We start from the raw sequence: 72089 nt of genomic DNA, 5'->3' as shown, positions 1-72089 counted from the left end.
TAAGAACCTAATTTACATTTTAAGAGCAGCTGTGGTGCAACTGACTTCAATGTACAATAATAATTAATAACAATAATGACATGTTAGGAAGAGGAAATTAAAATCTGACTGATGCGTTCATTTCTGAACATCACCAAGGTCTTACAAGACAGTCAAGAGCCAACTCTGGGTCAAGAGAGAAGAGGCTGGCAGTCTCACCACCATTCTGTGTCAAGTTCTTTAAAAGACACTGATGCTGGGAAACTTTAGTAATGTGCATGCTTACATCTTGGAATTTAGGTTTAAGACACACACTTTCAAGAATGACAGAGAAGCAGCTTTATGAATCCTCTGCCCACTTCATACCACCCATTCTGTCAGGGTCTTTCCTGAGGCCTGTGCAATGTCTACCCGTCCAATCTCATGTGAGTTTTTAAAGAATTACTTCTATCTTGCAGATATACCATAAATCATAAAGATGGGGAGATGATGGCATCAGTTTCCTTGCTTCTTCCAGGAAAAAGAATATTCCTACAAAATAATGGTAACCATGACTCAGTAGTCAAAGGCCACTAATACATTCAGAATCCCATTGTAACACATGAAACTAATATAAAATAATATTGAATGTCAACTGTAATTGAAAAATAAAATTTAAACAAAAGAATCTCGTTGTAGCATAAAAAAATAAATAAATAAATAAAAAAGTAGCTCTGACCCTAGCTGGTTTGGCTCAGGATAGAGTGTCAGCCTGTGGACTGAAGGGTCCCAGGTTTGATTCTGGTCAAGGGCACATGCCAGGGTTGTGTTGTGGGCTGGATCCTTAGTAGGGGGAATACAGGAAGCAGCCAATTCATCATTGATGTTTCCATCTCTCTCCCTCTGCCTTCCCCTTTGAAACCAATAAAAATATTTTTTTTAAATTAGCTCTGGAATCTGGTTCCCATTCTTGTATAGTGACATACTGACTCTGTGCTCTTCTGAATAAGTTACTAAACAGCTATGAGCCTCTATTTTCTCATATATGAATTAAAGATGACCAAACCTACAAGAAAGGCCTACAGTGAGAATTACTTATGTGGTCATATATTTAAAATGCCTTGGCAGTACATATCTCATGGTAAGCCCTCATTATTAGAAGATTAAATCTTAAGCCCATGGTATAATTTTAAGGCATTATTGTGTTAATATTTACTACATCTTGGGTTCTGCAGGAAGCTGCCTCCAAAAAGGAGAAGAGGAGATTTATCATCTGAATGGATCAGAGTTTCATAAAGCACAAAGAAGCATGCCAGAGGCTCTATCAATAACCATAAATAAGTGACCATGCATGTTTTATGAACTCAAATCTCAAATTATTATCATTTTTAATTTTTATTGAATATATTGGGGTGACACTGCTTAATAAAATTATGTAGGTTTCAGGTACACAATTCTATAATTCATCATCTATATATTTTACTATTTCACCATCCTGAGTCAATTCTCCTTTATCACCAATTATCTCCCTTTTACCCACTCCTATCTCCTCCCACCCCCATTTCCTCTGGTAATCACCATACTATTGTCTGTGTCTATGAGTTGTTTTTTCCATAATCCTTTCACCTTTTTCACTCAGCTCCTCAACTCCCTCCCTTCTGACAGCTGTCAGTCAGTTTTCTACATCTATGAGTCTGTTTCTGTTTTGTCTGTTAGTTTATTGTGTTCATTAAATTCCATATAAGAAATGAATGCAGATGGGATCAGTCCAAAAGAGTGAGTAATCTTAACAAAAAAAAAAAAGTATTTTAGACTTCTTTTCACAGTTGCATTGAGTTCAGTTGAATGGGATATCCAGGAAAAGGGACTTATAATGTATTTTTTATACAAAACTCTGACTCAGGACAATCCGTGTAACCATGGCACTTTCTTATATCTCTTCCCATACAAGGACTAAGAAGATCCTCAGTGAGGTCTATTCAAGAAGATCAGTGTAAGCCAAGCTTCACTGTCTCAAACTTACCCACCAATACAGATAGCTTCACTACCTTAGATAAAATCTGCATGCATGATAAGTTTGAATAGAGTGAATAAAGAGATATCAGCAGTGCAAGTGATTGAGTGACCTCAGATATATCAAAATATATAGAATCAAAACATGCATAATAAAGAGTTGTGGTGTTGTCCTTTGGCAATAATTCATGGTATTAGTTTTGCAATGACAGAAGGCCTAGCAAAAAAGATGTTGTTTATGGGGCCTCAGAACCAAAGACAGCATCCATGAAAATGGCCCCATAAAGCAAAGCACTTGCACTGGGCATTGCATTTGTAATTGGAGACAAAGAAAGCACTTCATTCAGTCCCATACAGATTGCTAAACTCTATACCTATATTTTGAAATTTCTAAAAAAAAAAAAAAAAAAAAAAAAAAAAAAAAAGTCTAATGTTTCCTCAGGCCTGCAGAAACTAAGCCTCCATTGGCCTAAAAAACTATCCCAAGCAAAACACAAGTCTTCTCCAGGCTGTAGAATATTGCTCATAAAACATGGTCTCAATATATCCCTCCCTGCATCCACACTTCTTGCAATGTGACTTTGGAGAGCCTCCCATCAAGAGGAATTTATTTCTCCAATCAGGACCAGCCTTGTGCCTTGCTTGAACCAACAGAAAAGAGAGTCTGCAGGTTCCAGGGCCTAGGCCTTAAAAAGCCTTGCCACTTCTACACTCTGAGAATCTTAGTGGCCATCAGAGGAAGCTTAGGCTAGCCTGCTCTAGGATAATAGTCCACAAGGAGCAGAGATAAGCTATCCTCACTGAGGCCACACTGATTAGGCAGGCACAAGACAGTCTGGCAGTTGATTAAGATAAATGAGTGAGCCTAGTTAGAGAACAGAAAAGCCACCTAGCTGGTCTCAGCCCAAACTTCCAACCAACAGAATTATCAATTAAATAAATGGTTGCTGTTTTAAGCCACTATGTTTGGGAGGTGATACAGCAAAAGCTAACTGATACACCATGCCCGGAAAAGATGTATGAAAAAAAGCTTCAATGTGCACCATGAATGACCCTGGGTCTGAGGGGAGGATTTCTGGGTAAAGGACTGGGGTTAGAGTAAGGGGGTATTGAAGATAGGGTGAATAATATCAAGACTTGTCATCACTTCATGAGCCTACACATAGCATTTCACCTCAGAACATGAATGGGCTAGATTCTTACCATTTTCCTACATTTGTTCAAGGGCTACAATGAACAACTCTTGTGTTTTTACTAAGAGATAAAGTCCTAATTCTGTAATCTCCAGCAGAATGGCTTCATTAAGTTTCACAGGCTTGTATAACTTGTTCAAAGAAAGACCTGACTGAATGAAGGCTTCTGGATCTCTCTTACATGGAGCTGAATTTCTTCACTCTTCAGATTTGATGAACAACTGCTGGGAAATACCTGAGGGCCCAGAATTGCCTTTGGGAATTGGTCTAAAAATAACCAAATTGCTTTCATCTTTACTTAAATCTTTGTTTCTAGATTCCCTCTAGAGGATGAAATTTGTTTAACAGTAGTGGCACATCACAAACATTTGTTAGGGCAATTTATTTCAGGTTTACAAGTTACAATTAAAGGAATTATTAGAGGCCAAGAGAAGCCTTCTATAGGCAGCAGACAACACAAAACTACAGCACTTTGCTTCTGTTCCTTAGAAAGGCAAATTACTCTGGACCCATAGAGAATGCTGGGCATAATGTTCAGAAACAGAGGACCTAAGCAAAAACTAGGTGACCACGTGAAATCTGAAAAGTGGGTATCCATATCCAGAGGAAAGAGAGAGGTTCACTTTAGTTTAAAAGTCTCCTTCGGTGGGGGGCACATACGTTTGGGGAAAGTTTTTAATATAGCAAATGCCCTAGAGCAGAGAGGAACGTTTTTTCTGCCAAGGACCCTTTGGAAATTTATAACATCATTTGAGAGCCATATAAAATTATCAACTTAAAAATGAGCCTGCTATATTTAGTCAAACATTTAATTAAATCAACCCTAATGCCTTGGCAGGGCCAAACTAAATGATTTCTTGGGCCAGATGGTCCCCACCCCTGTCCTAGAGGATCAGGTTAGCGAACACAAAAAGAACACGGGAACATGTAGGATGAGGCACAGTCCTTGAAACAAAATTCAGTTCAGAGAGAAGCTAGGTGGATCATTTGTGCTTTATAGACAGAGGAAAAAAGGAAGGAAGGAAGGAAGGAAGGAAGGAAGGAAGGAAGGAAGGAAGGAAGGAAGGAAGAAAGGGAGGGAGGGAGGGAGGGAGGGAGGGAGGGAGGGAGGAAGGAAGGAAGGAAGGAAGGAAGGAAGGAAGGAAGGAAGGAAGGAAGGAAGGAAGGAAGGGAAGGAAGGGAAGGAAGGGAAGGAAGGGAAGGAAGGTGGGAAGGAAGGAAGGAGGGAAGGAAGGAGGGAAGGAAGGTGGGATGGAAGGTGGGATGGAAGGTGGGATGGAAGGAAGGAAGGAAGGAAGGAAGGAAGGAAGGAAGGAAGGAAGGAAGGAAGGTAGGTGGGATGGAAGGAAGGAGGGAAGGAAGGAAGGAGGGAAGGAAGAAAGGAGGGAAGGAAGGAGGGAAGGAAGGAAGGAGGGAAGGAAGGAAGGAGGGAAGAAAGGAAGGAAGGAGGGAAGGAAGGAGGGAAGGAGGGAAGGAAGGTGGGAAGAAAGGAAGGAAGGAGGGAAGGAAGGAAGGAAGGAAGGAAGGAAGGAGGGAAGGAAGGAAGGAAGGGAGGAAGGAAGGAAGGAAGGAAGGAAGGAAGGAAGGAAGGAAGGAAGGAAGAAAGGAGGGAAGGAGGGAAGGAAGGAGGGAAGGAGGGAAGGAAGGAGGAAAGGAAGGAAGGAAGGAGGGAAGGAAGGTGGGAAGGAAGGAAGGAAGGAAGGAAGGAAAGAAGGAAGGAGGGAAGGAAGGCAGGCTTGAGAAATAGGTACCAGTAAAACTCTTACTTCTTGAGTCCTAAAAACAAGGATGCCACATCCCTTTCTCCTCATGCATGGCAGGACTTTACTCCCCTTTCTCTATCCTCACTCCACAGAGGCAATAGACTGACAAAAGCCACCACTGTTAGGGGTATCTGCCTCCTGCCAGGAGAAAAAGAGCCTAGGGCTAATGGCTCCTGGATAGAAGCAGTTTGATAGAAAGGATGAAACATCAAGAGATCTGTGTAGTTAATATCAGGCTCTCCAAGACACAAAGACAAAGAGCATTTGGCCCTTTGGGTGGCTGCCTCACAGTTCATCTCTCCTGAGTGCAAGGTCTTACCAGCTCTCTCCAAGTTAATGCATTGTAGCAGCTCTTTGCTCAGGCAGACAGAATAAAAATTGTCATACAGTCATCTCCTCTTGACGGTGTTCTCACTTGTGTGCTTCTGATGGTGTTCTCTCTCCTGCAGCTCCCTCTAATGCTAAGGGTTTAATTTTTAGGGCCTGAGCGTAGAAATTGCCATTTGATGGAAACACCCACACAGAATCCCAGGGCAATACAATATATATCATGGCCAGTGAATTCTGCTGGTGAGCTTTCTCCGTGGTTAGATCCCAGGAAAAATGAGGCCAAGAGATGGAGCGGTGGTTCCCCAGATAGGCTGCCATAAGCCATCATCCCAGTCCCCACTTTGAGAGTGTTAGTGTGGGAAGCTCAGTGCTAATCCAACTCAACAGTGAGGAAATGGATCAACTGGCATGTCTAAGAAACAACAGGCCAGGAGTGTCATCTACTTCAATGAAGGAGGGCTCATTGTGAAAAAGCATTATATTCCTATTCCACATTCAGAAATCATACCCTTCTCTACCCATAAGGAAGTTGTAAGACTTTACCCAATTGGAGTCCTGGTTCTGCTCAGGACTTTCTGGAAATTTTCCCTCGAAGCCTTGAGAATGTGTGGTGACACTACAAAGAACAAACCTTCAAAAACAGTCAAAGTGGTACTGATCTCACTTGCAAGTTTTTCCAAAGCCCACATGAAAAGCCCACAGAAACAGGTCTCCCTGGGGACATTCTCTCAACAATAAAGTTAAAGAAATGGCTTCGGGTCTCTTCCTTCCAACGGAAGCCCAATGGGTATGGCAAGCGCACTAAGTGCCAGGGTGTGTGGATGTGGATGTCTCATTGGAGATAAAATGTTGCCAATATTTTGGCAAACAGGTCTTGTTTTAAAATCCACATTTGCCCATTGGCTACTTCTCTTAAACTTTGCTCTCTGCGACTTCCTATTGCAAAATAGCAGCAGCGTTATTCTTAGGTATTACTCCCTGTTGTTGCTTACTCCCTTGCTGCTCGCTCTTCATCCATCTAACAGCTCCCATTATGCAGCACTTGGGAGCTGCATTTATAGTACCTAACAATCTACAAATCTACATAACATGCATAATTTTCCACTCTTCCAGGTCGTAAAAGAGCTCAGAGAGGAGGAGAAACTTGCCTAAGGTTGTAAGAGTAAGAAATAACAGCGTTCTGAAACCCCGTCCCATCTGTAACTGCGAAATGCGACAACAAAATAGATCACAAACGAAAGAAATGGAGGACAAAAAGCGTCTGGATATAGAGTTCAAATCTACGCTTATAAGGTTTTTCAAGAATTTCCTAGAAAAGATGGATAAGACCTATGAGGATATGAAAAGAGACCATCAAGAAATGATAAGGGAACAACAAGAAATAAAGAATACATTGTCTGAAATAAAACATATTTTACAGAGTCCTAAAAACAAAAGGGAAGATCGCAAGAATCAAGTCAAAGATTTGGAACATAAAGAGCCAGAAGACACTCCTCCACAGAAGCTAGAAGGCAAGAGAATCCAGAAAATTGAAGATAATGTAAGAAACCTCTGGGACAACTTCAAGCGAACCAACATCAGAATTATGGGGGTTCCAGAAGATGAGAGAGAGCAAGATATCGAAAACATACTGAAAGAAATAGTGACAGAAAACTTCCCCCACCTGGTGAAAGAATTTGACTTACAAGTCCAGGAAGCGCACAGAACTCCAAACAAAAGGAATCCAAAGAGGACCACACCGAGACACATCATTATTAAAATTCCAAGAGCAAAAGATAAAGAGAGAATATTAAAAGAAGCAAGAGCAAAGAAGGTAGTAACTTATAAAGGAGCACCTATACGATTGTCAGCTGACTTCTCAACAGAAACCATGCAGGCCAGAAGGGAATGGCAAGAAATATTCAAGGTGATGAATAGCAAGAACCTACAGCCAAAAATAAGCTACCCAGCAAAGCTATCACTCAGAATCGAAGGCCAGATAAAGAGCTTCACTAATAAAAAAAAGCTAAAGGAGTTCATCACCACCAAACCAGAATTATATGAATTGCTGAAGGGGGTTCTTTCAGAAGAGAAAGTAAACAAAGATAAAAATTATGAACAACAAATACGTAATTATCAACAAGTGAATCTAAAAACCAAGGAAATTAAAAAAATCTGATGAACAATATTAACTGTTGAATATAATAGAATCAGAGGTATGGAAGGGGAGTGAACTGACGATTCTTGGGGAAAAGGGGAGAGGGGGGCGTGGGAAGAGACTGAACATAAACTGTGCACCTATGGATGAGGACAATGGGGAGAGGGGAAAGGGCAGAGGGTGGGGTGGGAACCTGGTGGAGGAGAGCAATGGTGGGGGGGCGGGGGGAAGGAACATTTGTAATAATATGAAAAATAAAAACTTATTAAAAAAAAATCCAAGCAAAAAAAAAAAAAAAAAGAAAAAAGAAATAACAGCGTGTCAGGACTCTATGTGGCTACAGAGCCAAGCTCCTAAGGACTAAGGACTGTGCTCTATCATCCTTTTACTCATTCACCTGATCATTGGAGGCTTCCTAAACCCACTGCCTGCCTCTGTCAAGACTGGCAATTGTCATCCCAGAAAATCATGATAGGAACACTTGCTGAAAAGCACTAACTCTTGCTCAAGATCCCATAAACTATTCTGACCATAGATTCAAACGTGTCCTGTCTTCCCAATGTCCACTGTGCTCTTCGACTGGGTGCTCCAATAGAGGTCAGGATCATTCAATGGTCACACGTGCCAGCCTGGAGTCAGCTGTCCCTGCTTTAGAATAACAATGTCATCATTTCCTACTGTGCTTTTAGGCAGACTCCTTTCTCTCACTAATTCAGTTTCCTCACAGTAAAAGGAAAAGTCACACCACCCTACCTCCCACTGTATAATTTAGACAATTAAAGGAAACAATATAGATAAACAATATTCTTTAGTTGAGATATCATGTAAGGGTTAGTAGAGGGAACTCAGGCATCTTGGTATTGGTGCTATGGGTCATTTTTACACAGAGCAAATTAGATGTGCAGAAAAAAAACCATTTGCTTGCTTGCTCTACTGGATATTAAGTAGCCTCATCTCAGGTGACCACATGCCATTGAGGAGATAGTGGAGCAGAGGAGTTTCTGTCCCCTCTGCTTTTTCTTTCCCCTTCCAGTTGGGGTAGAAATTACCTGTCCATCATATTTACCCTCATCTTTACTTGGTAGACATTGCTGCTCCAGTCAGATCCCTACCCCCTTCTTTCATGTGACATCAACTTTTATGGCTTAGCCTAAATACTAGCAGGCAGTATGTAGGGAGAGAAGTGAACTTATCAATAAGGCCATCAAGATCAAAGGAACAACCTTAACTTAAAAAATTCCATAGGAAATGGAAAAGAGACCCATTTCACAGAATTGAAAAATTACAAAGTCTGGGTAATGTCAGCATTATGGAAGATGTAGAAAAATGATATTCTCTTTATATAGCTATAAAAAAAAGTACAAATTGGTATAATCACTTTGAAGAGCAACCCTTCCCACGTGATTTCAATTTACCTCTTTTCCACCTCTAATTGAGAATCACTGTTCCTGGAGCTAATCTATAATTGTATGTACGCACATATATATGTACCTATATATTTATACATATACATGTACACGACTTGAGAGTTTTGAAGTAAAAAGTACATGTTTAAGAATTATCTGTTCTGTATTATTAGATTGGTCCAAGATGGTAATCATCAGAGGTCCACTAGTCCAGATAATGGAACATTTTCTTCTTGAGGTCATTTAGATGGTTCATTGAATGTATGGCCAGGCATTAATGTACAACACACTAATGTACATCCAGGTACTGATGCAGGACTGAAAAGTTCAAAAGTTTAAGATCCTGAGTTCAGATAAAACAAGAATGATGGTTTCCTTATGCATCAGCCCACTTGAAGTTAATAATTTAGTAGCTTGACCACAATGACTCCATTTTCTTACTTCCCTCTATTCCTCGAGTTCATTACAAGTTTGATGCTTAATTTTTAAATCTAAGAATTATCAGCCTTTTAGAAATAACTTCTAATACATATTAATGAAGATTAAAAATAGATGAAATAATTTCTTAATGCCTTTATTTTCTTATAGAATCATACACCATTGCCTATATGAGACTAGATATTTGAGCAAGTTTAAAATAACTCCCTTTTATGGGTCTTTATTAAATGTTAGTGGTATTGGCAGAATGATAACTTTGTTATAGTCATGACTTGCTATTTTTTAAAAGATTTTTTTAATGTTTTTATTGATTTTAGAGAGAGAGGAAGAGAGAGAGAGAAACATCAATGTTAGAGGGAAACATTGACCAGTCGCCTCCTGCATGCCCCCTACTGAAGATCAAGCCACAGCAAGGACATGTGCCCTGACTGAGAATGGAACCATGACCTCCTGGTTCATAGTTCAATGTTCAACCACTGAGCCATGCTGGCTGAGTATGGCTTGCTATATTTTGTAAAACTGAGTCAGTGGAATACATTCTGGTAGGAGAGAGAATCTCTCACCAGCCTCTCCTGGACTTCAGGGAGCTGTCATTTAATATAAAATGACAAATGAGCAGTACTAAACACATTTTCACCTAGGTCAGTGGTCAGCAAACTCATTAGTCAACAAAGCCAAATATCAACAGTACAATGATTGAAATTTCTTTTGAGAGCCAAATTTTTTAAACTTAAACTACTTCTAACCCCACTTCTTCAAAATAGACTTGCCCAGGCCGTGGTATTTTGTGGAAGAGCCACACGCAAGGGGCCAAAGAGCCACATGTGGCTCATAAGATGCAGTTTGCTGACCATGGACCTAGGCAGTATAACTCAGAATAACATTTAAGACAGCGAGCTCTAGAGTCAGCCTGAGTTCAAATGCTGACTACACCAATTATTAACTGTGTGAACCTGAGTCAATTACTTAACTTCCCTGTGCTTCATTATCTCAAAATGGAGATATTATTCGTATCTGCCCTACAGGACCCTTAAGGATTAATCAGGATAATGAGGGAAAGCATGCAGATCAGTGCTGATTCTCAGTAAATGGTAGCTAGATTTACTGTCATATCTTTCTCCTGCTCTTTTTCTGAGGACAGGGGGCTGTTTACGAAACAGACTGGCTTCAAATCACATCTCGCAGAAATGAAAGAACTGAACTCTTACTTAAGAAAAGCCTTCAGAACTACATAACTGCACTTAAGTAGGCACACTGAGTCATCTGAATGATAAATGTCACCAATATCATGTACTTTAATACACTGACAATTGAAGTTTAGTAAAGGCAAAATTCTAGAATATTGCTGCAGTTTGCAAAATGCTTGGCAAATGGTCCCAGGACTTGAATGTGGCCAAAATAGAAAACACACTGAACTGAGAGATCAGAAAACAGCTCTTATTCTAGCACTGTTACTTCTGTATGCCCTTGTGTCAACTGCTTCACCTCCTGGAATCCCATGTGTCTCAATCAGGACATGAGAATAATAACAATCCATGTACTATGTACTACACATGTATTTACATGTATCTATAACTGGTGCTTGTGCAGATAAAAGGCGTATTGCTGCAAAAGCTTAGTACCTTGTAAAATGCTATGCAAATTTGTTATTCGTTATCATTACTCTCAGAATGTTTCTTTGCCTAGTTGACCTGTAAACAAAACAAACAAACAAAAAAAAAACTAAAACAAAGGTTTATTGTGTGTGCATAGTTTGTTTAGAAACATTATCCCCGGGAGCAGGAAGAAGAGAGGTGCAGGGGAAGTGAAATAGAATAAAAGGAAAGACCAACACAAGGATGCGTTACTGAGTTAGTCACCACTGTGATGTGAGCTACTAGTTACTGGATCCCCCAGAACTTTCCTGAGTACCTTCCAGTGTACATCTCAGAACCTCCACTAGGAGAATGAAGAGGGAGCATTGTACTTACCAGTTTCTGACAATGCTGATTCCTTTGCATTTGAGGACTATATCTATTCCACAGGTGGCCTCCACCATAATGCCAGCAAGGTCCATGGCGGGAAGTGAGAAAGGGGAGCATTCGGGTTGCCTCTATGTGGAGCTGGTCTAAACCTGCACAGAACTGGTTACCACACAGTGGCTAGAACATAAGGCCTGAGATGATTTGAAGTGGCTCATACACAAGGGATGCCCTACAGAGGCCTACTAAAAGATCTTAACTTTTATTATCCCTCTCTTGGGATAATGAAGAAAGGCAAGCTCAGGGTCATTACAATTTGGAGGCCAGAATTCTAAATTACTTATGTTTCCTGCCTTGCAGTCAAAGGGGTGGTCGCCTGATCCTATTTTACCAAACCTCTGTGAATTTTACTCACTCCTGTATTTCACTGCCCCATCCTAATACTACAAGATGTAGCTTTAATGGAAAATCCACAGTTCAAAGATTGTTTGAGACAGCTCCAGGCTGGCTAGCTTTTTGCTTTCCTGTGGAATGAAGTGAAAAATTATAATTGAAAGGCTTGATGGCTGCATGGGCACAATTTCTTGTCTTCCCAACTGTGGCAGAAAGTAATTCGGGCATTTTCAACTGCAATGCTGATGCAGTGGGTCCTGATCCGCAATCAGATACATGTTGCATTAGCATTTGGATGGCTTTGATAGCCACTTTTGGGGAAAAGGGGTCAATGGAAGGTGTTGGATAGAGGAGCGTACCCAAGGTATCGTACACAAGGATTTCTTTCCTTGCTCTGGCACATGGAGCTGGATGATCTTAACCCCTCTAAGACCATATTTTCTCATGTGTAAAAAAGAGAGTTTTGAAATGTATGCCACCATAGTAAAGATTAGAAATGATGTGTATTCTCAACTAAAATGATGCTAGAAAATAGAAAACATTAAATAAATAGCCATTATTATTATTATTATTATCATCAACAATGCCATAATTGTTATTAATCTTTAAATTTTTGATGCTTCTTACAGAAAATGTAAGCTAATGTTGCCAGCTCCAAAAGTGAGATCGGTGGCAAGCCAGAGAGAGAAGTCATATTTATCACATAGAGAGACCCTCCAGCTCAGTGGGATGTTTGCCAGGCATAGGTACTCAGTCCATTCAAGAAATATGTATTGAGCACCTAGTATATGCCAGGCACTGTGCTAGATGCTGTGGAGAGTACACATATGGCTAAGGCTCACAATTTGATGGGCAGATACCCAGTCTCATCATCTCTACTATTGCTTAGTTTTTTTTCTTTAAATTTGCCTTCTTTTAGTTATCTAAAAGATAGGGAGATGGAGGGTCCCAGATTGCCTTCTAAAATTCTTTCTTGAGCTAATTAATTATTGCTCATTAAATGAATCAATTCATCTGCCCTGGCTAGTGTGGCTCAGTTGGTTGGAACAGCATCCTGTACACTGAAAGGTGGTTGGGTTAGATTCAGGTCAGGTACATACCTAGGTTGTGGGTTTGACCACCAGTCAGGGCATGTATGAGAGGCAAGAAATCAATGTCTCTCTCTCTCTCTCTCTCTCTCTCTCTCTCTCTCTCTCTCTCTCTCTCTCTCTCTCTTCCCCTCCTCCACCACCACCCCCTGCTATCTCTTCCTCTCTCAAAACACAAAAAAAATTAATATAAAAAATTTAATGAATTGATTCATCAATCAATGTCATGCCTAAATCTGGATCAAGCCGAATTTCCTGACTTGGTCAAATGGACAAAGTGTGTTTTAAGAGAAAGAGACATTTGCAATCTCCAGCAGCAGTTTAAGAGCACCTTGTTTGGCTGCATCTAAAGTTGCATGAACATCCTTCTTCAAAGGTCCATTAGCTTCCAGGAAGCAAGTGACGGGTCTGGCAACTATCTTTTCACTTGATCTTTGCTTCCCTCAAAGAAAGGAAAGTGCTTCTAGGCTGAGCTCTAATGGAATTGGAATCCATCTCTACTTTGGTCATTTTAGTCAACACCCTTAACCCTCCCAAATACAACCACTGCCTGAGCTCTGGGCTGAGCATTCACCCATATGAGAGGAGCAGGGCAGCATTAAGAAACAAAGAGGGGATTCAGACTTATTTCTTCCTACACAGCAATTTCCATGGGTTGTGTACTGCCACTCTCAGCATTTAATATAATGGCCTTTTTTGTCTTTTGCTCCCAATGTGTATTGATTGGTTAGCCTAACCTAAAAGCTATATGCTCTGATATAGTCAAAATATCATGACTGTTAGAATCAGAAATACTTCAATTTTATTCTGCATTTTGCCACTTACTACCTATGAAATCTCAGGCAAACAATGAACCTGAGTGAGCTTCAATTTTACTTCCATAAAAGAAAAAAAATACATAGCAACATATGACCATCCAACCTGTTTCACTAACGAAACCCAACTTTGGGAATTTCCCCTCCTTTATTTTTATTTTATTAATAGTGTCACAGCCCAGTCAAGAGAAAAGAACAATTTACTCACTCAATCCCTCACTCCTCTCTATAGCCTTCAAAAGGAAATTAATATTTTTCCTGTAGGGAAAATGAAAATGGTCCCAGGGTTTTCTTATATTATATAGGATTACACTTTATTTTCAAGAGTTTCAAATATCTCAATACTTTATCATAGATTAATTTCCAGTTGAACATGGGAAAGAGCATCATCTGAGGTCAGGAGACCCAGTCCTGGGTCTGCACCAGACTAGCTGGAAAGTGTCCTTAAAGTCAGCCTGTTTGGGGGTCTCAGAGACCACATCTATAAGTGATGGGTCTGGAATGCTGCTCCTTATTTATGACTCTATCACACTATAGAGTCCTAAAACACTGTGACTTATAAGACAACCAAAAGAGCAATGCCTTTAAGAGAAGAAAATAGGATCGATTGAAGAGATGGTGGGGATGGAGGGAGTATGGGAGCAAGAGAAGACAGGACTCAGGAAGGCTTTGTAAAAAGGCAGGCCTGAGGTCCTCCCAGTCAAGCTTTGTCTATTCCCTAATTTCATCCCTAGCTACCTCACCTCTGCCCTCTCCATCCCTGTGTCTTCAGCTGCAAAAACAAGTATGCAACCAAGAGGCCCAGCTGGACGGGTTTACACGTGCCACCTATTCTGACGGCAGCTCCGACTCCCCTGCCCCCACCTTTCACCGCACCCTGGCCACTCTCCATTCTCTGTGGCCTGTATATCATCTTTATAGGCTCAGGTACTAAAAACCAGGAAATTATTAAAGCCCAGGTCCGGCAATTCCTCTGAACTTGACAGATCATTAAAAAGATTCATTCTAAATACATTCAGATCAACTCTGGCATCTTCCCCCAGCCTGAAAGACAGGCTCTCGTCACACAGGGCAGAGAGGAAAGCTGGCTTTGTCCTATGAGCCCCCTTTTTCTCTAAGGCTGTCAGGGACTCCTGTTAGGTTTTCTTTGGCATACAATTCCCAGAGCAAGCACTAAAATTGTAAATGCTTGGAGCCAGTAACTTCTGCAAAAGATAGTGTCCAGTTATCTTTATTTGCATGTTGTTTGCTTATTATTTTGCACATAATTAACATTAATTTTTGTCACTTCTCAGATTGATGTTTTAGTACTATCTTTTGACTTGATTGCATTTCTTATAGCCTATATATTATAAATAGCCATAAACTTCTTTATATTAAGTGTAAAGCGTAGAAGTCTGGGAGATGAAAAAAGCCAATAGATATTAAAAATCACCTGTTCCAGGGGTTTCCTGCCTGATGTATAAAGAACAATCAATATTTTCTGAATGAATGAATGAGCCAATGAACAAACTCTTACACCAAATGAGATCTTACCCAGATGTTTGTATAAATCATTTGTTGCTGCCTTATAAATAACCACTAACATATCAGTGTCATATAATAATAAGTGTTCATTTTAACATGCCTCATGTGTCTCACTCTGAGGATCAGATTGGAGGAGCAGAAGCTACCTGGGTCATATTCTTCTCATGGCTGATAAAAGCACTGCCTCTTTAAGGCCTAGCCTCAGAAAAGGCACCTTGTCATTTCTACCTACATTCCACTGACCAAGGTAAATCATATAGCTGAGCCTAACATCAATGTGTAGGTAACTCTCCTTGCATGGAGACAAAAGGAGAAAGCAAATTAATAATTACCCAAATAATAAGCTAGTCTATCAGAAACTCCAAGTATCAATATAAAATAGAGCTGCCCTGGTTGATGATTGGTACAAACCAACCCAGAATCTTCTCTAGAATCCTGGTTTTTGTCTCCTGCCTTCTATGGTGGTTCCTGGGGCACTTCTTCAGAAACTAGGACCCTTCAGGACACAATTTTAAAATAAAATCAAGTGGTTATGTTTGCCCTGGATATGATATCCAAGTACCAAGTTCATGAGTGGGGTGGGAATTCTAGGCTGAGAGAACAAGATACACAAAAGACGTGTTTGTTTACTTTTTTAAAAAAAAAAAACACAACATTTTATCCCTAGCACCAAGTATCACCCTTAGCACATTATTGGTACTCATTAATCAATGTTTGACAAAAATGAATAAAATTTGAGACCCAGGCTCAACTTAGCTGAACAGAGCAATGTGTAAGATTTTCATCTGGGTTTCTAATTTAAATATAATATCAGCCCAATCAATGTGATTCAGTGAACCATTTCCCTGGTTTGATTCCCAGTTAGGGCATATGAGCAGGTTGTGGGCTTGATTTCCAGTAGGGGGTGGGCAGGGGGCAGCTGATCAATGTTTCTCTCTCATCCATGTTCCCTTCCTCTCTCTCTAAAATCAATAAAAAACATATTTTAAAGTTTTGAAAATAAAAATAAATTTAACACCTAACACTTTTGGTACTTCATCTCAAAAGATGCAAAACAAGTCAATGTAATTACAATTCTCAAGATGCAGGTAGACTGAATCTTACACAAGAAACAAGACCTTACAAGCAAGAACCTCGCCCTAACCGGTTTGGTTCCATGGATAGAGCGTCAGCCTATGGACTCACGGGTCCCAGGTTCAATACCGGTCAAGGGCATGTACTTGGTTGCAGGCACATACCCAATAGGGAGTGTGCAGAAGGCAGCTGATCGATGTTTCTCTCTCATCGATGTTTTTAACTCTCTATTCCTCTTCCTTCTTCTCTGTAAAAAATCAATATATTTAAGAAGAAAAAAAAAAGCAAGAACCTCACACCTGGTTTATTAGGGAAGAACAACTGATTTCCAGGATCCCGAAATACACTAAGAAATTACTAAAGAGATGTTGATGCACAAGTAAAGACATAAACATATCCATTAGGCATTTCATCCTTATGTAGCAACTGACCCATATGCAAAACCTTAGTCCAACTACTGTGCCATTCCAGATCTTGCCTCTTGACCTCATGGCCCCTGGGCTGGCTGACCCACTTTCCAAACTATTTAGCAACTTCTCAGGAAAGTGTTCATGCAAGCAGACCAAAGGGCCATAAACTTCAGGACCAGCTCACTCTTTCTAAGTATAATACCCAGTAGCAATGAGGCTGGCTGTATTTATTACTATTGCAATGATTTCCAGGTAAGAGAAGCCATGGCTATAGACTATCCCTCTCCCTTGCACCAATGCAGCTTTTAAAATCTGGACAATTTCCCTGCATCCAAATGGGGCCACTTAGAGTTTATCATCCACTGATAGGAAAAGTTATCTTCACAGCTGTGGTTCCACATTACTTATTCTCTGAGCAGGACAACACTGTAAATTATTTGCAATATGCCAGAACACAATATGAACTGAGTTTATAAATATGATATTAAACTCTTAAGAGGCAATTGCAGACCTTTTATAAAGCCATTCACTTTTAAAGTGGTTAAGAAGTCCAAATTAGCAAGCAGGTGTGAGTGTCAGCTTCCAAAAACAGATGGCATTGGCTTCTCTAAAAGCAACAATAAGATTCTGAGTTCAAAAGGGAATCTCAAGATCCAAATGCCTTTCAGAAATCTATTTCAAAGCCCTGAATAATGAGCAAGATTCAAAATGCTTCTAGAAGTTTCCATGACCACCCCAGTCCATGGTCTGACATGCCCTCTGGACTCCAATTATGCTAGCTATATGCTGCATTCATTTTAAAATTAATCATATACAGCTTAGCATGATTAGTATCTCATTTATTTTATTTATACCTTATTATTTTCCCCTGACTAAATACTAAATGAATAAAAGATTTCTGCTTTCTTCTAGAAATATATTACACAGAAAGAAAATATCTCCTATCATTTGACCTCACAAAGGTAAACACTGTTAACCATTTGATGCAGAGTTCTTCAGGTATTATTTTTGGTCTATGTACTTATGTACTAGTATATGTATCTTAAAATATAAATTATATCATTCATACTATGTTATAATTTACTTCTTTCATGTTTCCCCAGTGTATACCTTAAGCTCCTTGAATTTAAGGATCATAACTCAATAAATTATTTATTCCATACTTTAAATATCTACTATGTATTAGTTGCTACCAGATTTAAAAGTGAATAAAGCAAAAAAAGCCTCAGATTGAAGGAGCTTACCTACCTGGCAAGGAAAAAAACACATGGGAAATAATTATTATCTATGTATATAAAAGTCTAATATGCAAAGTGTCCCCTCGGGAATTCAACCAGGAGTTTGATCACTCGCTATGAAGTGCACTGACCACCAGAGGGCAGTACATAAAGAAGGAAGACCCCAGCAGACAGCCAGCAGATGGGGAAATGAGTCCCTGTCCTGCAGCCGGAAAGCCTAGATTGGCCCTGATCGCCAGCCAGGCCTAGGGACCCTACCCATGCACAAAGTTTGTGCACTGGGCCTCTAGTATTCTTATCAGACAATATGACACAGGCTGTAATATAGGTTTGTAAATGTCATGAAGAAATCTTTTAGTCAGCCCACGGAAGGAGAGGACACACACTTGATTTACTCAACTAGCTACAAAAAGATATCTTTGGAATGGGTCTTACTTCTGGGGACCCCATTCTCTAGATGGCCATACCTCAAAAATATTGGTTTTAAATGATTTCTTGAAGCCAGTTGATATGCAGTATGGTCAAAACTCTCGCTCTCTCCCTCTTAGCTGCCCACATTGACATGAAAATGTAATATATTATTACACATCTGGGTCTAGTTTTGGAGATTGCTGCACTCTGACCCTAGGACAGCAGGATTTTAAAACTGAATGTTTCAACAAGATGGATGTCTCTAGAAACACTTCCTGCGCTTCCACACCCCCAGGCCCACTACCCAACCCTTCCTTGATGTGTGACATGGTCAAGTTTCTCCACATCTCTATGCGCTAATTTCCTCCCTGTGACATAAAAAATAATCATTCTGCTTCAAACACTAAGAGAAAAATAAATGCTCTCCTCAATTCTGGTGATTAAATCAGGTAATATATATATTGCCACTCCCAGCTTTTACAGTGGCTCTTTAGTAACTATTAAAGTAATGGGCACATAAGCAGGACTCAAGAATGTAATCAGCAACTTTATTGTATCTTTCATTTCAAAATCCCTTTAGGATGCTCTGGATAAAATTGTAAGTAGACCCCAAGATTTTTCTGCTCACCCCACGGAATCTTAGGGTTACATTCAACTGTAAACATTGTCTCAATGCAATAATTCGAATGTCCTGTCCTGTGCAATATTTTAAATTCCAAACCCAATTTTAACTATGAATCTGCCTTTGCCTAGCTGGGGCCTGCTGCCACCATCAATAAAAAGGGGTTGTGGTCTTTCTTATCTTCTCCACACAGGTCTTCCATGTGCTTCCTCTTCTTGATAACGGAGGTTTCTGACTCCATCACAATGGTGCTGGGGGTTGGGAAGTGGAAGGTAAAAATGGGGCAGCCAGGAGAAGTTAGGGGTCAGGGATGTCTTTACGTGACAGGCTTACCCTTGATGGCTCTGTACCCTTAGAGCCTACCGCATGCTTAAAGCTGACTTTCTCTCATAGTTGCTTTTTTGTTCATTCTTCACAGATCTCCCAACATCTCTCTGACCTAAGCCAGAGTTCTCTACATTAGCACTGTCAACATTTGGAGTGAGTAATTCTTTGTTGTAAAGAATTTTCCTATGCATTGGACTATGGTTAGCTGCACCTTTGCCCTCTACCCACTAGATGCATCTCCCCAGGCTATAACCAAAAATGTCTCCAGACATTGCTAAATGTCTGCTGGAGGACAAAAATCACCCCTGGTTGAGAATCACTGATCTAGGCAAATACATTCTATTTCCTTCCCATGCTATCACATAAACCCAGCATCCACTTTCAGCTTCCTTTCTCTCCAGGTACAGTTGCCATCTAGAAGGTCCCTTTTGACAAAACCTTAAGTGACCTTTACTGTCTCTCTTGCATGCCAAGTCCACATCCAGTCTATGGGGGGAGAGGGGAGGGTGGAATATGGACACATATATGGGGGGAACACTCCCACATATGTTTCTTTTTTGGATTATATACCAATCACAAAATACAATAAGTTTCCAGACTACCATACCAAAGCATTTACCACTTACCTCTTGTATTCAGGATTTCCTGGGGAAGTTCAAGGCAGATACTAACTAATCCTCTGTGCCCTCCAACTGCAGAGAACATGTGTCAAGCTGTCCAAATCATGCAGTTGAGGTCTCTTGCACTAGACCTGAGGGAAGAAGCAGATATTCCCTCTCTCTTGGAGAATAAGCTCTAAGAAAAGGATCCTTGCAAATTATTTTCCTATCTTAGTTCACTATATTTTTAGGCCGCTCAACCAAGTAAATGCTAAATTTCTGGGACTCCTGCTTTGAACTTTTTACTAGTGGTCTAGATCACAGCCTATCTGGATAACTATGTTATTTCATTACTTCAACCAAAACTTATAGTTTAATATTCTTTTATATGGGCACCATGTCCACTAGCTTTCCTTTCTAACCAAACCACAGGCTACATAAAGACAGTAAGAAAATAGCTAAAAACACTCAAAACCTGGTAGGTTAAAACATTTACTACTCATGGGTCTATGAGTTGACTGAGTAGATTTTTTTTCTCAATTGGACACACTAATACATCCCTGGTCAACTATGGGCTGGGTATGCAGCTCTGTGGATCTTGGGTTGGATTTATCACACTTTTAGGCATCAATCAGCTATCTGAGCTTGTCTAAGATGGCCTTAGTGGTGGAGATGGGGGTCCGGGAGAGTGCACAAACTCTCTTGAGGATCAGGCATAGACTGGCACACTGCCACTTTTACCATATTCTATTGACTAAAGCAAACACAAGCCTGCCAGATTAGAGGGATGGAAAACAGACTACATCTCTTACTGGGAGGAGCTTCAATGTCACATTGCAGAGGGTGGACACAGGGAGATGAGAAGGATTGGGGCCATTTTGCAATCAATCTATCACACTGTGTGGTGAAGAATCTAAGCTGTCCATCAATATCCACTCTCCCTTTTTCCATAGTAATAGAATTGTAACCAGCCGTGTAAATTACATTTCATAGTCTTTGCAATTGGGTGTGATCATGGGTGACTAAGTTCTCATTATGAACTAAGTTTTTACCAATGGATGTTAACAGAGTGATGTGTATTACTTAAGATATCTGGCAATGTTTTCTGGGAGGTTCTATTCCACTTATCATCAACTGGAATGTCAATGGACCATCTTTTATGCTGCTGATGACACTGTCCCAGGAGATAGAGAGGAGTAATGACTTGTGAGGAACTTGGAATCTCAAGTGAACAAGATAAGCAGAGTTTTCTCATGACCTGAACTGCTCATATTGGGAATGCTATGTGAAAGAGAAATCAACTTTTTTTGTTCTTTAAACTGCTATGTTGTTGGGTCTCTCTGTTACTGCAACCTACCTTCTTTTAACCGACACACTGGGGCAACTGAAAGTACAGTGGCCATTCATTTAGAAAATTTAATCAATAGAGACTTCACTCTGAAATTTTTCAGAAAAAACCTAAAGGCAGTCTTAAGGCCCCCATAGACCAAAGCTTAAGAGGTGAAAATAAAGCAATGATCTGAGTACTTTTTTAGTGGATTAAGGTTAAAAAGACAGCAAGGGGGAAATATCACTCTCTGCCAATACTTATCAAATTTATTCCTTCACACAGAAGCTGGGATTTTTTTCATCTGATGAATCCACAGCATGTATCTTTAACCTTTGCCTGAAGAACTTTTCATTATGGTTGCTGGTCTTCATAGCACTAAAGCACTGAAATTCTGACATCACAAGTTACTAATAGAGGGTCTGCCACTGGCTATCCTTCCCTCCCAGTTGGAATCTCTGAAAATGTTGAGAGGTGGTGGAAGAACGACCTGAAGAATGACCAAATCAAACTGAGATCCATTGCTGTTGGATTTTAGGGGAGCCTGGTGACTAGAGAGTAGGATCATATTGCTCCTCCTTGGAAGATTTTTAAAATTTTCAAAGAACTCCTAACCTAAAACCTTGAACAGAGGCTACAAGACCCTGAATGATCTGGCCCTTCTCTAAACACAGCCTCATCTCCTCCATCCACCCCCTTGCTTATTTCTTTCTCTTTTCCTGCCTCGTTGGCATTCACTCTGTTTCTCTATTGCAGGAAATTTCCTTCTGGGATTCTCTCCATCTGGCTGTTTTCTCTAAGTTCTCTGCCTAAGTCCTTTCATATTTCAGAACACAGCAGTACTGTCAATTACTCGATGATATCTTCCTCGAACCCCCAGACTATGATAGAGCTCTCAATTCACATTCTCGTAGGACCCTTTCCAGCACTACAACAATTCTATGAACCAACATTCTTTTCATGTTGAACACTAGACTAACAGATTTTTGTGGACAGGAACTGTGTCAACTTTCTTTACTTCTATATCCCAGAACCTAATACAGTAGAGTAGACCCGCAGTCAACATTGAATAAATGAACACTTAAATAAAGGAAGAAGGCAGTGTTAGGAAGAGACAGATGGTGAAGAGAGACAGACAGAAAAAAAGGACAAGAAGAAAGGACCAGCTTGCCTTCTAATGGATATAGGAAATGAGGCCAGGGAAGATACACTTCTCCATAAGCCATTTGGAAGGCAGGTTGATTTGAGTGATGCACAAGCCAATGAGATCCTGAGGGGACACCCCAGGGGAGCCACACAACATCTCCTCTCCATGTCCAACCAGAAATTTCCGATGTTAGCCAACTCACTTCATTCTCCCTAGGGAGACACAGCCCCGAGGAATTGAAACACACCTCACTGCACATCCCCTTGTAATAGCAAACACGGCGAATTGAATCAGCAGTCTGAGTTTAGGGACAAATTGCATTTGGAAATTGTATTTATGTATCAAAAAACTAATTATTGCCAAGTTCCGCCTCAGCAGTACTTGATGATTTCATTATTGGATCTAATTGCACTTCTAGTCAGGACAAGAGTTTACCATCTTTTAATTGATAATGGAAATTGAAGATACGAAACTGTGAGTGGCTACGAGGCCTCTTTCTTTAGCTGGTTTCTGGTCCGTGGAAAACAAAATAGCCTTCACCATGTTCAGGCCAAAAATATAAATATTTGTTTTGTTTATCTGTGTTTGCTGGTCTTTTGGGAGTCTGCTGGCCTTGAAGGATTGGATCCAATAATTTGTACGCACTCTTAGGAATACACCTAAATGACACAAGCTTTCAAATCTGAAGTGCTCACTTTCACAAAATCACAAATGGGCTACTTCACAAACGTTCACCATTCTTTCTCTGATAGAAGTGAGGTGATGAAAGGCACATGTCTCCATCGCCACTTGGAAAGCAGGTTGGTGCCACTGTCCCCAAACTCAGAGCAGCTCTGTTTCCAACTGGGACAGACAGGGTTGCAGGCTGGTTCACAGAGTCACTGGGGGAAGAGTTGGGTAGGATATTTTACCCACTCACCAAACCTGGGAGTAGCCAGATCTCTATTCCCTTTGAGTCCTGCCACGTTTTAATGAATAAAACGCTGGATTATCCCTGTTTACATTGTTGCTGATTTGTCACTTCATTGAGTGGCAAAAGGATAGGCATTTAGTAGCTGAAGCATAAGATAGAACCTGAACTCCCAAAATCTAACAGGAAGATCCACATCCTAACCTATGCCCAGAAAGAAGGGACTTCTCTGCCTTAATAATGGGTTTTATTTTTAAAACAATGACAAAAACAAAAGACCCAGGATAATATCACACAGGGTGCGGGGGTGGGAAGGGGTGGTCAAAACAGTGGCCTTCCTTCCAGCTCCATCAGAAGAACGAGTGTTTGCTGGCTGGCTGGCTGGCCTGTTTCCTCTTTTTTCTCTCATTTTTAGAAAGTGCCTCTATTTAGTTGGTGTCTTGGTAGCCTGAGGTCTTTGTAGTCAGTGAGTTGGAGAAGGAGAGTATGTAACTTCTGTGTGTGGAGGGCCAAGAAGCAGCCAAAGGCCAAGGGCAGACCCTTCTTTAGGAGATGACATCAAAGGGGGACGGACTCCCACTCTTTAATCAAGTTATTAATAGGCTTTACTTCCTGGTTCCCTCACACTTTTGCCTCATCAGAGTAGTTGAAGTACTGTGTGTGTGTGTGTGTGTGTGTGTGTGTGTGTTTATCTAGTCTTTGTTATTTTCTGTTTTTTATTGCTTTTATTCTCCTTCTCTCTCCATCTCTCCTCCTTCTATCTTTCTCTTTTTTCTTTTACCATTTGCAATAGCATGGATGGAGATCAGACAAAGACTAATATATGATTTCACTTAACCTGCAGAATCTAAAGAACAAAATAAACAAAATGGAAATAAGACTCATAGATACAGAGAACAAACTGATGATTGCCAGAGGGGTAAGGGGATTAGGGGACTAGGTTAAAAAATTGAAGAGATTAAGAAGTACAAAATGGCCAAAACCGGTTTGGCTCAGTGGATAGAGCGTCAACCTGCGGACTGAGGGGTCCTGTGTTCAGTTCTGGTCAGAGGCATGTACCTTGGTTGTGGGCACGTCCCCACTGGGGGATGTGCAGGAGGCAGCTGATCAATGTTTCTCTCGCATCGATGTTTCTAACTCTTATCCCTCTCTCTTCCTCTCTGTAAAAAATCAATAAAATATATTTTTTTAAAAAGAAATACAAAATGATAGTTACAAAATAGTCACGGGGATGTAAAGTACAGCATATGGAATATAGCCAATACTATTGTAATAACTATTATGGTGTCAAATGGGTGGTACTTGATTTACCAGGGCAATCACTTCATAAAGTATATAAATGTCTAATCACTATGTTGTACACCTGAAACTAATATAATAATGTATGTCAACTGTAAATGAAAAATAAAAATATACTTTTTAAATTTAGCCTGTCCATGACCATATGCTATTAATAACCCTAATCCCACATACTAGTAGTTGTCTATCAAATGCACACTGTCAGTCATAAGGAAGAATGGGTGAGAAAGTGTAAACAACATTGGAAATCTATTTCCACTAAAATGAATGATATTGCGTCATTATAAGATGCAATAAGTGCCAACCTGTGTGGAGCCTCTGGGTAATTGTGAGAAAGGTGTCCAGTCTGGGAAAGTCATTTAGACGCAGCACCAAGGCCCAGCTCGGGGTTTAGCTCAGGGTTTAGCCACTCTGAATTTCTACCTTTGCTCACCTTAGTCTGGGTGCCTTAATGCAGTGGTTGGCATACTCATTAGTCAACAGAGCCAAATATCAACAGTACAACGATTGAATTTTTTTTTGAGAGCCAAATTTTTTAAACTTAAACTATATAGGTAGGTACATTGTTATTAACTTAATTAGGGTGCTCCTAAGCTGGCCTTTGCTAAAAACTCAAGGATCCAAAGAGCCACATGTGGCTCTCGAGCCACAGTTTGCTGACCACTGCCTTAGTGCATCCATATTCAGCACCCCCAACAGAAAACTGTATGATCTTAGAATGGCAAATGAGGCCAAAACACTATTTCAAAGAATATTCAGTAGTCATTTAAATTCCAGGACACAGACCATGCTAGAGTAAAGAAATCAGGACTTACAGAGATGGCTAAGCCATAATAAAATTTATAATCCTGAGAAAGTCACTTCTCATCTTTCTGATCTCAGTTCTCTCACCTGCAAATAAAGGAATTTGAACTTGCTGACCTCTAAGGATACTTTCAGCTCTGGTCTTCAGGTTTCTAAATTGGCCTGGCACAAAAGTGGTACAGGGTAGCATAGTTTGCAATGACAACAACAAATTTTTTAAATGATAAAGAAAAAAAATAACCCTGACCACCACCCAAAGGTCTACCAATAAGGAATGGAAGTAAACAATGGTACATCTATACACTATAATAATTTGCAATACTTTTTCAATGAACAGATAAATCTATGGTTAGTAGTATAGAACAACACCCACGATACAGTATTTTTTAAAGCTGTAGAAATGTATGATTAGTATGATTTAAATGTGTATAAATAAGTATATGTTTGCTTTAAAGTAAAGTGATCTTAGGTGGATGACACAAGAAGCTATCCACAGTTGTCAGTCCTAAAGACTGTGATGGAGGCATGGTAAAGACAGGTCTTTTACTTTTACTTTACATCCCCTGTGGCTGAGTTTTATTATAAGCTTTGATTACTTTGAGGATAAAAAGGAGATCATAAAATTTTTTAATTAGACAGACAACAGTTAAGATCAAATTATAGAGGAAATTTGGTTCACTTTGAAAATTGTATGCCAATATCTGGATATTGGGGTTTTCCAGGATCCATAGCAGTGCTGGTAGCATACCCAACATGTTGTTTTGATACTTTGGGTATTCCTGAAATTCCTTCTTCTGCAGGTTCCAGCCCCACTCCTCCCTCCTCAGCTTCTCCTAGTGGAAGAGTAGGCCCTTCCCAGCGTCCTTATTTACCTTGTGAAATACCTGGAGGGTTTTTCAAAATAAGAGCTCTCTCTTCCAGAAATTAATTAAGAATCCCAGTTGCAGGTTGACTGACTTTCATAAGTTCCAAACAGAAAAGTCTAACTTCTTTTACTCCACGGAGAGCAATAAAAGCCTCTCTGAGGAGACTCTAGATAAGCAAAGAAAATTCATTTGAAAAGGTGAGGCCCATCAGTCAGCAGGAAGCACTAAATCCCACTGCCGGCGCATGTCAGTTTCTGACCTCCACTGCAATAATATCTGTTTCTGTCGAGGGCGAGCTGAATTTCATCAGGCTGGGCTCTCAGGGCCTCAGTGACCTGTGCTGATGCCTCCCAAGGTAAATCTATTTTTTAATCATCTCCTCTGTTACCATTTCCCTGTCTCTTCAATGGGGGTACCTATTCCTCTCTCTCCTGCTTTCAGGTGAGAAGGAATCAATCAGGAATGTCCAAAACACTGTCTATAAAATATGACACAATAATCACAGCTATTATCATTTTAAAACCCTACCAGGGCCTCTAAATCTCTTGGGAAAAGCATTTTATATGTGAATTTAAATCATACCATCTGCTGCGCTCCCCTCATTTTTAAATCAGACCACTGCCAAATCCAGATATAAAAAAAAAGGGGGGGGGAGAATAAGACAATTTTTTGCTCTATCAGACCTTTGGGCCTCTACCTCACAGCAGCTCTGTTTCCTTCTAAGACTTGAGTCTTTCTTAAGGATATTCATTCAGATTAACTTTACAATTGATTGATTTTTTAAATGTACATACATGCCTAAACACATACACACACACACACACACACACACACACACACACACACACACACACATCATTCAGTAGGAGACACTCTCCAAATACTTTTTAAAAAAATGGATCTGGCTTGTCAGGTAAGAAGGAAAGAACAGTTTCTAGAGATCTAATTCTGAAGAAGTTGATATAATAAACAGACCAGGAAGTTAAGGACCATCCTCTCATGCAAATGTGTTTGGCCTCCTCCATCTTTATTTAATAAATATATATTAGTCATCTCCTGGGAAGAAGTAGAAGAGCACAGGCTTTTGGGAAAAATGAATCTGGCTGACCTAATTGTTAATTCTATGGCTTTGGGCAAGTTGCTTGTCTCCCTGGAAAACTTAGCTCTCTCTTCCGTTAAGTAGGGAATTTTGATATCTTCTTTTTAGAGCTGTTTTGGGAATTTATAGTAAAACATATGCAAAGTACCTAGCACTGCCCCTGGCATAGGGGAGAGATGGAGGATAAGTTAGCTATCCTCATTCTCTGTCCCATGAGATGGTGAGAGAAAAAGAAGAAAAAAGATTGTTTGGACCCTCCAAAAGGGTTCTCCACCTATAAGAGAAACATGCCTCCCAAATCCTTTCTAGTTTGGAGAAATGCTGTCACACCTAGACTGGAGATGTTTACATCACATCTGCTTCCAGATCACAAACACAGCTAAATTACACACACAAGGGAGGATCAGAAAGCAAGAAAATCTTTCCAGAGGAAAACTGGGGCCAACCCTGAAATGCAAAACTGCATTACGCCAATTATTCCTGATCTAGGCTGAGGTGTCTGGGTATAGTGGATAATTAGAGGCTGCCCCAGTCTTCACACTGACATGACTGGTGCTGTTTAGTGTAATTACATTACCACAAAATGATGAGTCTTTCCCATAATTGGTAGGTACAGCATAATTATGACTACACTGAATATTAACACCCTATTTGCCAGAGCCTTCCAAAATGTTAACTAAGTAAATGTTTTCCTATTCCCTGGGCAGCAAAATGAGAGAATTGAAACGTTCTTAGCCTCTCACATCCACCCTTTTTTCCTTTAGATACCAACTAGAGGCCCGATGCACGAAGATTAGTGCAAGAATAAGCCTTCCTTCCCCTGGCTGCCGGCATCAGCTTCTCTCTAGCACTCAGGACTGAGCCTTTGCTCTGGCTGCCACCTTCTGCCTTCTCTCTGGCCCTGCCACCCTCCTGAGGCTCCCTACACCCTCCGCCTTTTCCTCATAGCAGGCATCCCACCCCACCCCAGCCACTCTGCACCTGTACGTACGCACTGCCCAGAGGTCCATAGCAGCTGGGGAAGGACTGAACACCTGTGTCATCACCATGGTGAGGATGCAAGCATCCCAGCCCAGCTGCCACCATCTTTGTCGCAGTTATTTGCATATTCCCTCCTTATTGGCTGTGGGGGCCACCATGTTTGCCACAGAGTGATAGTCAATTTGCATATTGCCCTTTTATTAGATAGTATCCCCACCCATTCTTCAAGGGATACCACTTTTACCCCTGCAAAGTCACAAGGCCATGCACTTTCCACCTTCCTTCCCTATAAAACCTGCTGTTCTGCCAACCAGCAAACATCTGACAAATTGATTCCATTTGCAAGTATTACAGAGAGCACACGGATTATAAGGAGGCAGTCCTGGTTCAAACCCTGGCTTGCCCACTTTGTTTCCATGTGACTTTGGCAATCAACATTACCTAGCTAAGTCTTTAGTTTTCTTGCCTGGAAAATGGAGATTATACCACCCACCTCATGGTGCTAATGTAATGAGGAAGTGTTAGAGCAAATAATAGGCACTTAATCAATGGTTGTTGAAATTAAGGGTAACTTACTAATTAAATTAATGAAATGTTATTCCCAGGAGTATTTCCATTTTTTAACAGTAAAAATGATACTTTGAATTAAATCATTCTAGGTCATTATTCAACAAGTTGGTAAAGTATCTGAGGCTTTTCCAAAACTCCTTTAGTCTCATATGAGTGTCTAGCTACTTCTCAAGTGGAATTGTATGATGGCTTAATCTACCTACCCAAAACTCTTATGGCCCAGGTTCAAGTTCCAACTCTGCCACTGTCTAGCTGTGTGATCTTGAACAAGTGACTTAACCTATCTGTATTATTAACTCCATCTATAAAGGAGGAATAATATTTAATTGTATTAAACTCCGGGAGGTGTTATGAGAATCAATTAGGTTAAAACATGTTAAACTAAAAGTAAGTGGCATGTTGTAAATACTCAATAATAGTTTATGTTATTATGATGATTATTCTATTGACTGCTGATCTAATTGTGCCTTCACCCATGAAAGGGATAAAATAATTACCAGAGCCAGAAGAACATTCCCTTGTATCAGGAAAGCTACAAATGCAAAGATGGAGAAGGAATAGATGGTTTATAGTCTCATTGCAACAATAACTCATGTTCACTTTATGATAAATGCTATATCCCTAGGAGTCACTATAAATAGAAAAAATATGTGTTCAAACATCCCACCAGTGAGGTAAAGATATGACTGTCACTTTGAGACTTTAGGCTACTCTAGAATAGATCAGCAGAAGGGCTTATACAGAACTGGAGTACATGGCCACAAATGATGAACAAGCTCATCAGTAAAAATATACTATTATTTTAAAATCCAAGTATTGGATTAATTAAACTATGGCAGAGTATAAATTTATGCTTATCCCTTTCAAGTGTTTTCCCTTTCAAATTTGACCAATCCAATGGGATGCATTAAACTAGCATTTTTTTTATCTTATTATGTTTCTCAACTTCTATTGCCTTATAATTAGAAAGGTGGTTTGAAATATTCAAAAACTAAAAATTTGTCCCTTAAATTAAGTGTCATTTCAGAATCTACATAGAGGTGAACATTAAGATGAACTAGAATTCATTAAATGAGAAGAGACAAGTTACCCCTCTTATAGTAGGATTGCTGTCATTTTCTTGATCCAGCACCTATTTTCTGGTAGAAATGTCACCTCCTCGCCCCACATACAAACTCTAGCCATGATAATCATATAGGATGTACCACATCTTGTAGATCCCAACCCCATAACCACTAGTGACTCATTCTGGGTCGGGCCCCAGACTCAAACTGAACCCATGATAATATTCCATCCATTTGACTAGAATTGATTGGCTCAGGGAAGCCACCACCTCCAGCCAATCAGATACTCTCCAAGGACGGAAGCCACAGATGTGTGATTAAATCCTCTCCAATGATAGGAGTTATAAGATGAAAAAGTTAGAGCTGTTGCTAGCAATAGTTTCCAACACTGTGAAAAGAAAGAAACAAAGCAATCTTCAGTGAGAAAGAATACAGGTGGCAAAGTGAAAAATAAAGATCTAGTGATACTCCATTCCTTGTTCTAACCTTTCCTGTCTCCAAGATTTCTATGATTTGGTAAGCCAACCCCCCCCCCCTCAGATTCCATGGGGGTAATAACCTATTCTTCTGGGAAAGTTGTATCTCTTTCCCTTGTAACCAAAGAGCTCTGACTATTATGCCCCTCAATCCCAGGAAGAAGCGCTTAAAAGTCATAAATAGATGAGCATTGACATCTTCACCAAAAAACTTTTCAATTGCTTTCAGAAAAGGAAAGAAGAGACAGGCTGCCCAGTCGGGTGTAGCTCAGGGATTGAATGTTGACCCAGGAACCAAGAAGTCACCGGTTCGATTCCCAGTCAGGGCATATGCCCAGGTTGCGGGCTCAATCCCCAGTGTGTGTGTGTGTGTCCGGGGGGGGGGGGGGGGGGGCCGTGCAGGAGACAGCCAATCAATGATTCTCTATGATTGATGTTTCTATCTCTCTTTCCCTCTCCCTTCCTCTCTGAAATCAATAAAAATATTTTTTTTTTGTGGTGTGTTGCATAGGGCAGGCAACAGGAAGAGTGTCAGGCTTTGGGCTAGAGACTTTTCTCTCCCATTCCCTAGTGAGTTACACGGGCAGGCCCTTTAGCCTCTTTAAGTCCGAGCTTCCTCATTTCATAAAATAAAAGCATTACAAGACATAGAAGACCCCTCCAAACCCCAAAACCCTAGTTTTCAGTTTCATTTCTGTAAGTCAATTGCTTCTGAGCTCTCAGGATTCACTGGTATTTGTCTAACAGAAGTTGTTTTTCAAAACGTCTTCCCATTCTCCTTTTGTTAGCCTGGAAACTTGTGTTAGCATTTAAGCCGCTGATTTTTCTCATTCTCATCCTTTCCCCAATTAAATCCAACACTTCTTGGAAACTGGCTGGCAGCCCACAGCTGGGTTGGCAGAGAAAGAGGATTAACAAGAGTGGCTCGTTGGCGTGATAAGACTAATGAAGAAACAGTGTGTGGTGATCACTTCTCTGGGGAGTTTAACCTTGGGAAGGATTTCACCAATAGTGGCTGAAGACATCAACCCTTTGAGAAAGGGTTGCCAACATTAGCCTAGGATAGCACTCCCTGAGAGAGAGAGATCCTTAAGTAAAGGAAGGCACTTGCTATTTATTCAGGGCAATCTGTAGGGAGCCGATGTCACCAGGAGCTTGGGGCAGAAATATGAGCCAAGGTCAAGGAAGAAGTCAGGAAAACCTTAGTGACAGATCTGTTGAGCCAGCGGCCATGTCTGTTATAAAAAATGCAACACTTGCTCCCAACATTCGCAGCCAGCTTTGCTGGATCGGAGTGCAGTTGGAAGGAACATGAAAAGATGACAAGCACCTGCCAAGAAGACAGCAGCCTTGCTGTGGCGTCTGAAATGCCATGTTTAATCACCGCAGCACACTCACCCCAGCCTACTCATGACAGAGAGAAGTTCCTAATGAAGTTATTGCTCTGCTGATTGAATTAATGATTTTCCGTTCCAGTGCTTGTAAACACACTGCGTTACGGGCTCACGGGTTCACAGAGGCAGCACTTTGGAGATGATGAATCTCCACAGTTAACTCATTGCGGGACCAAAGTGCTGGGAGAAGACAGGGCTCACCAAGGGAACAGGCTGTGGCTGCCACAGCACGCTGAGCCTGGTAAAGTATTCTGATGAGGGCAATGGGAAAGGAAGAGAGAGAGAAGGATGAGAGCTGGATAAAACCTGGAAGGAAGGGCACCAGACACATAACCCCATTCATATCCCTGATCGGTGGCAGTCTCTGCCATCACCTACACCCAACTTCATATCCATCTCTTGTAGCATCACCCTTCTCACCTTCAACCCAACTCTCCCATCACAAAACCCAGATTTTGAACTTAATAGGGAGCATGTTTGCCCCATAGCAAATCTCATACTGTGATCAAATATGTTGGAGAGAGAGAAAAAAAAACAAAACATTTTTCTGAAGGTGTCTTTTAAAGCCATTAGAAGGGCACACATGTTTAGAGGTGACAAACTCACCTGTGGCTCCCAGGGTCCACAGCAAGGGTGACACACACAAGCCAGTCTCAGAGGCGAAAGGCTGCATCCCACCGCCCCTGGCTGCAGCAGCTGCCACCTGCCTCTGAGTCCGTTTTAAAGAGCTAGGAGTACTTAGAGCGGTGGGAGGGGGAGGGAAGGAGAAAGCTAACTAATAGCTTGCAAGTATGTCTTCTTAAAATCGTGTTAACCAAATGAGCTGCCATCCCTTGATCCCTCCCACTCCTGCCTGAATGTGCACTAATTGAAAATTAAGTTTTCCATTTTTCTAATTCCGTCTCATTCAAGAGCAGTTAGAGCTGCAGTGTTTTGCTGAATTCCCAACATGTTTTTTCAGGAGCTCCCTCAGAAAGCAGACAAAAGAGCTTTGTCAACAAGTTACTCACAGCAGCGGGAGGGCGGGAAGGTTTGTGTCAAAGGGGAGTCATCTTGGAAGCCAAGAAAAGTGAGACTAGGACCAGGTTTAGGATTCCGCCCATCTTTACTGCAAATGGAAGACATTTCCATGTTCCTTTTCCCACCCACTCCTGCCCCAGCTAAACCATCATTGCAACCTGGCAAAGGGATCCTCTCACTCCTCACTGTCCTGCCCCCAGGGTGTTGGGAAAGCCTCCCCAATAAAACCATAAGCTTCCTGTGGGCAGGTTCTTGGCCCCCAAGGCTAATTGACCTTGAAATCTACTTAAAAGGAGAGCAAAATGTCACCGGAAACAGTGACAAACAGGTTTATTGGGAGCCCTCTACTAAAAACTGAAAAGAAAACTTATAGAAATTGATTTATTTGGGCTTATATTTAACCAAATTTAGGTCATTATTATTCCAGAGCAAAAAATAAATCATGTATTGATTCCTTGGGCATCGTTTTCCACACAATTATGTGATTGCACAATGGGGCATTCTTGATTTCATATTTAACTTTCACAGCAGGAGAAAATAAGAGGGTCATTTCTGAAAAATAGGTAGTCTTCCTCTCTGTTCCCGAAGGACTCAAGATCTTAAGTGTCTTATATTCTAATCCTTCACCTCCTAAGGGTACTCTGCAATCCTGTCTTGCCAAACAGCATGTATGCAATTCAGACAGCCTTCTAACATCAATTCCATTGACTTCATGAAATCCTACACCCTTTGCAGAATTTCTAGGTTTACTTTGCAACTGACTTACATTGAATTCACATTGAATTTTTCAGATGTTTACCCTTCGTAAATCATCAAGAGCCTGACACACACCTACCAAGACACTGGGTAATACAAGGGGGTGGAGGAGAGACTAGGGCTGACCAGGGGAGGCTGCCTGATTGGGAACTGCTGTGAGTGATGAGTTCATTAGTGGATGTTTTCACTTGCAAAGCCTTTCCCTATGCAATTTCATAGAACCCCATGTGATTTGTTAAGTAATTCAGATATCTGCCAAAGGTTGCTACCAAATGGTAATTTAGAGTAATCTAATCCTAACGAATGATTGGGCTATGAGGAAGGAGAAATAAAGAGGCATTATTTAGGAGCTCAATTAATAAGGTCTTTCCAAGGCATCATTATAAATAAACTATGAGAAATGACACAGCCATTACGCCCTCTCAATGTCTATGAAAAGCAAGATTCTCATATGCCTTGACTGGAATGTAGGTCTGAAAATGCACGTTTTATGATTTATTGGAACATGGGTGACATAAATGGAATGCTAGAGAAACCAAAATCTTGTGGACAGAGGAAGTGTGTGGATAATATGTGTGAATTTGTCTGGGGCTTGAGGAATGGGGTAGGGGTAGGGATGGTAGGGCAGAAGTTCAACAAAGCATCAGATGGCAGGTAGAAATAAAAGGATTTGAGGAGACTTTAAGCCCAGGCTTGAGAAAAAAGTAAAGGAAATATTCGAGGAGTTATCAACTCCCTTTGCTGGAAAGGGCCTAGAACACCTGCTATTAAAAGTACTATTCACAGGGAGAAAATCTGTGGCTCATGGTTTGATTGCTTTAGAGAATGTAGTTTCAATAAGGAACTTGAGGGTTACACTTGGCTCCCTACCAGACGACTGTGGTTCAAAGTCTGACTCAACTGTTGCATGACCACATGTGACCTAATTTCTCTGACCTGCTGCACCTTGTTAATACAATGAGGATGTCACTCTCCATTTCAAAGAGTTTTGGAGGCTTAGAACTAACATCCATCTTATCGTAGGTACTATATACTATCTGTCTGCCACACATTATTCACTAAGTGAATTTTATGATGACGATAGTATGGATGGAGCTACGGTGTACCCAGCTGGCCTGAAGACAGACAGGTGGAACTGTGCTTAGCTAAGCCAACAACAGTTTCAAATCACCATTTCTGTTACAGAACAGAGCAAGCACTGGGAAATGGGATGCCAAAATGAAGCAAGGAAGAGCCCTTAGCAGTCCAGCATTGAGGTACACTGAAGAGAAATGCCCCAGGTCTGCACACACTCTCAGAGGTGACTAGTAGCAATGAAGGAGCAGCTTCCCCAAAGGGGTGGCCTGGACAATCTCAGCCCAGAGACCACTTGATGTGTATGAGGTAGCTTTGCCATTCTTGGCATGAGAAGATGAGTAGCAGGAAAAATAAAACACAATTGCTGTATCAAGTCATGGGAAAGGCAGGAAAATTGGTAGGTTAATTCCTGATTTCCCTAAAAATGATGATAACATCAGTCTCATGCTTTCATCCTTGACACTCATCTTGAGCGAGGTTCTCTGAATCCTGAGGCCGGGATTCCGAGGCACATACATAACTTACTGAGGTATTGCTCTCAGGAGGAACTGTAAGAGAGTTGAGGCAATAGGGAAGAACTGAGCAAGGATGTGGTCTCAGGTAAGTCCAGCCTTGGTCAGCCAACCAGTTCAGGTTGTCAACCTCCCAGGCACCTTCAATAAAGTGACTCCGGTCAGCCAAGGACAATTATACATAGAAAGTCACTGGTGTGAGCTGTTAGCCATGGCTCAGAAGGGGTGCACCAGCTGGTAAAGGGATCTCAGAGGGGCACCAGCTATTTCTACTACAACATTGTTCTGGATAGGTGCTTTAGACATATTAAGTCATGACAACCCTATGAGGTTCTCCTAATTGTCCAAGGAGAAAAGTGAACGTGAGAGAGGCTAAGCAATTTGCTCTGAGTCACCCAGTGTATGTGGCAGAGTCAGGTCTTGAACCGTGGCATTCTGATTCTGGAACCCACACACCTGGCCACGTTTCTACCTTATGAGACGCTGTTATTCGTTGAATTGTGATCTGCCCCCCACCCCCCACTCCTCCCACAAATAAAGATGTTGAAGTCCTAATTCCCAGTACCACAGAATGTGACCTTTTTCAGCTATAGGGTTATTATAGACATAATTGTATTGTTGGGGGGTCATACTGGAGTAGCGTGGACCCTTAATCCAACATGAGAGAAGAAGGCCATGTACAAATGGGCAGAGCTTCGAGTTGTGCAGCTACAAATCAAGGAACGCCAAGGATGACTAGCAAGCCATCAGCAGCTTGGAAGAAACAGGAAGGATTCTCTCCTAAAAATCTCAGAGAGAGCTTGGCCCTGCTGGTGCCTGGATTTCACACAGAACTGGTCAGTTGCTATTGTGTTAAATCAGTGTTGCCCAAAGTGTGGTACATGCACCCACAGGGGTACGGGAAGAGTTTGGTGGGGGTACACGTTGCACCGGAGTTTGGTGGGGATATGCACTGCACCATGCTTAGCTGCACCTAATTCTATGTTCTCATGAGTACGAGGGGTATTCAGCATTACGAAAATTATAGAAGGGGTACACATATGTCAAAAGTTTGGGAAACACTGTTAAACCATTCAGCTTGTGGGACTTTGCTATGGCTGTCCTAGGAAACTGAAACAAGTACTAAGAAAAGGTACCAAACATTAGGGAAGAATGCCCTGGTGTAATTATTCATTTTAAGCTCAAAATAATGATTTACTCCAAAGTAGGTTATAATCATAGCTAAGTGTTTCAAAATGACATATATACCCGGAATTTATACAGCCCTTGGAGGGAGCTAAATCTCCTGCATGTAAGCTCTCGGGCTTGAAATCATACTGGCTTGAGTTATAATCCTAGATCAATCATTTATTTAGCATCTGCATGGCCTTCAGCAAGTGTATTGACCTTTCTATGCTGTAGTTTTCTCATTTGTGAAATGGTGACAATAATAGCAGCCTCCCCTTAGAATTATAAGGATTATCTGAAATAATATATTTCGTGTTTAACATAACAGCCTGGTACATGACATGCGTTGCATGTTAGCTATTATTCGTATTACTAACACTAATTTGAAATCCAATCATGATGGACGCAGAAGACCTGAGCTCATGTCTCTCTTCTGCTGGCTCCTCCCGCACCTCTGAGCCTCCTTAGCTCAGCTATAGATGAGATTGAGCCAAAGTATTGTTGGGGACAGCAACCCATGTCCTTCGGGAATAATAACAATGCAAAGATGACACAGGATGGCACTGCTCGCTTATCCTTCATTCCCCCGCTGAATTCAAGAGAGCCAGCTATCCTTGGGCTTGCCGGAGGAATCCTTTCCATCTGAGATCCCGTAGACCAGAACTTCTTCAACCTGAATGAATATAGGAGTCATCTGGGTTGCTTGTTATAAAGCAGATTCTGGGCAGCGACCCACAACAGGGGTTGGGGCTGGCATTGCAGCACTGCGTGGTGGGATGGCTGCCGGGTCGTTGCCGGAGGCCTGGCAGGTCTATGGTGAGGACCACCGCCTGGCCACCTTCCAGCACTGGCCCTTCCAGGAGGGCTGCGCCTGCACCCCCGAGCGGATGGCCGCGGCTGGCTTCGTCCACTGCCCCACGGAGAACGAGCCCGACCTGGTTGAGTGCTTCTTCTGCTTCAAGGAGCTGGAAGGCTGGGAGCCAGAGGACGACCCCGCAGAGGAACATCGAAAGCATTCGCCTGGGTGTGCCTTCCTGTCTCTCACGAAGCGGGTGGAAGAGCTGTCCTTCGGTGAGTTTTTGGAGCTGGACAAAGAAAGAACCAAGAACAGAATCATGAAGAAAGTGCACCGACGGCGGGAAGGACTGGAGGAAGTTGCAAAGAAGGTCTGCAGTGCCATTGAGCGGCAGCTGGCGGACCCTGAGTGACGGAGTGACGGCTCCTGCAGGCTCCCTGGTCCCAGCGCGGGGGCGTCATTGCCAAGGCTGGGTCCCCAGTGTTCCCGGCTGCTCGCTGGGGCCAGAAAGCGACTCTGCAAAGGACATTTTGAATTTGAAATAAGAAAACGTAAACTCAGTTTGCTCTCTCTAAAAAGTGGTGCCAGGGCTACTTCTGTCTTTGCACCTGGTGTTGCTGGTCCTTTTTCCTTGCCAACTTCCACCCAGCTGAGGTTTTGGCTGGAATAAGTATGGGAGCTACATCCTGGGCAGGCTGTGTGCCGAGACCGACCTGGGTACACTGGGTAGCTGCTCCTCTCGGGGCACAAAACCACCCCTAGGGCCTGATTCCCACCTTTGCCCACGCTATCTTACTCTGGCTTCTGAGCCCTCTGCCTCCCTCAATCTCATTCATACATGTGTTGCCTCCCTTCTTTCCCACTGAGTTTTTTTAGAGACATCTCACATGGATTGGTTGTCTCCTGCACAAGCCCAACCAGGGCCCAGCCTGCGGGGGAAGAGCCTGCAACTGAGGTATGTGGCCTTGACTGGGCTGGAATCTGGGACCCGTTGGTCCGCAGGCGGGCGCTTTATCTACTGAGCAGGTGGGAGTTTGTGCTTTACTGAGTCTAGGAGCCACCTGGGTTGCTTGTTAAACTGCAGTCTTTGGGCAGCGGCCACCAATCACCGGGTTTGAATCGCAGCACAGCTCAGGGGTGGCAGTGGGAGGGATGTGGAGGGGAGAGGGGGTGGTGGTGAGAGGTTGGATACATGGGCAGAGAGTTCTTCCACAGCGTAGCGTCTGGGCTTCCTGCTGACGGCTGTTACAGATAAATACGTAAACTTATTAATAATTAAGCAGATTCTGATTCCATGTCTGAGTCCATAGCCTACCTTGCCAAGAAGCTCCCAGGTGTGGTCCAAAATTCACTTAGACATTTCCATGCTTTGCAAAATATCATGAGATTTACCCGTGAGATAGGACTCAACTTCTAACCATTGAGATTGGGTCCCCTCAAGAATATATAAAATATAGTATTATATATATCCATATATACAATATATATGTGTGTGTGTGTGTGTGTGTGTGTGTGTGTGTATAGTCTTATATGTGTCCTTGTTCTGGGAACAAAACAGATCTTTTCCTACAAACATGAAGTCTGTATCTGTGCTTGCTGTGTTGGGGAGAAATGCCCATTAAAAGGACTCCAGAGAAGTCCTCTGGGTGGCGATGAATGCCTACTTGTGCCCTGAGGGGTGCTTAATGCCTCCCAAAGGAGACTCCTCTGTCTGGATTGTTTCAACCACTCCCAAAGGCCTCCTGCCACAGCAGGCTGAACAGTGAACGCTGGATTTTATTTTATTTCTTCAATGGAAACTTGTCGCCATCTATTGGATAAAAAAAGAAAGAGTACAGTAAAACATGGGGGTGTGCAAAGCTAGGCTTACAGTTGTGAGTACATGAAACATAAGTTTCTTCTTGTCTTCTTGTTTATTGTTTTCTATCGGAACCTTCTTGTCCCACCTTCTATTTCATTGATTCCAGCTCTTAAATCTGAGAAGGGCCACAAAGGGGGGTGAGGAGGTGAGGGTTGATTCTGGAAGTGTAAAAGACTATGGAGACTGCAGTTTTAACCCTCTGGTCTCCCAGTCCGGCCCTGTAACATAAACCATCTATACCAGAAGGAGAAAGAGGCATTAAGCAAATCCACAAAGAAATGCATTAAGTAATTGCTTCTTTCAGCATCTCCAGAAAGGGAGGCATCCATTTTAAAGGGCCCGTTGAACCTGAGAAAGAATTTAACTGCTGAGGTGGACTCCTCATGATCAGCCAAAGGCCCAAATCCTCTATAATAAAAGCCTAATATGCTAAGGGTCTGGTCGGCTGGTTGGCCGTTCAACCAATCAAAGTGTAATATGTTAATGATATGCTAAGGCCACTCAACTGCTCACTAGGACGTGACCACCAGGAGAACAGACAGTCAACCAGTCACTATAATGTGCACTGACCACCAATAGACACTCCCAACTGGTAGGTTAAGTTGCTATTGGGGTCTGGCTGATAAGGACTGAGCAGACAGACTGGACACACCCTGGAGCCCTCCTGCAGTCTCTCCCCACCTGGCTAACCTCCTGTGTCTCTCCCAGGCCCCAATCATGCATTGGTAGGATCCCTTGGCCTGGCCTGCGCCCTCTAGCAGTCCAAGACCTTTCATGGGATGTCAGAGAGCCAGTTTCGGCCCAATTCCCACAGGCCAGGCTGAGGGACCCCACTGGTGCGCAAATTCATGCGCCGGGCCTCTAGTTTTACAAATAATGAGACTCTAGAGGTCACCTGATGATCTCACGTACACCAGGAATAATCTCTATCAGCTTCCCACACTAGGCCCTGCTCATTTATTTCAGCCTGCATCAGCTCTTATAAAGGGTTCCAGGTTTGGCTTTTCAACCAATGGCATCATAGCAATCAATCCGAATGCTTACACCAATCAAAACTGCAGGATTCAGATCAATCAGAACCATGTGAATCTGGTTACATCCTTTACATAAAATGACATCATCAGGAACTGGGCAGGAATTTCTGTTTTGTTTTTTGTAATGGCCTCCCTTTTGTCTGTGGACCACACTTTCAGTTTGTTGCTGGAGACTGCACCTCCCCAATTTGCAATATGAAGTCGCTCTTTTCTGGGTTTGTGTACAGGCCTCTGACCCACTTAGGAAAAGTTGTGCCCAAAGTTCCTCCTGAGCCTTCTTACACCATGCGGGCTCTTAGAGGGAGGAGAAGGGGATCCCTTCCCTGCCTGGACTCTGGTCTCACAGCAACGCTGTGATAAAGTGCAAAACATGATGATATACATATATATATATATTGTGGAAGAATTTCCTCGTTGAGTTAATTAACACATACATCACTTTTTTTGTTTGTTTTTGTCTTTGTTGTTGTTGTTGTTGTTGAGAACATTATGAGTTTTAAAATGAAGAAAACTTGCCCTAGCCAGTTTTGCTCAGTGGTTAGAGCGGCAGCAGCCTGTGGACTGAAGGGTCCTGGGTTCAGTTCTGGTCAAGGGCACGTACCTAGGTGCAGGCTCCTCCCCAGTACAGACCCTGGTCAGGGCCCGTGCAGAGGCAACCAATCGATGTGTTTCTCTCACATCAATATTTCTCTGTGTCATTCCCTCTCTCTTCCACTCTATCTAAAAATCAATGGGAAAATATCTTTGGGTGAGTATTAAAAAATAATAATAATAAATAAAATGAAGGAAACTTGACAAACTATCACATAGTAAGTACCCAATTGTCATCACAACATAATTGGGGAGTCAAAGAATGTAAAGTCAAAGTTCTAAATCAGACCACCTGCTTTAAATCCTGGCTTGGCTCATCCTGAACTAGCTTTGTTACTTGGTAAATTACCCTCATTCATAAGCTAAGAATAGCAATACCTACCTTTAAAGGGTCGTGATAAGGATTAAATGAGTTAATTTATGTAAATATAATTTATGTAAACTATGCTACAGTTATTAGCACAAGAACTTACTAGGCACTAGAAACTTCTCAATAACTTTTAGCTATTAATATTAGCTATTAATATTTTAATACACTATAGAGGGAAATTGAGGGTGAGCGCCATCTACTGGCCCGAACTGCAAGCCAAGTGCAGCAAATACAGCCGAAACACCAGACTTCATTTGAAACTTAATATCCCCAAAGTCAAAGCTTCTAGCCTCTCCCCACCCACTTCCTCATAGTTGTGGCCAACTTCTAAAAGCTGATATAGCAGGAGGGGGGGCGCGAGGGGGGAGAGCAAATCAGAGATGTAATTTTCTAAAGCTTTCTGAGCCAGCCCTGGTGAGACACTCAAAGCCCATAAACTGGGGCTTTCTGGAAAGTCTTAAAAGCCCTTGAAGCGCCAGGGATGAAGTTACTAACAGAGTTTAGGGAAGTTGAGCTGCATCTTAGCTGCCTTCCCATCCCCCTCCCTCGTTGGAGGACCCCCCCCCCAACCACACACACACACACACACACACACACACACACACTACATCATGGTCTTACCCCTGTTTCCTAATGTACCACTACCTCACTTAAGCAAAGCAGCATGGTGCTTAGGCAAGAGCATCCCACGGACCTGAGGTAAGCCCCAACTCTGACCTAACTAGCTCTGAACTTTGGGAAAGTCATTTCATCTCACTAAACCTCAAGTTACCCCATCTATAAAATAGATCGGTACTGCCCAATGGGAGGCGCTCCTCTCTGATGTGAAACGGAGCTGGGCTGATGTCCTGAGCGCCAACTTGACTTCTCTGAACTGCCCATTTCTCTTTCACCAGATGCAACAAGTGATTCCAACCTTGATGAGTTGTTAGGAACTAATTGTATGGACTAAAGTTTGTAGACCACTGGACTTAACGGACGATACGGAAAATAACATGGCTCTCTTCGTTAGTTATTCTGCAGGTTTGCTGCGAAGGTTGAAATAAAAGGACCTCCAAGGAAGTTCACAACACAATATCTGGTCCAGAGTAGAAGCTGGATGTTGTGGATGCTGTGGGACACTACCCAGATCCCCCCAAAACCTTCACTGGTGATAGCTGAGAGCACACCGTGGAGTATCTCCTCTGGTCTTATCTAAAGACAGCAGCCTTGCCCAAGGTCAGGTGCCTTGTCGGGGTTGGCCCACACTCAATGACCGTCAATTTGTGGATCTAAAGGCTCAACCTGATGCCTCCTTTGGGTCTACTCTCTAGGGTCCTTCCAGCTTCAGAGCTCCCCATGGAATGAGGGAAGGTAAACTACACTCAACCTTCCCCCTCTGCCCAGTCCTGCTTCCCTCGCTTCCCCTCAGCTGTCATCCCAGAGAGCTTTTCCCAATGACCTCGCTTCATGCAAATCTACTGAGTATACTCCCTGGGAATTGTCCTGCAACACTTAAATGCTAGTTCTTTCTTGCACTCCCCAAGTCCCTGCCCCTTTTTGACCAACCTGTAAATTGAGGATATGGAACAGGTACACTTGCTTTTTGCCACCATAATTGGGCAAGAATTAAGATAACTTGAACAACAACAAAAGAAAGAACCCTAGCCAAAACTGTTTTTGGCTCAGTGGATGGAGCGTTAGCCTTCGGACTGAAAGGTCCCAGGTTCGATTCCGGTCAAGGGCATGTACCTTGGTTGTGGGCGCATCCTGGGTAGGGGGTGTGCAAGAGGTAGCTGATCGATGTTTCTCTCTCATCGATGTTTCTAACTTTCTATCCCTCTCCCTTCCTCTCTAAAATCAATAAAATATATTTTTTTTAAAAAGAAAGAAAGAACCCTAACACCTCAACCTCAATTTCCTTCCCTTTAAATACCGTGCTGTCTAATCTCAAGAAATTTCAGGCAAACCAATGAAATACAGAGGTGAGAACATTCAGGAAATAATATAAATATTCTATAAAAATTTCAGAAATCATCCCTGGCTGGTGTGGCTCAGTTGGTTGGGTGTTGTCCTGTGCACCAAGAGGTTGCCATTCAATTCCTGGTCAAGGGCATATGCCCAAATTGTGGGTTCAAATCCCCCATACAGTGTGCAGGCGGCAGCTGATCTTTGTTGTATTCTCACCTGGATGTTTCTTTCTCTTCCTCTCCCTCCCTCTTTCTCTTAAAATCAATAAGCTATTATCCTACCTAATAAAAGAGTAATATGCAAATTAATCATCACTCCCACTCCACAAGCTATGCCCACCAACCAATCAGAGCAGGTATGCAAATTAACCCCAACCAAGATGGCTGTAGCCACAGAAGCTTGGGTTTCTCTGGCAATAGAAGAATCCAAGCTTTCCGCCTGCCCTAGCTGGCCTAGGCCTCCACTCCAGGCTACAAAGTTTCAATTATAGAAGGTTAACAAGAAATAGCTGCCTCCAAGCTCCAGGCTACAAAGTTTTAATTGTAGAAAGTAAATACCGTATTTTCCCGTGTATAAGACAACCCCCTAATTTTACAGTTAAAACATAGGTTTAGGCCTATATTCGCTGTATAAGACTACCCCCGACTTCAAAGAAAAGACTTACTTTGCCATCAAGATCTGCAAGTAATTTTTGTGCAATTTTGATCTTTTGCCCCAGATTTTCGGTTGACTTTTTTTCGTTTCAAAAGTCGTCTTATACGCCAGAAAATACGGTACATATCCCAGATACCCGGGCCTCTGCTTGGGTTGCTGAGAGGCATGGCCAGCTTGTAAATCACAGGCCCCTCACTCAGGCCACCCCATGCACCAAGGGAGCCCCCACCTTGATCCTGGACACCCTTCATGGCAAACCAGCTGGCCCCCACCCATGTACCAGGCCTCTATCCTATCTAATAAAAGAGTAATATGCAGATTGACCATCACTCCAACACATAATATGGCTGCCCCCATGTGGTCAAAGATATTGCCCCTATGTGGACACAAGATGGCCAGCGGGGGAGGGCAGTTGGAAAGGAGCAGGCCTGCAAGGGAGGGCAGTTGTGAGTGATCAGGCAAGTAGGGGAGGGCAGTTGGGAGGCACCAGGCCTGCAAGGGAGGGCAGTTGAGAGGGACCAGGCCTGCAAGGGAGGGCAGTTGTGGGTGATCAGGCAAGTAGGGGAAGGCAGTTGGGAGGCACCAGGCCTGCAAGGGAGGGCAGTTGTGGGTGATCAGGCAGTAGGGGAGGGCAGTTGGGAGGCACCAGGCCTGCAAGGGAGGGCAGTTGAGAGGGACCAGGTCTGCAAGGGAGGGCAGTTGAAGGCAATCAACTTTGCAGGGGAGGGCAGTTAGGGTGACCAGGCCAGCAGAGGAGGGATGTTGGGGGCAAACGGGTTGGCAGGGGAGCAGTTAGACATCAATCAGGCTGGCATGGGAGTGGTTAGGGGGTGATCAGGTTGGCAGGCAGAAGCGGTTAGGGGCAATCAGAATGGCAGGCAAGGGAGCAGTTGGGAGCCAGAAGTCCTGGATTGTGAGAGGGATGTCCCAGATTGGAAAGGGTGCAGGCTGGGCTGAGGGACACTCCCCTCCCCAACCCTGTGCTTGAATTTCGTGCACCAGGCCTCTAGTTTAAAATAATTTTCTAAATCAGGAAACTCTATTGAATTGACTGACAGTGAGTTAATAATTATAATGGCCACATTTATTGGATGATTAGAATGGGCCAGGCACTGTGATAAATACTTTACGTAAATGATGTCATTCAATCATCATAAAAAAAAACAACAACAAAAAACCTGTAAAAGTAAGTACCATTCTTATGACCATTTTACAACTGAGGAAACTTAGGCTACGAGTATTATATGATTTGCCAAAGGCCACAAAGTAATGAGTGGACAGGAGGCAGGATTTGCACCCATTACCCACCAGGTGGACTCTATTTATAGATAACACACTGAAATAACAACAGAGCGGGACTCTTATTTCCTTGATGCCTACCCTTTCCTTTTGCAATAATTCTGATTTTTTTTTTTAAGACCATTACTTAGAGTTCTAGGAATTCTAGTAGAAATTCCAGGAAACCTGAGGCTTCTGGGCAATGTGTGGATTGGGGGCCAGAGGCCACCATTTCGTCGGGACAGCTGAGTCACTGTAATGACATAACAAGACGATCAGGCTAAAAGACTTCCATTACGCTGACTTCAGCTGCCGCTTACGCAGCTTGAAGTCAGGCTCAGACTTCATGGAGCCTCGGGGGCCGGAGGCAGCAGGAGAGAGACTCCTCCATGCATTTGGAACTCAGTTGCTGGCACCTTCCATGCCTGTGACGGCAGCACTCCTTCAGCCATTTCTTTTTGGCCCTCCTAGAACCTTTTGACAGGGATGCTAACAACATACGCTGCTGACTTTTTCATTTTCCCAGTGCTAGGCCTGAGAAATGAGGGCATCCCACCGCAGGGAGTCGTCAGGAGTGGAGCCATAGTGAGTGGGATGTTCTCAAGAATGAGGACACTTGGAACAAGGAGATGAACGTGGCGGGTTGTTTCCCTTATTTACGGCAGCAAAACTAACGGTCCCAGAACGTAGCGGCCTGTATCAGGGCCAGCAAACTACAGTCCGGGGACCAGATTCGGCTCACCACCTGTTTTTGAAAATAAAGTTTTCTTGGAAGACAACCACACTCATTTGTCTCTGTGTCATCTGTGGCTGCTGTCACACCATCATGGCAGAGTTGAGTCATTAGGACAGAAGTCTGTATGGCTCGCAAAGCCTCGTTATTTGCTATCTGGCCCTTGCCAGGAAAAGTTTGCAGACTGTCAGCCTACAACAGTGATTTGTTTCTATCTCACAGTCCTATGGTTTGCCTAGGCCAGTGGTCGGCAAACTCATTGGTCAACAGAGCCAAATACCAACAGGACAACGATTGAAATTTCTTTTGAGAGCCAAATTTTTTAAACTGAAACTTATTCTAACGCCACTTCTTCAACATAGACTCACCCAGGCTGTGGTATTTTGTGGAAGAGCCACACTCAAGGGGCCAAAGAGCTTCATATGGCTCGAGAGCCACAGTTTGCTGACCATGGGCCTAGGCTGTTCCTGTTCCGCTGCTGGTTTGTCCTGGCCTCACTCAGGCAATATCAGTCAGCTGTGAGGTGAGCTGGGGGTGGGCTCCATGGAGACAGCTGGGATAACTGAGCTTGTCTCTCTGTGGTCTTTCATCCTCAGACAGGCTAGCCCCTAAGCACAGCACCTAACCACACCCCTACATGGTTGTGGCACAAGTGCTAACACACAAGTATTTATCAAGCCTCTACTTTTTTTTTTAATAATATATTTTATTGACTTTTCACAGAGAGGAAGAGAGAGGGATAGAGAGTTAGAAACATCGATGAGAGAGAATCATCAGTCAGCTGCCTCTTGCACACCCCCCACTGGGGATGTGCCTGCAACCAAGATATATGCCCTTGACCGGAATAGAATCTGGGACCTTTCAATCCGCAAGCCGATGCTCTATCCACTGAGCCAAACCGGTTTAGGCTCAAGCCTCTTCTTGAATCATGCTTGTTGCTGTTCCATCAGCCAAAGCAAGTCACATGAGCAAGCTCAGGTTAATGTGGAAGGTCGTTACACAGGGTATGAACACTGGGAAGGGTGGGTCCTCGGGAGCCACCTCGACTGCCTTGGGATTGGAGCTGCACCCTCAGCTCTCCTGGGTCCCTGCCTGCTGGCCAACACTTCATATTGGAACCTGCCAGACTTCATAACCGCATGAGCCAATTCCTTATAACAAATCTCTATTTGTATTGGTTCTGTTTCTCAGGACAAATGCAAGCCCAATGTGGTTTTAGGGAAAGGGTGTCAGCTTTAATTGTCATTTTCTCAACATTAAGGCAGAGAAAAGATGAGCCACTCACTGTCCCTTGATTTGCAAGGGTGGGGGGATATTTTTACAGACCATCACATTGAGAATCTCTTACACATTGAATAAGGAGCACAGCCAGAACCAGCGCTGACTGACTCCCAAGCATCTGGTCTTAATCCCTTGGAGCAGGTTGAATGGTGGTCCCCAAAACGATGTACCCACTTTCTAATCCCCAGATTCGAGATGTGACCTTATTTGGGGGGGGAAAGTTTCTTTGTAGATACAATTAAGTCAAGGATCTTCAGATAAGATCATACTAGATTATCTGGGTGGGCCCTAAATCCCATGACAAATGTTCTTATAGGAGACACAAAGGAGATATTTGATAGACAACAGAAACCCATGTCTGTTGTTTTAAGCCACCAAGTTTGTGGTAGTTTGTTGACTGCCACAGAAAACTAATACACTCCTATTTCCGATACGGGAGATACATTCAGAGGGAGCAAACCCAACTCCAGAGAATAACGTGCAATGACCAAGGGTCACTCATTTTTTTAAATACATGTGATTAAGGTAAGATAGTATTAGAGAAGGGAGCTAACATTGACTGGGGCCTTACTATGGCCCAGGCGCTGTCCTATGCACTGACTTCTAGTATTTTGTTTTATCTTCACATTAATCTTATAAAGTAGGTTCCACCAATAAGTATGTAAATATCTTTTGGCAAGGCCCACACTAGATTAGACTCTGGATTCCAATAATTACAGGCTGTTGTTGCTCCTCGTGATTAAGCCCCTATCCCAGTGGTCGGCAAACTCATTTGTCAATGGAGTGGCAAACTGAGGCTCAAGAGCCACCACTGGTTAGGAAGAAGTTGGCTTTGCTTGAATAAAGAACATTGGGACTGCAGAGATAACACATCTAAGAAAAACGTTGAATCAAGAAGTAGTTAGGGGTGCAGCCATCCAAGCCAGACCACCTGGATATGCACTCCAAAGCCTCTACTCACCACCTGTGTGACCCTGGGCAGGTCCTTAGCCTTTCTGTGCCTTGGATTTTCTATCTCTTCAATGGGGATAGTGCAAGAACCGGTCTCACATAAGGTGGTTGTGAATTAAAGCCTGTGAAGCATTTAGGGTCATGCTTGGCAGCTAGCAGCCTCTCCATAAGGGTTAGCTATTCCTCTAACACACATGCTGTTAGACACACAGCAAACACTCGATGGATATTTGCTATTATTATCATTAGTTCAATTAAGACCCAGCTAGACCTTAATCTTTCTTTGATTATTTTTTAGAGTCATGATCTTTTTTTCTGCTAGAATTAAAAAGGCCTCCTTGGAAGACAGAAATTAGATTAAAATAACAGCTCTCAGAGTGTAGGCTCTAAGATCGATCCAAAGTACAAGGCATGTAAAGTAATGGCAGGGGAGGGGTTGGCACTTTGAGCCTTTCACCATATATTTAATAGACAATTAAACCCAATTTCAAGATTGCAAAATAAATAGATTCAAAGATAGTCACAGCCCTTGAAATATCACAACAGAAGCCACTGATTGTTAGGTAGGTTGGGGAAGGGAGAGTAATAAAAAAGAGGGAATGGTTTTCCTGAAAATAACCATTTTCCTGAAAATAACCAATAAAAATAAAACCAAGGTAAAAAAAAAATTCCTTCTGACAAAAAGAGCTTTTTGCGTACTCTAATAAGCTGTCAGAAAAGTTTGGATTTATTTGTTTATCCCTTAGTTCATGCCTTTATTAATTTAACATTTGTTTACCACGAATAATAGTTCTTGATCTTTACATATCTTATATAATAAAAGGCTAATATGAAAATCGACCAAATGGCCGAACAACTGGTCACTATGACGTGCACTGACCACCTGGGGGCAAACGCTCAACACAGGAGCTGCCCTGGTGGTCAGTGTTGCTCCCACAGGGAGAGAGCTGCTCAGCCATAAGCCAGGCTCCTGCCTCTGCAGCAGCGCTAAGGATGTCAGACTGCGAGAGAGCACAGGCTGGGCAGAAAGACACCCCCCGCCCGAGTGCACAAATTTTGTGCACCAGGCCTCTTTTTATTGATTTCAGAGAGGAAGGGAGAGGGAGAGAGAGCAATAGAAACATCAATGATGAGAGAAAGTCATTAATTGGCTGCTTCTTGCACTCCCTTACTGGGGACTGAGCCTGCAACCCAGGCATGTGCCCTTGACTGGAATCGAATCCTTCAGTCTGCAGGCCAACACTCTATCCACTGAGCCAAACTGTTTTAGGGTTTGATCATCAAGTTTTATTAGCTAGTGGTGGGATACACAAACAATTGCAACCCAGGCTAGGGGAAAAAAAAATAGTGCTATAGCAGGACAATAAAAGGGAAGTGACTTCCCAGATCTTAAGGCTGATTCCAGACCATGACATCAGTCACATACCACAGTGTCAGTATATGAAATCTTTCTATCGGCTGGTTGTACTGTGTTTGTTGACATTGTTGCTTTACTTTTGTAAGCCAAATGTGTTTTACTTGTGCATTTTGTTTATGATTACTCTCCCTCTACCAGAATGTGAGCTTCATGCCTTCTTGGCTTGGCTGCATAATAAAGCTCATAGGAGGTGTTCAGTAAATACTTGTTGAACAAAGAGCCAAACATAGCCCCCACACAAGCATGCAGCTTGGTAGAATGGAATTCAGGTGGCCTTCAAACATTCTCTGGGAACCACCCCACTCTCTTTCATCTGTATATATGGGCTCCAGCAGCCAAGTTTGCTTTGTTTGACTTGCTTTCCTGTCTTAACAGATTGTACCACAGCAGACATGTGACCTAAGCTAGGCAGTCCATTATTTTCTTTTCTGGTACTTAATTTTGCCTTATAAGAATAAAGGGAACTTGAGAAAACAATCTCTGGACTCACTCACAGATCCAATGGCAAGGAAAGAGAATATAAATAAAATGACAGAAGTCAATATAGAAAAGCTGGACACTTCAGAAAAGCACAAAGTAGGAAATAAAATCACCCATTTATTGGAGTTTATACTAAAGAAAAATAGGAAACAACCGACATGTCCAAAAATAAATGGATAAATCAACAATGGGGCATTGATACTAGGCAATACTGTCGTTGAAAGATCTATAAAACACATTGCCAAATAAGTAAAACAAGGCACACCGATCAGAAAGAATATATGCACCCCTATGTTCATAGCAGCGTTATTTACAATAGCCAAGATCTGGAAGATCTTGTGCCAAAAACACTAAGTGAATTAAAAAACTGTGGTTTCACTACTATGTGGAATCTAATTAACAAAATAAACTGACAAACAAAAAGGAACCAGAAGCACAGATTCATGGAACAAACTTTCGGGAGCCAGATGGGAGGTGGGTGGGGTGATTGGATAAAGAAGGTGAAAGGATTAGCTAAAGAACACACATGCAAATCCTATGGATTCCTGAACTCCCCTGCCACAGGTAACAAGCTTTTTCATGCATGTCAGGCACCAGACTTTTGTGTCTTCCACACTACAGGAACACATTTTCAGGCTCCTCAGAGTGCTCCTAGGACTTGGGGAAAGGAGGTAATAATTGCTTCAAGCTACTCACAAGCAGAGCATCTCTCTCTAGAAGAAGAAGAAGAGGAAGAAGAAGGAGGAGGAGGAGGAGGAGGAGGAGGAGGAGGAGGAGGAGGAGGAGGAGGAGGAGGAGAAGGAGAGAAGAAGAAGAAGAAGAAGAAGAAGAAGAAGAAGAAGAAGAAGAAGAAGAAGAAGAAGAAGAAGAAGAAGAAAAAGAAGGAAGTCTCATCTATCCTCTCCTTCTAATCCTTTTTAATATCTTCAATCTGACTGAGGAGTACAAGGATAGGGGATCTGTTTTGCAACCATTTCCTGCATATATTTCTGCACAAGTGGATCTGGCTTTGAAATTTACCCTTTTAAAGGTTCATGTTTAAAATTGAGATTTAATGTTAGCATTCTTTTACACATATGCACATAACTTTGTTTTGTATGCTTTTGTTTTTGTGAAAATTAATTTTGTGCAAGAAATAAATGCACTTTTACTACTTTACTACCCAGCAGAATGGAAGATTTCTTTCCTTCCCCACAACAGCCAATTAGAAACCATCACCACCTGACCTTTGTTTTCCTCCAAAAGACTTTCATTTAAAACAGCCTCTTCCAATTTCTTCCTTTTTCTCTATAGGATAACAGTCCTCTCCTTTGTTGAACTTGCCTATGGTTTTTCGATACAGTTTGCTTATCCTCTGCTATTCCCAAATTAATCCATTTTGCTGATAAAATAACTGGCTATTTTATTTTTATTAAAGTCATTTGTTTACATGGTGATTATTTTATACCTGTTTTTACAGCTTCCATTTTTAAATTTTAAACTTGTATTTTAGAGACTCTTATCAGTAAGTGCATCTAGTTTCATGTATTTGTTACCCTCTTACAATTAGAGACCATCAAACGGCCTTAACTTTACTCTGGAAGCGAGCAAAAATAAACCAACTTTTCCATCAGGCTAAACTTCACCTCGAGATTTGTTTAGATCAGTGTTTCCCAAACTTTTCTCATGATGAGAATCACCTGGTGGAGTTGTTAAACTACAGATTCCTGAATCCCACCTAAGAAGTGCTAAACTAGAATTTTGGGGAACTTATAGGTAAAATTGTCTTAGAGCACTAGTTAAGTATACAGTTTTACCTGTATGTTCCCAAACATTCTAGTTTAGCACTTCTTAGGTGGGATTCAGGAATCTGTGGTTTAACAACTCCACCAGGTGATTCTCATCATGAGAGAAGTTTGGGAAACACTGGTTTAGATGAGTGGACATAGTTTTTATTTATTTTTTTAAACAGCATTTGGTTTCTCATTCATTCATTAGTAAAACTGAACCCACTGCCTCCTATTGCTAGAGATTTGTTATCTTTCTTGAGTCAGGAGGAAATAGAGTTTATGACTTATCTCATACAGCTTGAGATCTAATTAAGTTAATTAGTGGGATCTAATTAACAAAATTAACTCCCTCCCCTTATTCTATTTTTCTCCCGTTAAGATCACTTTTCTGGCCAACTTCGTGCATTCCCGCCCTCAAAACCAAAAAGCTCCTTAGGCAGGCGCAGTGCTTACCGCCTTTTGCACCTCCGAGCGTTAGAGGGCAGTGAAACCCCAGGCTGCGCGCCGGCTGTCACTAAAGCCGCTCCCGACGCGCCCACGTCATTACGTATGCGTTTGGGGCGGAGCCTCCCCGTGCGCGGCGACAAGAGGCGGTGCTGGCGGCTGCTGGAGGCTTCATAGCGCGGCTCGCGGGGCAGGAACTTCGGGGGCGGCGGTGGAGCCGGCGAGGACAACGACGACCGCAGGAGCGAGCCCTCGGCTTGTCGCCCGCCATGCCGACGGTGGAGGAGCTCTACCGCAACTACGGCATCCTCGCCGATGCCACGGAGCAAGTGGGCCAGGTAGGTCCCCGAGCGGCCTGCAGGGCCCTGCGCTCCGCGGCCTTTCGGGAGCGCTCCCCGGGCCGGGGCAGGCGGGCCGGGCCGGGGGGACCGCGCTGCGCCGTCCCGCGAGCACCCGGCCGCCCCGGCTGTTTCGCCGCGGTGGGCCCGGGTCTGGGAGTGCGGACCCCGGTGGCCCCGCTCCGCCTCCCTGGGGCAGCCTTTCCTCCCCGTGGCGCTTCCTAGCTCGGCCTCCCGGTAGTTCTCCTCTCGCGCCTGTCTCCCTCCTCCTTCCTGGCAGAGCTCAGTCCCTCCCAAGGCTAGATGGAGAGTTCTCCAGAGGTCAGACATGTCTTTCTTGGGGTAAAAACCTGCTCTTCATTTAGGAGACAGAAGTTTGTAGGGGGAAAAAGAAAAGAAAAAAAAAAAGGAAAGGAAATGAGCCTTTCGCCCGGACTGGAGTGAGGGCTTGGGGTTTCACTTATTTGGGACCTGATTTAAGCGCCTACCACCCACCGGGACGCTGTGCCGGGCGCTGCAGGTACCAGATGGACTGGCCGGCGCTCTGCCGGGATGTATTCTTACGGAGGGAGAGTAGCGAAGAGTCAATAAGGAAGATAGGTTTTTTGTTGTTGTTTTTAATGAAAAGGGTTGTAAAGTATAACGGGCCGAGGGCGGGGGGGGGGGGGGGGAGAGGAGAGGGCAGCGTTATAAATAGAGGTGTCGGCAGCAGGTCTGTCTGCTGCGTTTGTTTGCCCCAAGCAGTTGGAGGAGGGTGTTTGTCTGCACCCCCCTTGGCCTCTTTGTGAGTTTCTCAGCAGCCCCGGGTGGGCGGGGACGTGGAGGAGTTGCTAGCTGGGCGTGTGCCTGTGTTTTGCTGGGAAAAGAACCAGGTTCTCCCGGAGGGTGATCTTGACCGTTGTTTTTTTTTTGTCCGAAATCCCATGCCGTCTGTGTTTTTGGTGCCTGGGACTTCATGGGCAGCAGGAAGTGGACGGTCCTAGAGCCACTAACTTTAGCTGAGCTGCGGTACCGCCCCCTCCCGGTCCCTTCTCTGGACATGTGTCATTTCTGAGCCGACGAGGGGGAGATGTTGGAACCTTATTTTAGCTTAATCAAGAATTGTAAATATACAGTTTCAGGTATCAAGAGTTTCCTTCCCCACATACCTCCCGCTTCAGTAGGGAATTTTGACGTTATTAATGAGAAAAGTAAGCGGCCTGTTGTAGATGTGTATAAGGTGTGGGTTATAGATCAGCTGTGGAGGCGAAACTGCCTATTAAGAAAAGGTGGGGAAAACTGTGGTCAATCATAGTTCGATTTTGTTGTTGTTCCTGGACAGAGGTAGTAGTGAAGATATTCTCATTCACTGATTATAGTGAACTAGAGGCCTGATGTGCGAAATTTGTGCAAGAGTAAGCCTTCCCCGGCTGGGCTGCCAGCAGGCACCCGAACCCGGGCTTTCCCTAGCGGCCCCGGCTTTTTTCAGAAGGTCGTCCGGAAGGACGTCTAATCTAATTAGCATATTCTGTCTTTGTTAAGTAGGATTTTTCTACCTAAAATTGTACATCAGCAGAGGGAATGGGTAGAAGCTACCACAGTGATTCTCAGGCGGTTTGCATATGATGCTCTCCCAAAGAGGTGGATCAGGAATCTTGTAGGGAAACTTTGAAACCATATGCATAGATTGATGTCCCATATCTCCACCTTCATCTTTTTAAAATTTTGCAGTGTTGATCACTGCACCTGCCCACCCCCTCTTGCCCACCTCCACCCACTCCCACTTCCTATCCCTTGGTCTTCACCTCACTATTATCCATGTCCATGGTATTTGTATATATTTATTTTTAGTTAATCTCTTCACCTTCTTTATCCAATCACCCCCACTCACCTCTCCTCTGGCTCCCAATTCCATTTTGTCAGTTTATTTTGCTAATCAGGTTCCACACATTAGTGAGATGATACGGTATTTTGTCTTTCTCTGACTGGCTTATTTTGCCTAACATAAATGTTCTCCAGATCCATCCATGCTATTGCAAAATTTAAGAGTTCCTTTTTTACAGCAGTGAAGTAGTCATGGTATAAATGTACTGCAGCTTTTTTATCCACTCATGCATTGATGGGACTTTTTTCAGATCTTGGCTATCCCCACCCTTTAGCTGGAGTAAAAAAACTGTTGACAGCCACCTATTTACAGTGTATGATAGGGCAAATGAAAACCAAACTAGAATCTATCTGTGCAGTATGATGGATAATGGAGAATTGCTTGCATTCCCCTCATATGGCATCTTTAATTATAAATACTACCAGATTAGATCGATCTCCCTCAAGAGGTCAGAAATGTCTTTCTCAAAGCAAAGATCTGCTTTTAATTTAGGAAGAGTGCTTAGGAGCCATAAGTTTGTGAAAAACAGAAAAGGCATCTTTCCTGCAGACTTCACTGAGGGCCCACGATTTTATTTATTTAGTACATTTTTTGAGTGCCTACCATGTAGCGGACACTGCTGGGCAATAAAATTTTAGCACAGTTCCCTGTTGACGATGGGAGATCAGTACCTTCATGATACTGTAATGACAGCTGTCAAGCAGCTACTTAAGACAATGCCGAAACCGGTTTGGCTCAGTGGATAAGAGCTTTAGCCTGCGGACTGAAAGGTCCCAGGTTCGATTCTGGTCAAGGGCATGTATCTTGATTGCGGGCACATCTCCAGTGGGGAGTGTGCAGGAGGCAGCCGGTCGATGTCTCTCTCTCATCGATGTTTCTAGCTCTTTGTCTCCCTTCCTCTCTGTAAAAAATCAATAAAATATATATATTTTTAAAAAAGACCAAAAGATCTCTGCATAATGAAGTGAATTCTGAGGGACCTAAAGCTCAACTAAGCCATAATGCTTACAAAATCTCTTGTGTAATACATCATACCTTTTGGGGGGGGGGGGACACTCTTAAAACTTCAGCCAAAAAGGATGGTGGCTTTTAGGATTCTGCTTGTGAATTTTAACTGACAAAAGCAAGAGCCAACTTAATGGAAGGGACACTGCTTGCCAGTTGTTTTTTTTTTAAGGAGAGAAAAACGTTTTCATTCTTAGTGTAGCAAAGCCTGATTTTCAAGTTAACTTAGATTTACAGTCAAGACTTAAGTTCCCTTGCCCTAGCTGGTTTGGCTCAGTGGATAGTGTCAGACTGCTTACTGAAGGGTCCCAGGTTCAATTTCAGTCAAGAGCATGTATCTTGATTGCGGGCACATCTCCAGTGGGGAATGTGCAGGAGGCAGCCGGTCGATGTCTCTCTCTCATCGATGCTTTGTCTCCCTTCCTCTCTGTGAAAAATCAATAAAATATATATTTTTTAAAAAAGACAAAAACATCTCTGCATAATGAAGTGAATTCTGAGGGACCTAAAGCTCAACTAAGCCATAATGCTTACAAATTCTCTCTTGTGTAATACTTCATCCCTTTTGGGGGGAAAAAAATCTCTAAAACTTCAGCCAAAAAGGATGGTGGGTTTTAGGATTCTGCTTGTGAATTTTAACTAACAAAAGCAAGAGCCAACTTAATGGAAGGGATACTGCTTGCCAGTTGTTTTTTTAAGGAGAGAAAAACGTTTTCATTCTTAGTGTAGCAAAGCCTGATTTTCAAGTTAACTTAGATTTAGTCAAGACTTAAGTTTCCTTGCCCTAGCTGGTTTGGCTCAGTGGATTGTGTCAGACTGCTTACTGAAGGGTCCCAGGTTCAATTTCAGTCAAGGGCATGTATTATACCTTGGTTGCGGACACATAACCAGTGGGGAGTGTGCAGGAGGCAGCTGATTGATGTTTCTCTCTCATTGATGTTTCTAGCTCTTCCTCTCTTCCTTTCCCTTCCTCTCTGTAAAAAAATTCAATAAAGTATGTTATATTTTTTGAAAAGTTAAATACATGACATTCGCGTCTTTCTTAATCCAAAATTGGCTGGCTATATAGAATGATCATTTTCATATTCTAAAATATGAGGCAAAGTAAAGCTTGCTAACCTTTGTGGTAGCGCTTAATTTCAGGAATGTATTCTCTACACCTGCTTTAAAGTGCTAATTGGAAACAAATATATTTAAACACATGTAACACGATTCTTTTGAGGATTCTACCACATTCATTACAATTTTTAATGAATGATACAGTCACAGGCTGGGGTCAATAATGACTAGGATGAAGAAGTGTTGGTACATCGACAAGCTTAGTTGCTTTTTCCACTTGAAATTAGTATCATCCTTCTCTCTTTCCCTACTCACAAAGTAACTCGTGGGCAGGGAACAGATGGTAGGAAGGTAGGTGTCCATTTTAGGCAGTAACACGCCAAAATAAGCCCTATTCTAAGCTTAGCCTTTGTAAAATTTTACTAATTTAGATTGAAACAAGTTTGTTTAACTTTTCATCATTCAGAATTGTGTTTCTTTTCTGCTTTATTCTTTCAGCATAAAGATGCCTACCAAGTGATATTGGATGGTGTGAAAGGTGGTACCAAGGAAAAGAGATTAGCAGCTCAGTTTATTCCAAAATTCTTTAAGCATTTTCCAGAATTGGCTGATTCTGCTATCAATGCACAGTTAGACCTCTGTGAGGATGAAGATGTATCAGTAAGTTTATGATTGATGCTTTTCAACAAGTTTTCAGATGTTACCATTTCCAGACATTGTTTGTGCATAGTTAATATAATTAAGTACCAATCATATCAGTGCCCAATAAAATACTGCAATATAGCTTGGCACAATGTCAGACTATTTCTCTACATTTGAGAAAATATATTTGCTCTTTCACCACCCTTCAACTGTGAAAAATGCATAAAATTACAAGATACTTTGTTTTGCTTATTTGTTAAAAATGGGTTGTGGCCATTATTTTATAAATCATCATACACTGCATATGAAATCAGACTAATGTTAGTTTTCAATCAATTTATGCTTTAGATATTTAAAGTATTACTAATATTACATCATAAAACATAGTTTCAACAACGCTAAATATTTTTTCATAGCAGAAAAATATTTGATAAGTGTAATAATTGTATATGATAACTAGAATAAGAATTAGCCATTAGCATTTCTGGCTGCTGATATAGGTTCCTGAGAATTTTCAGCTATTCATGACTTTCAGATGAAATTTGTGAATTAACATGTCATGCAAAATTTGTTAGCTTTAACTCCCATACATTTTTATGTTAAACTAAATAAACCAAGATCTCATAATTGGAGTTAAATACATAAAATACTCATAAATGTGTATTAAGTAGTCAATACTGAATATTGGAAAGTAAATAGTTACAAGATCTGACATTGCCACTATAGGCTTTCTTAAAGGATACATATGTGCTCTTAAAAAAAAACAAAAAACAAAAACAACAGTTGTATATAATCAATATATAAACCATGTTCTATAATCTCAAATCTGTCTACTCCAGTCAGACAATCATATTAATGTCCCTTCCCACCACATTTTATTTTAGTTATTCTGTGAAACTTGAATGTTAAATTGAAGCAGATTATTTCTGAAACTGCTAGAATTTTCATGTTTTATATGTTTGTGACTCATCTGCTCCCTAATTATGGTTTTTCTATGGTTTTAGTTTTCTTTAAAGATTGGGTTTGTTGTTTTTATTGATGTAGTACTTGGTTAAATTTTTGTTTGAAATTATATCCAGATTCGACGGCAAGCAATTAAAGAGCTTCCTCAATTTGCCACTGGAGAAAATCTTCCCCGAGTGGCAGATATTCTAACCCAACTTTTGCAAACAGGTAAGGAATATTAGCATCATCCTTTTAATGAATATAACTTCTCTAGGCCAGAAGGGGTCAATGGGCAGAGAGGGGAACATATGTAATACTTTCAACAATAAAGTTTTAAGACAAAGATAAATTCATTTAAATCTGTAATTTAAATAGATGTAACTTCTCACTGAGATGACTCTTTTTAGCTTTTTAAAAAAATAAAATTCTCGCCGAAACCGGTTTGGCTCATTGGTAGAGCGTCGGTCTGTGGACTGAAAGGTCCCAGGTTCGATTCCGGTCAGGGGCATGTACCTTGGTTGGGGGCACATCCCCGGTAGGGGGTGTGCAGGAGGCAGCTGGTCGATGTTTCTCTCTCATCGACGTTTCTAGCTCTCTATCTCTCTCCCTTCCTCTCTGTAAAAATCAATAAAATATATTTAAAAGAATAAAATAAAATAAAAAAATAAAATTCTCTTGTATTTAATAGTTTGAAACTTAATGACTTGTGATTATCTAATTTCTAGTGAGGTTTTGTGTGTGTGTGTGTGTGTGTGTTTAGTTCTATTTATAAAGTCAAAATTACTAGATTCTTAGGGGATTTTGATGCATCATGATCCCCTCCCCTCCAGTTTCCTATAGTTTCATAATTGTATGATCTTAATATAAAACCTTTCCAGGCATGCTATATCAGGTTCTTTCCCTTTTTAAGGAAGATGTATTTTCTCAGTACTTAAGAGAATTACTTAAATTACGTGTCTCAATATAATCTATGGGAATCTATGTTAAATCGTAAATTTGAAAATGAAGCAGATGATATTTTTCACTTATTTTATGTATTGTGCCACTTTTTCTCTTTGTAGATGACTCTGCAGAATTTAACTTAGTGAACAATGCCCTGTTAAGTATATTTAAGATGGACGCAAAAGGTAAGGCCACTTCTTGTTCTGAATTGTTCTTCTTAGTCTGATGTCTTAAAAATTGGGGAGTTTGGCACAGTTCATAAAGGATAAAGTCTAGAATTCACCCGCATATCTATTTCATAAAAGTATTGTGTTCTTTTTAAAAAGCTATTTCACTCAAGAGGTTTATGAGTTGAAAACCCAGCAGAAATAATTGCAAAAGCAGTTCCAAAATGCCTGAGTTTTATTACTAGTAGCTCTGTGCATGAATCTGTTCGCCAGTAGCTCTCCACCTGCTGCCTCGCCCTCCTGTTGCTCCCCCTAACCCCCCATAGCTTGCTGCCCTGCCCTCTTCTGTAGCCCTCCGATGCCTCCTTGTAGCCAGTAGCTTGCTGCTGCCCTCCTGTAGCTTTCCACCCATTGCCTGCCCTCCCCATAGCTTGCTGCCCTGCCCCCTCCTGTAGCTCTCTGCTGCCCTCTTGTAGCTCACTGCCCCACCCTCCTGATATGATATCTGGTCATTACATGGTAAGCTGTTACGCCACTACTGCCATTTGCATATTAAATCTTTATTATATAGGATTAGTAGTGATAAAGCCCACCTGGTGTGGCTCAGTGATTTTGAACCAGGAGGTCAGGGCATATGCCTGTGTTTCAGACTCATTTCCCCAGTAGAGGGTGTGCAGGAGACAGCCAATCAGTGATTTTTTTTTTTAATATATTTTATTGATTTTGTACAGAGAGGAAGGGAGAGAGACAGAGCCAGAAACATCGATGAGAGAGTGTCATCGATCAGCTGCCTCTTGCACACCCCCTACTGGGGATATGCCCGCAACCAAGGTACATGCCCTTGACCGGAATCGAATCCGGGACCCTTCAGTCCCCAAGCTGACGCTCTATCCATTGAGCCAAACCGGTCTCGGCCAATCAGTGATTCTTATCATTGATGTTTCTATTTCCCTCTCCCTTCCTCTCTGAAATCCATATAAATATTTTTTTAAAAGGTAAGTCATGCTCAGTCTAACTGAATCCATGAAGAAACCATGTGATCACTCTTAAAGTTGGAGCTGTAAAACTTCATACTAATTTAATCAGTATCAATGATACTCAGGATGTTTGTTAACTCACTTGAGAAGAAATACTATAAACTGAGTTATATTTTAAAACTTCCATTATGATATAGAATTAACTTACTACACAAAACTATTTTATGTTGCAGGGACTTTAGGTGGCTTATTCAGCCAAATCCTTCAAGGAGAAGACATTGTTAGAGAACGAGCCATCAAATTCCTTTCTACAAAACTTAAGACTTTACCAGATGAAGTCTTAACAAAGGAAGTAGAGGAACTTATTCTAACAGAATCCAAAAAGGTAAGCTTCAGTCATCATTCAATAGAACTTCTCTAAAGCAAAAGCACGTATTTGAATTTAGCAGTATTCATCAATGTATATAAAATGACATATCTCACTAGAACCATTGTAGAACTTAAAGCTTTTCTTATATTGTATTTTGTATTTTGCTTGCCTATAATGATGAATGTATGTTAATTTAAAGGGATGTGATCACATTTAAATCCTTTGTGGTTGCTAAACTCAAAATGTATGCATTTTCCAGGAGTCTACAGATGAACTCCTTCAGGAAATTTTACCTAATTCCCACCCATCTTAGGATAATCTCTCAGTATTCTGGATAGTTTCAAAATTAAACTGAAATCACATTGAAATGACCTATTTTTTTTGTCCTACCTCATGACACACTAAGGTCTTCAAGAGTGTGCCCCAGATCTATCAATAGCATAAGTATAGATGCTGAGATTATCAAGATGTCACAAGTAATTTTCACTTATGAAGTGCAAAAGTTAGGGAATAGTTTACTTTTTTATATGTTTAGGAAAATTCAAAAATTCACTTCCTTATTAATAAGGTTTCTTCAATGAGAGAAAAGGGAGCAGTTATTCAGCTGGGAATGTCAGCATATTTTACCTATGCTCCAACCAATAATCTGCTGGAATATGTCTTCTATTTTATATGCAATTACCACATTAGTGTGAATGAAGCTGCTTTTAAATATAGGAAACTGCGTCTGATTTACTATATAATTTCTCAATCTCTATTTTGCTGTCACTCCCAAAAGAGCCTTTTTAGACTTATTTTTTCCTTTGCTACCCTTCCAGGCATTTTTAATTCCACAGATATACTGTATATCTTTTTATTTACTGTATGTAAATTTGTGCTTTAGACATAAAAAATTAAAAATTTCCAAGAATTGGAGACAACATTGTGCCCCATCTATAATAACAGAAGTATAATATGCTAATTAGACTGGACATCCTCTGGACGAAGCTGGGGCTCCGAGGGAACCCTGGGTACCTGCCTGCAGCCAGAGGGAAGCCAGTGCCAGCAGCCGAGGGAAGGAAGGCCTATTTTTTTTTTTTTTTTTTTTTTTAAATATATTTTATTGATTTTGTACAGAGAGGAAGAGAGAGGGATAGAGAGTTAGAAACATCGATGAGAGAGAGTCATCGACCAGCTGCCTCTTGCACACCCCCTACTGGGGATATGCCCGCAACCAAGGTACGTGCCCTTGACCGGAATCGAACCCGGGACCTTTCAGTCCCCAAGCCGACGCTCTATCCATTGAGCCAAACTGGTTTCGGCAGGAAGGCCTATTTTTGCATGAATTTCGTGCATCGGGCCTCTAGTATTGATAACGGGCCTCTGAAGTTAAATTGACTGAAGCTAGAAGTTAGTATTAGTATTTCAGAAACATTAAGAGCAAACTGACTTTAGTAACTGAAATAAATGTTACACTGCTTTAATATTGATCTTTTCCATTTGAGTGGTAAAGACACTTATTTTTAATTACTATCTCTTTCCAGGTCCTAGAAGATGTGACTGGTGAAGAATTTGTCCTGTTCATGAAGATACTGTCTGGGTTAAAGAGCTTACAGACAGTGAGTGGAAGGCAGCAACTTGTAGAGTTGGTGGCTGAACAGGCTGACCTGGAACAAACCTTCAACCCGTCAGATCCCGACTGTGTGGACAGGCTCTTACAGTGCACTCGGCAGGCAGTACCCCTCTTCTCTGTAAGCTCTTTGTTTTACATAGATGCTATTTTTATTATTCTGTTAGCTTATATTTCTTCTTTTTTTAACTAGATTTTTATTGATTTCAGAGCGGGAGGGAGAGATAGAAACATCAGTGATGACCCCACACTGGGGATCGACCCTACAACCCCGGGCATGTGCCCTGACCTAGAATTCAAATGTGACCTCCTGGTTCCTAGGTCGATGCTCAACCACTGAGCCACACTGGCTGGGCAGCTTATATTTCTATAGATATTTACTTGAGCATTCTCTTCAAACCTTTGCATAAAAGTAACATGGTGGAATCAATATTTAGTTTATGGGGGCTTGAGTAGGGTTGGTGAGAGATCAAAGCGGCAAGAAGTTTCTTTAAAGTCTTTCTAAGAGACTTTTTTAAAGTCTTAAGAATTTTGCATAATAAATTATAATTTGGCTGAGTTTCTAAAATTCTTCTTTAGTAATTTAACCTTTTTTCTTAAAATTTCTAACAGATTGTTCTAAGTATATATGCTCTTCATCTCTGGCTTTGTGCTATTTCTAGCCATCAGTGTTCTGGGATGTGCAGACGATAGTTTAAAAAAAAAAAAAAAAAGTTGAAAGGATGTATCCTTTGTGAAAATGTACAATCTGAAATTCAACACTAAAATCTCCCCCAAAATTTGCAGCAGTTAAAAGATGTATAGATGTTGCCCTGCCTGAGTGGCTCAGTTGGTTGAGTGTCATTCTGTGTACCAAAAGATTGCTGGTTAAAACCAATTGATATTTCTTGCATTGCCCCCTCCCCTCAAAAAATCAATAAAAACAAAGTGAGGATTTAAAAAAACAAAGATTTATTCCTGGGGTGCTCCGGGGTGTGCACTGCATTGTATTTGTAGCCACAGTGCTTGATGTTAGCATTTGGGGAATGACATTCTACTGTTTTATTTGAGAGGATATGTTTCCCTTTTTTGACAACTCATTATTTTTTGTTTTTTACAGAAAAATGTGCATTCCACAAGGTTTGTGACTTACTTCTGTGAGCAGGTTCTACCTAACCTCAGCTCCTTAACTACTCCAGTGGAGGGTCTTGATATACAGTTGGAGGTAAGAGAAGATTTCTCCTTCTGGTACTGAAAAGCCATTCTCCTATTTTAATAAAAATATAAACCACTAACTTAAATCCGATTTCTAAGACAACAGAGGTCTGCCGATGGCTAGCAAGTAATCTGTCCTAGGATGAATTACATAGGAATGTTATGAATTCAATTAAAGGTTGTTGTAATGGGAAAGCACTGCTTGTAGTTTTCATTGTAGTCAGTCTCTACCTTTGTAGCCTTAATACTTTTAACCATATTCATCTCCGTGTCCCCAGAATCTAGTGCCTGATTCTGAAAGGCACTTGATGATTGTTGAATCAAACTGAAATATGGAAATGTATTTCCCTCAGATCTTTGGGGTAGAGAAGACTCACTGTACACTGTAGTTTGCTTCAAATGTTCTCGGATTGGCTTATCAGACTGGATTGAATAAAGCAAAGATGGGCCTCAAGAATAGTGGCAAATATTAGAGACTAAATTTTAATAGCAAATGAGGCCCTCTCTGAGTGTTAGTAAATAGTTATTTGCTGCTAAGCCCTAGCCAAGTGGTTCCCAATGTGTGGGGCACACCCCCCACAGGAGGGCAATTTGATTTGGGGGGGGGGGGGGGGGGGCAATTTAAGATGATTATTAACAGTGAATTTTTTGCATTTCTTATGGTTCTCGGGGCCTCAAATACAGTATATAAATATATATTGTGATATATTTATGCATTTCAGTTCTATATTATATGTTTTGAAACTATAAGAGCGTCAGTCTGCGGACCAAAGGGTCCCCGGGTTTGATTCCAGTCAAGGGCATATATCTCGATCAGGAACCCAGGCCCTGGTCAGGGCTCATGCAGGAAGCAACCAATTGATGTTTCTCTGACATCAGTATTTCTCTGTCTTTCCCTTTCTCTTCCACTCTCTCTAAAAATAGAAAAATATCCTTGGGTGAGGATTTTTTAAAAAATGTTATTTGCTCTTAAGAGTACTTACTCAGTTTTTTCTATAAATTGTCAAGTTAGTTAATGTACTTGTCATTTTTACATTGTATTTATCACTATCATTTATTAACCTGTAGCAGAAAATATTATGTATATTATTTTCCCTGTTATATTTAATTGTTGAAAATTTAGAATCATTCTTATAGTTCTTGCTCATTCAAGAAAATAATACTAATAACAGTGAATTGTGTATTTGTATTTTAGGTATTGAAACTGTTGGCGGAAATGAGTTCATTTTGTGGTGACATGGAAAAGCTAGAAACAAATTTAAGGAAACTGTTTGATAAGTTATTGGTAAGAAACCTCTCCCCCAGGAAAATTATATAGCCCCTGGTATAATAGTATAGTATTAATTTCTAGATTATGGAGAGCCAGATTTTGAAGTTACAGTATTAGACAATACTAGCAAGTGCTGTTAGCTGCTCAGGCCACATGTTTTCTACTTTTAAAAATATATTTTTTTAATCTTTGGCATTTTTTCTGTTGTTGATGCTTTGCATAAAGTATTGTACAGGATTTATATAGTAGGATCTTCTGCTAGCCCTTTATCAAAATATTCCACCATTCAGGTTGCTGCCTAAGGCCTGGTAGGTTTAGCAACTAGGAAATAAAGTCAAATTTAAGCCATAATTGTGGAGAAAATGGGCCAACTGATAAAATCATCAGAATCACCAAAATATTTGATTGAGTGTGAGCAGTTATGAAGCAGTAATAAGTATTACTTCCACAGTGTGAATGGAGTCATCCAGTATCTATAATACCTCTAGGGTGCTACAGTACTGATAACAAATGCCTTTGGTGGTACTTTGAATGAAAAAAGAGTCAATACTTAGAGAATATGGACTAATATTCAAAGAAGATTTTTGGAATTAGCATAATTTAGTAGGTTAAGATCATCAACTTAAGAGGTTGAACATAGATTGACTAACTTTTTCACCATAGGAAAGATAACTACACTTTCAGAATTCCACCTACATTGAGTGCCTAATGTTAGCTACTTGAATTGTCATTGTTAGTATTAGAAGCAGCTATAACATGTGGAGAATTGACAGTGTATATCATTGATACAATAGATCTAAAAGACATATCTTAAATTTCTAATCTTCATATGTTTTAATGCTTCATGCCTTACTGTAAAAGCATTCCCTGCAATTAGTTTAATATATGTTCATAATTATTTAGAACAGATTGCAAATATCTCTGTATTTTCATCTCTTAGGAGTACATGCCTCTCCCTCCAGAAGAAGCAGAAAATGGGGAGAATGCTGGTAATGAAGAACCTAAGCTGCAATTCAGTTATGTGGAATGTTTGTTGTACAGCTTCCACCAGTTGGGCCGAAAACTTCCAGATTTCTTAACAGCCAAACTGAATGCAGAAAAGCTCAAAGATTTTAAAATTAGGTAATGTATGATTGAAGTAGTCCAATCCTTGGCAAAGATGATGGTTATCTGATGCTCCCTGGGTTTTATTTTCATTTTTACAAGAGCTGTCTTCCATCCCTGCCTTACTCCACTGGGACAAAATAGAAGAGCCACAAAAGAGAAATGGGTGCAAACATATAACATCTGTCGTATATGGGGGGGGGGGGGAGATGGACTCTGGTTCTCCCCACTTGTTTTATGATTTGGGCAGGTTCCCTAATCTAACACCCCAAATTAACACAGTTACATTTTAAATTTTGAAATGCTTACCTGTTGTATCTGTCACTGTCCTCTACTCTTTGGTAAAGCAGAGGTTTAATATGAAACATTTGATCAGAAGCAGGCAACTTAAGTTACTCTAGCGGGTTAGTATGGTTTTGTCGGCTTCCAACATGGTGTACTGTGGCCAGGGCCAAAAACTGCAGTGATGGTGCAGCCCATCAACCTCATCTTCACATATTTGCAGAATAGATCTCTGATTCAGGTGTGACTTTATGAGCAAGAGAATACTCGGATAGAGGGTTCTGTTGTTTATGATGTGTGTATGAACCTCATATTAGATGATACAGAAGATACTCATTCTAAAACAGACAGGAAAACAAATGAGCTGGATCATGCTAAGAGGAGTTACTACTCTGCTCCGAAGTGTCTTCAAATAGAAATGACTAGTTGAAGTCAAATTGTTGAGAAGGTAGTATAGATACAGTTTGTGTTTTTTAGGTGTCCTTTGTCTAAGTTGAAGTGGGAACACAAAGTTGAAGTAATTTGCTAATTAACAAATACTTCTTCCTTTAGGCTGCAGTACTTTGCACGGGGCCTGCAGGTTTATATCAGACAACTTCGGCTGGCTCTCCAGGGCAAAACAGGCGAGGCCTTAAAAACAGATGAGGTAAGAATACTGGGACACATTTCAAATAAATTTTTATAATAGCCACCATTTATTACCAATTAAGACTGAGTTCATACATTGAAATGTAACATGCGACTTTATTTGAAATGGTGCTAGAAGTCTGTGTTGTGATACATGATGTTAGAAGTTTGTCTACATATTTAGTTATTTGCTAAGTTGTATTTTTGTCATCGTTGCAATATCTTGAATGTTTCCAATGTTTGTGGAAAATGTTACCAAACTTAGATACATGCCAATCTTTCACCAGGGTCCCATGAACAGCACATACTAGTGTTGTTTAAATATTTGATTGGTGGTTGTCATATTTTTAATTTCACCTTTTTGAAACCCAAATGTTAAATTGAGAAAAATATTAAGAAAAACATTAAATTGCCAATTCTATACCAAACTATGTTTGTTTGTGTTGGGATATTTGGTTCCCTGGTTTCATCTATTTTGATCACTCTTCATCCCAATCCTATGAAATATTTTAAGTTTTCATCATGTCTATCATTAACTTAAACTGATTGTATTCTTAAATATATTTTTATTGATTGCACAGAGAAAGGGAAAGGGAGAGAGAGATAGAAAAATCAGTGATGAAAATCATTAATCAGATGCATGCTGTACATCCCCCACTAGGGAACAAGCCCTCAACCTGGGCATGTGCCCTGACCAGGAGTAGATACGTGGCCTTGTGGTTCACAGGTCGATGCTAAACTATTAAGCCTCACCTGCCAGGCTAAACTGATGTGTGTTTTTTAAACTGATTATTTTTTAAATATTTCCTATGTGCATATGACCTGTCCCTTATTCATTTTTTCAGGTAGATTGTAGATAACACTTTAATTATTTGCTTTCTTTGCCATCTCTGCACTGGTTTATAGTATAAATATATATATATTGTATATGAATAATGATTCTGAAAGAGTAGTGTAATAGAATATGCATTGTAAAAGTTATTGGCATTATGTTGTTTTTTCTTTTTGCAGAACAAGATTAAAGTTGTTGCATTGAAAATAACAAATAACATCAATGTTTTAATCAAGGTAATAAGTATTCCTTTCTTACCCAATCCTCCCAAGCTTGCTACAAAAGTAGTGTTCTACTTTTGAACTACTTAAAAATATGCAAGAGAAATACTTGTTATTGATATTTTATCCTGAAACATTTAGAAAAAACTTAGCTTCAGTTTCTTAAATGTTGTGCACAACAAGGGATTAATAATAATAGGTATACCTTTTAAAAAATTATTTTTGACTTCAGAGAGGAAGGAAGAGGGAGGGGAGAGAGAGAGAGAAACATCAGTGATGAGTCATTGATTGGCTGTCCCCTGCATGCACGACACAGGGGATCAAGCCCACAACCCTGGGCATGTGCCCTGACCTGGAATCCAAACATGACCACCTGGTTCATAGGTCGACGCTCAACCACTGAGCAGCACCAGCAAAACGGTAGTAAGGGTGTAACTTTTAACAAATTTGTCCTTGTTTAGTTTGGTTCTTGCAGCATTTTTTAGGACCTTAATCACCAGCACAAGAGCCAGAAAGATAAATTGCAGCTTCCTTTCCTAAAATTAATCTTTAAGATGTCTTTCTGTTTCTTTCCCTTACCACCCAATCACTCTACTCACCAGTCAAATACATAGAAATCTTGTCTAATTTTGTCTCTTCAGGATCTCTTCCACATTCCTCCCTCTTATAAGAGCACAGTAACATTATCCTGGAAACCTGTACAGAAAGTTGAAATGGGGTAAGAATTATATTTAAAAAGAATTTAAGTGTTCTAATACTTAGGACTTACAAATATAAAAATCTGAATTCAGATGTTACATTTACTGTACGAAATGTACATTATTAAATGATTCTTAATAAGATGTTAAAATATGACTATTAGAAGTATGACTTAAAATATAAAATCTAATTCCAGTACTTATAAAATAAACTGGTGGAATACAGCCCAAGATTTTTCAGCCTATTTGTACTCATGTGGCATAACTAGACTTTCTGACAAGTTTTACAAAATGAGTCACTTGCATATAGTCTTTGAAGCTACGTATTTTAGATTATTTTAAAGCCTTGTAAGTCTTTTTTGATAATGTCTGCATAAATAAGGCACAGTTAGTTTGATGACATCAGAATGTTACTCCTTTTTTCTGGTGTGACTATGATAAAGTGCCTATGCTAACTTATAAGTGCCTCTGGTTTAATGCAATTTTTTTTTATTGCGGTTCTTTTTACTGTTATAGGCAAAAGAGAGCCAATGAAGATACAACCTCTGGTTCACCACCCAAGAAATCTCCAGCAGGACCAAAAAGAGATGCAAGGCAGATTTATAATCCTCCTAGTGGGAAATATAGCAGCAATCTGGGCAACTTTAATTATGGTGAGCGTTTCCGTTTGGGTATAAGCAATATGAGAGATTAGACAAATTGTGTTGAACTTGATTTTCATTATCAGTTATATACAAGTGGGAACTTCTTAATTTGACTACTAGCCTTGATTTAAAAACAAAACAAACAACACAAAAAAACACCTTTCTGAAGTAGTATCAAAGGTTAGAAATGTTCTAAAGCCAAAAGTTGAAATGCACCAGGACAGGAGAAGTTCCCTTGGTGGTCACATCCTGTGGTTTTAAAAGCACCTATTTTACTGTGAACTGCCAAATTTGTGTCCATCATTTCTTATTTAAGAGTTTCACAATAACCTGATCTTCCTGCTAGTACACGACTCTCTAGCCTGCTCTAAACACAGTAGCAAAGAGACATGTACTCCTTTACTTGAAGCTGCAATGAGGAAGTTTGAAAGTTCAAAATTTGAGACTCTTAATTTATGTATGATGAAAGTCCAGGCTTGCTGATAACTTCAAGTCAATTTTCTTTATTGGAAAGACTCCTCAGGAATATGTCTCTGGAGCTATAAAAGAGACTGCCTAGTGAGTCAACATCTTATTCTACCATATGATACACATGACTTGATTTTTCAGCAAAAAATGTGCTTAATTTATAAACAGTAACCCAAATATCATATGTATATGCATCATCACTTTTTGGCAGCACCTCTTAGCTGATAAAGCAGGGAGAAAAGCTGTCAGCATTTATATCTATATTTTTCTTGAGTTTTGGTGCTTGAAATATGATGACCAAAAACAAATTGCCTTTCTATTGCATTTGAAAGGAAAATTGTGTCAGTCTAGCCTAATATTTTATAATTGATCATTGATAGTTTAAAATATTTTGCATTTATGTCACCAACTTTTGAAAGCCAGTGGCTTTTTTGTTAATTTCATATTAAGTATAGAAATTTTTGTAGTTTCATTAATATCTGTGATAGTGATAGGCACTGAAATAAAGAATAGTTGTCATAACATTGTGACCTTGAAACATCTTTGTTAATGGAGTACATTTAATTGAGTACCAACTATGACTATATTTTGCACCTTGTTATACGTTCTTTGTTTTTATGTACAGAATGAGTCTGTGGATGTAGAATAACAATGCTGCTTTTATAGTGCCTACTGCTTCCTTCAGAGCACAGCTATATTTGCTGTACCGTGAAGTCCTGAGCAAGACCTAAACCCTTGTTCGCTTTTCCGTAGAGCAGAGAGGAGCCTTCAGGGGAAGTAGAGGTGGCCGAGGTTGGGGAGCACGAGGAAATCGAAGTCGGGGAAGACTCTACTGAATAAGACATCACATTCTTCAGCATCGTCATGTGCTTACTATACTTAAATTCTACTACTCATTGGATTGCCGGGGATGTCCATTAAAAAGGACTGCTGCCTTCAGCTAAAAACTTACTGTTCTTTATACCTTTGTATGTACGATCTACTTTTGTAACAGACCATGGTTGTGTCCAAGGTAAAACCACAGCGATATTTTTGGATGCTTTGTGCGCAATCTTGTTTTTGCAATATCATCATTATTCAGACTTCATATTGTGAATCTTTTAAACATCTTAATTTGTTGAGAGCTATTCAAATCTAAAATATAATAAAATTCTATTTCTGATAACTGGTAAAGATTATCAGTTTTGAAAGCTTACTGATTTTCTTCTCCCCTCTGTCTTTCCCCCCCCAGTGTATAGAGAAGAGTAATGGTCAATTTTAACATTTGGTTTTCATTGTGTTTTTTTATAAAGCTGCTAGGCAATGGTTCAGCATTCCTACCTAGTGTACTAAGAGCAAAATACTTAAATGTAGAAGTATTACATTTTTAGGAGAATGTAAGCTGCTTTGCACTGCTTAACTCTTCTCCATATGTTGTGATAATAAGCTTATGAATGGGATCCTACTATTTGAATAGTAATGTGTATGTATAATATACATACATACATAAGATATGTGTGTGTGTGTATATATACATATGTATGCATGCTGACTACACAACATAAATCACTTTTTAAAATTCCAGCAACAGGTAATCTTTGACATGGTGATTACCCTTTTGAGGCTGAATCCATTATTACTTGTTATCTAGGTTTTCTTCCCAGTAGTGAGGGATTTTGAGTCCGTTGCACTTACATGATTATTGTTATTTAAAACTGAAAATAAACAAAGGCTGTGTTTTCAAAGATAAGTTTGGCGATCCCTTTTGGAGAAATACAGCCAAAATACTGAATCTGATGTACATATAGGTTTCTACAGGATGACATAGAATAATTTAGACTTTGGGAATTGAATAACCAGGGCAATCCAGGAAAAGTGACTTGATAACATGTTCTACCAATAATAAGGGATACTCTCTGTTTGCTTTTGCCACTTTGAAGATTTTAACTTCTCAGGTTATTAATCAAAATTATTGTATAAGTTAGCCAATAGAATCTTTAGGTTAAAAAACAGATGGGGGGGTTGTGGAGTGTTTAATGTCATGGGCATTTTTAGTAGCATAGGTCCTTTGCTCTGCATTTGAATGTTTCATATATTTTTGTTTCAGTTAATATTCCCTCCCCAAGTTTGCTACTCAAATCCAATGTCTGAATAACATTTTCTAGTAGTTTGGCATATTTTTTGAGGAATAGTTAGTAATTCCAATGGCAGTGTGTTCATTACTGTTAATCCTTACAGTGGGGGAAAAACAAAACCCCTTTGTTAGAATTACTGCACATGTTTATGGGATAAATATTTTTTAAAGACTAGAATTATACAAGTGAGCATAAGAAATTGGTCAGCTTGATTATGGAGTGGTGGCAATAATCTAAACATTCCAAAAGACAATGAGCTGAACCTGAGCTCCCTTGGAATCTGAACAGACATAGGAATATGGAATTGCTATTTGAAAACTGTGAGCTGTTGGCCGAATGCCATTTCAAGTATAGGAACTGTATTAGGACTACAGTTATATAAATTTGAAATTAAGTGTAACTTTTCCTTTTTTTTTTTTTTTTTTTTTAAAGAATATTTGTAAACTCAAAGCTGAGCAGAATTGACTCTACTTTTAAGTTTGATATTGAGTTGACTGTGTTTCTTCCTTTGCCACCTCATTGTTCCCCTTCCCTTTCCTAAGGCAATAATGCACAATGTAGGTTACTTCTGCTTCAAAAATTTGAATGAAAAACTTCATGTCATGATTGTTTTTCTTTTGCAAGACATCTGTTTATCACATTGTTCAAAAGTAAATGTTTCCTTATGCTTTTGAAATAAATTTCCTTTTGTAATTTTGTTTTGTGTCTTGATGTGTTATGATTATGATAACTTCAGATTCTTGGATATTCATTAAACATTTATTGATTGCTTTTCATGTGCCAAGCAGTGTATCTTATACCATGAAAATACAAAGATAGACAAACTACTGCTCTGCCTTCAAGAAGTTCAGTCTTACAAGTTATCTTTAATTTTCATTCGTTTGGATTTATTTTTAGAAGCTAAATCACTCTTCTGAAAAAAAGGGATTTGGCTCT

General features: G+C 41.0%; 2 protein-coding genes across 3 annotated transcripts; both read left to right on the top strand.

Annotated features, from left to right (window-relative positions):
- The first annotated feature begins 36850 nt into the window (after nucleotides 1-36850).
- LOC311627318 (baculoviral IAP repeat-containing protein 5-like) lies at nucleotides 36851-37476 on the top strand. Its single transcript, XM_084893693.1, has one exon. The coding sequence runs from the start codon at nucleotides 36949-36951 to the stop codon at nucleotides 37378-37380; it is 432 nt and encodes a 143-aa protein (XP_084749819.1). The 5' UTR covers nucleotides 36851-36948; the 3' UTR covers nucleotides 37381-37476.
- A 14440-nt stretch (nucleotides 37477-51916) lies between these two features.
- API5 (apoptosis inhibitor 5) lies at nucleotides 51917-71850 on the top strand. Of its 2 annotated transcripts, none has more exons than XM_084893692.1 (14): nucleotides 51917-52119; nucleotides 56546-56707; nucleotides 57769-57862; nucleotides 58696-58761; nucleotides 59954-60105; nucleotides 61614-61820; nucleotides 62799-62903; nucleotides 64089-64178; nucleotides 65104-65285; nucleotides 66102-66195; nucleotides 67188-67244; nucleotides 67871-67947; nucleotides 68444-68580; nucleotides 69798-71850. In XM_084893692.1, the coding sequence occupies exons 1-14, from the start codon at nucleotides 52051-52053 to the stop codon at nucleotides 69818-69820; spliced, it is 1515 nt and encodes a 504-aa protein (XP_084749818.1). In that variant the 5' UTR covers nucleotides 51917-52050; the 3' UTR covers nucleotides 69821-71850. The 2 variants fall into 2 exon arrangements, with proteins under 2 accessions (XP_084749818.1, XP_084749817.1); XM_084893691.1 differs by having other exon boundaries at nucleotides 51922-52119; nucleotides 69793-71850.
- Nucleotides 71851-72089: the final 239 nt, after the last annotated feature.

The sequence above is a fragment of the Pipistrellus hanaki genome (assembly GCF_964339955.1).
Source record: "Pipistrellus hanaki genome assembly, chromosome: 9".
In the NCBI taxonomy this organism is placed as follows: Eukaryota; Metazoa; Chordata; class Mammalia; order Chiroptera; family Vespertilionidae; genus Pipistrellus; species Pipistrellus hanaki.
The sequence above is the reverse complement of the archived record's forward strand: the minus strand, read 5'-3'. Positions and strand labels throughout refer to the sequence as shown.

What these genes read in the sequence shown, in the direction of transcription:
- LOC311627318 (XM_084893693.1), top strand. Translation starts at nt 36,949, where the DNA reads ATGGCTGCCGGGTCGTTGCCGGAGGCCTGGCAGGTCTATGGTGAGGAC.
- API5 (XM_084893691.1), top strand. Translation starts at nt 52,051, where the DNA reads ATGCCGACGGTGGAGGAGCTCTACCGCAACTACGGCATCCTCGCCGAT. An exon ending in TTCTAACAGAATCCAAAAAG is followed by an intron (nt 60,106 to 61,613) that starts GTAAGCTTCAGT and finishes ATCTCTTTCCAG; the next exon opens with GTCCTAGAAGATGTGACTGG. An exon ending in GTACAGAAAGTTGAAATGGG is followed by an intron (nt 67,948 to 68,443) that starts GTAAGAATTATA and finishes TTACTGTTATAG; the next exon opens with GCAAAAGAGAGCCAATGAAG.